Source organism: Convolutriloba macropyga, chromosome 8 (genome assembly GCF_964194025.1).
Source record: "Convolutriloba macropyga chromosome 8, txConMacr16.3, whole genome shotgun sequence".
Classification (NCBI taxonomy): domain Eukaryota; kingdom Metazoa; phylum Xenacoelomorpha; order Acoela; family Convolutidae; genus Convolutriloba; species Convolutriloba macropyga.
This window is the reverse complement of record NC_134475.1, coordinates 19,166,974-19,239,062: the sequence shown is the minus strand read 5'-3', so window position 1 is coordinate 19,239,062 and position 72,089 is coordinate 19,166,974. Positions and strand designations below refer to the sequence as shown.

Below are 72,089 nucleotides of genomic sequence, written 5' to 3'. Positions count from 1 at the left end.
AATTTCCTGAGGAGAAGGACTTGTAATGCGTTTCTTAAACTTTATCAAATACTGACGCTGTAACTAAGATAATACAACAACTGAAAGTCAGAAAGAACGGGCCATGTTAAATCCAAGATCATGAACGCGGACAAAAATATTTAAAAAAAATAGAAATGAAGTTTTCGCTGTCAAAAAATTTATTTAAAAATTTGCCATTCAGTCACGCAAAAACCAATCTAAGATTCGTTACAACTAGGCGTTTCATCATGTAGTAGAGACACTACCGATTGCTGAAGCAAAAACAGAGGACTAAAAAAACAAATAATTAAATTTGGTTCGTAAAACAAGGTACGAGATACTCATCAATAGCTTTAACTATCGCTTCGTGGTTGTTGAAAAGGGATGTGGTGTTGCTTAAAGTAAAAGCAGCAAGAAAATTGAGGCTTTACTGGCTGGGTGTACAATACGATGGATAAAACAGATAGCAAAATTACAATATTACTCATGTTCAAATAGCCAGAGAATCGGTTTTTGAACTTGCACCTGTAATAAATTTCAGGAGGATAAGAATTCAACTTGAAAATCAATGGCTGTTTCCGATACAATTGTTCAACGCTGTAAGAGCATAGGAGGGCACTGTGACCAGGAAAAAAGATCATTATCCAGAAATTCTTTCCCTTTACTTAAGAGTGATGTTTAAAAGGCGAAAGTCTGAAACATAAAGGAGCTGATTTAGGAAAAACAACTGTCTTATCGTACAACTTTTATTCTTTTCCAGGAAATTTCCATTTTTAAATTATGCAATCAAACAAACAATAAAAATCCAACAATCTACTTAATTGAAATATAATACAGAAGCTATAAACAGCTCTCGAATGATTAAACTACACAACTCTGGCTTTACTATTGTTACAATAACAGGGCACTCTACACAGTTAAGAGTCGGCACTGCTCGAAGCGGCCATATTCGCGGCAGCTACCTCATTGAGGTTATGGACAGTCATGTAATGCTTCTTCATGTAACTCTTCGTTTTCACTATTACATTACAAATTTGACATTGCATCGTCAAGCCAGCCCCCCAAAGTGTTTCAACTGATAATGAATTTTCAAGTGAGCCTTCTGTTTTGCAACATAGGGACACATTTTACAGGAACAATCTTTGTTCGACAGTTCCGGCAACAAGTTGAGAGAAATTAAATCTTGCTCTAATGCCGTAAAATTGTCCTTAGGGTTAGAAGTTTTCTGTTGAACTGTTTTCCGAGCTTTATGCACAACTCCGTTAGAATGTGGCGTCGTCCTCTTTCGGGATAAACTTGGAATTTTTGGAGAGTTTTCTGGACAGTCGATAAGCTCCATCAATGTTAGAGCTCCAAGTAACTCATCATTGTACATGCTAGTTACTTTCATTTCGCATATCTTCATGCTGGGAATCATGTATTCGAAAACATGTTCAGCGAAAGAAATTATCAGCTCAAATGCAGTCATCCCGTTCTGAAATTCTACAATTCAAATTGATTTCCTCATCATAATTAGGATGTAAGACATGAAACTGTTATCTACAGAATAGCACCACACAAACACATCTAACACACACTAAAAAAAACCCACATTATACATAAAAGCCAAAATGTTAGCAGACAGAACCGTCTCGCAAAAAAATGTACGAAGCCTGGAAAAAATGTATAACAATAATAGACAGACACGTTAAATGTGTAGAATAAAAAAAATTATTTCACGGCAAACCACAGTAAGTCAATTTCAAAACGGTTATCAGTTCTGGGTCATTCTAAATTCTCCCAAGCTTGCATGATTAAGGCTTTTTGGGGGCTTCAAAGTTCTAATACCTGATATTCCAAAAACAGAAGGAATTGACTAGACTATGAGGTGCGTTGAAGTCGTGTTGTATGTTTAGAAAACCCGCAAATCGGTGAGGCTTTATATCAAAGAGTGGAAAATTAAGACTTCTGACGGCTAGTAGTCTCTTGCGAACTTGTCAGATCTTCCATTTTTCTACATATCAGTATTCAGTAGCCTCAAATGAGTTTGTTACGTTCCTAGTGACCTTGCCCAAAACCAAGTGAGAAAAACTGCTAGGAAGATCAATTGTCACTCAAAATTACTATATTGCTATAAGATTTCGCTTTGAGATAGAAAATTCAAAACGGATCAAATCTTACACCAAGATATTTAACATTGTTCGACTTGATAAGGTAACTTTCTAACAAAATCTCGATTACGTTTTCAGAATTTCTCTTTGTTTGGTTTGCGTATACAATACGTTCAGTCTTGATTACGTTTAACTTGAGGTTTGACATCTTTTCAAGTTATAAACTTAAACCAACTAAAGTCGGACGAATTGCACTCGAACGACAGGCGGGGCAATTTAATTCAGGAACCGGGTGAAATAAATAAAATACCGTCTGTGGAGGGTGTCAAAACCGCTACATCCAAGACGATAGTCTCACACCTTAACTTCTCAGCTTCTCCAGCTTTAATTTCTCATTTAATTACAATCACCTTCATATAGCAATAGACTTAATGGGAGCAATTCACATCACTCAAAATTGAAGAAATCAATCGTGAGAAAGTAATTGCACATCAAAAGAATGTTCTAGAACAGAAGCGCAAAAACGGGATCTATTTTATTTCGGTCTTCAGCTTTGGGGACATATAAATTTACCCCCTCTTCAGCCAGGCCCACGTGCTGTTTATTACGACGTGAAGTAGTATTTAACAACAAATATAGAAACTGGGGCCGAAACAGAATAGATCCCAAAACGGTCAAGATAAATTTTTGCATAGAAAAAAACAAGCGCGTTTACAATAATTGCTCCAAACTTCGTTCGCGAGCCATCAACAAACATGAACCGACTAGCGTTGGATGAACTGCTCTCGAACGAGGATGAACGGCTCTCGATTTGAGAGAGGGGGAATTTAATTTAGAGGGGGTTCAGCTCAGAAATGTTCTATGGGTGCAAAAAAGCGTCCCCAATGGGGTCCGCACTCGAACCTGAAGGATAGCAACCTGACTTCTTGACTACTCATCTACGAAACTCCCTCACAAGTGCATCAACCAACCAACCTTATTTCAGAATGAAAGCAAATTAGATCACTCCAAAATAAACTAAAAAGTAAAAAATGTCACGCAAGAATTGAAAAATTTGAGAATAAAAGCGCAAAAAGCGTCCAGCAAAAATGTTGCATAAAAAGAAACACACACGTTTACAAAAACTGCTTCAAACTTCGTTCGAAAGCAATGAGCCAATCTCCACTTGTTCCAGGAAAGCTGTATAGCACGAATCCAAAAGTATACCATTATGCACTGGGTAAAAAATGACAGCTTGAAACCGCGTGCTCTTTAGAATCATTGACATAGAATAAGAATAACAGACTACCTAACATCATGTGAAAGAAGCTGCATGTTAGACAATAATCCAGTCTCAGGATCATTTATTTTAACAATCAAGTTTTCTAACATGTCCATACATAGATTTCTTTTATAACATTTTAGAGCAGGTATTCTTTTCTGTTTAAAATGACACTTCGAGATGCGCAGCGTACTGTTGAACAATATTACACAGAATAGTTTCATTTGTTTCCTATTTTGTCACATCTAGCTAAGTTTTAACGCGATCCCAATTACCAATAGATGCCGAGTTGGAAACTGTCCTCGATCGCAGCTTTCTATTAGTCAAACAGTCAAAAATGACTCTGTCAAAACTTAATCCGATCTACCTTAAAAAGGTCTGACAGGAATTTAAGTTTAAGATAGGTACGAAAGTCATTACACCTCCCCCTATTTTCCTTGCTTTAGAGCAGGAATGATCATTTTCTGAAGACTTCTGATTAAAATTCGTGATTCATTGTCACTGCTTTTTTTGAGCATGTTTCAGTTATGCCAATCAACTCTTAACCACAGACCAGTTCTTAACTTGTGCACTTTCTATATATCAGATAGACAAATCATAACTTCCAAGATTGCTCCGATGGAATCCGATAGCGAGAGTGGGAGTTTGTCAAGTCTGCCATTGCTCACCAGAACACACACACCCAGACACACACGCGAACACACACATGCAGGCCCGCACAAACAAAGTTTGGAAAAAATATGTATAACAACAGTAGACAGATATACTAAATGTGTAGTAAAAATTTAATTCAAGGCAAACCACATTAACTCATTTTCAATTCCGTAAACATTTCTGAAGTCCTTCCCATTTATATCAAGCTGAAACGAAGTCGTGTTGTATGTTTATAAAACAAGCAATACAGTGAGGTTTCATAACAACGTGAAAAACTAAGTTTGCTGAAGGCTAGCAGTCTCTTGCGGAATTGTATGATCTTTCGTTTTCCTACATATCTGTATTAATTTGCCTCAAATGAGTTGTTTGTAACATTCCCAATAAGACTGCCCTAAACCAAGTAAGAAAGACTGCAGGAAAGATCGAATAAGACATAACCGAGGTTTCCAGCAACCTGATGAGTTCTGATTAAGAAACAAAGCCAAAATTTTTTTAATCAAAAATCACTCTATTGCTATAAAAAAAAATTACAAAAACGGATCAAATCTTACATCAAGATATTTAACATTGCTCGACTTGATAAGACAATCTTCAAATATAATCTCGATGACGTTTTCAGAACTTCTCGTAAATGAAAATGTCTTGCATATACCATTTATTCAGTCTTGATTACCGTTAACTTAAGGTTTGATATCTTCTTTTTAAGATATAAACATAAGCCGAAGAAAGTCGGACGAATTGCACTCGAGTGACAGGCGAGGCAATTTATTTCGGGAGCCGGCTGAAATAAATAAAAATAACGTCCGTGGAGGTTTTCGAACCCATGACATCCCCGATTGTAGTCTCCCACCTTAACCACTTTTATCAGCTTTGCTTTCACATATACTTAAAATCGACATCAAATTAGCGACAGATTTAATTTCGGAATGAAAGCAATTCAGATCACTCAAAAATCAAGAAGTCAAGCGTGAAAAAGTGATGAGATACTATGATCTCATAACTGCTTGAACTTGATTCCTGATTACCTCCAAACAGAACCAATAGAAGTTTTAACAATTATATTAACTTTAACCTTTAAACATCAATTAGCCTCTTATACATTGAAATATTGTAAATGTCACAGGATATCAACGTTGTCGTTTTTTACAAGATTTTTGAAGCTTAAATTTTGTCAGATTTATAATTCAGTGGATAGTTAAATCTTGATCTGAACAGTTGCCTACTCTAACTGAGCACAATCCACTACAAAACGCTAAAATCTAGTATATCAATCTGCCTCCTTTTTTCTGGCCGTACAGCAGGAATTATCTTTTCTAAAGACATCGTAATTTGGATAAAAAATTCCACATTTATTTACACAGTCATTGATTTCCTTGAGTATATTTCAGGTAAGCTCAGCAGCCCTTAATAACAAAACGACACTTAACGTGGGCAATTACTAAATTTGATATAGACAAATCATAACCTCCAAGAATGATAAAGTGATGATAGGAAAGTGGGCGTTTTTCCAAGTTCGTCGGAGATTGCCCAAGTTCGTCATTATTTCATAGTTGTATTCCAATTGATATTTCCATTTCAGTGATCGCAAGAATTGAATTCTGCTTCTGTTTATATAAAACTTGGCTCCAATAAGCTACCACTATGATACAACATAAAGGCTATACGGGCGTTCATTCTGATTTCAGTGAAACTATTCGGAAGGATTTGCCTGAAAAATCAAAAAGAAAATGGATATTCAATATCGTTGATAAACAGTTCAATCCATATTTTGTCAAATAATCACGCCTAAGTTTTCCTGACGTGGTGTATAGTTCAAACAACCCCGTTTGAGTGATATTATTTGAATAGTGTGAGCTTATTTCACCTTCACCGCACCATCACCTTAGAATTTCAATATTTTGAACCAGACGATATGGCCATTGCGACACAGACGAAGAAAGCAGAATGTCATAAAATAAGACTTGAAGCAGAATATTTTCCGCATTTGTATTGCGCTCAGGTTCTCATCTTTCATCATTCGGCTCCGCTCTGCGCCTGTTGGGCTGAATATCTTGGCAACTGAACTTGAGCTGTAATTGGTTTTGCTTCTCCAATTAATGAGGTCAGCATCGATCAGGTTTTCTCTGTTACTAACGTTACCTGAAACCAATAATCACAATGCTGCCGTTCATCTTCAAAACTGTTCAAATCTTGCATATCTGGGTCACATAAACCGCAAGATTTAATTATGGGAACTATAAAAAAGCAGATGTTGTCTATTTCAATTATCAAATATTTGCAGTGTCTTAATTAAACTTGATTGAATATTTAAAAAGTCCGCCATAATTGTTTCAACATTTTTTTTCTCAAAATGATTTAAGACGAAAAAAAATAAGGGAAAAAACGCTAATTTGTGGTTACTATTTTTGGGTTTTGTTCTCTTCTTCCTAGTATTTAATTCACAATTTTGCTTTTTTGACATTAAATCTGATCAATAGGGTTCTGTCATAGTTAAAAAAAAACTATCACGACATATGGTAACCTAAAGTTACAACTTTACATTTTTAGAAAAAACGTAATAAACATAAACATTTTCCTTTTTTTTCCTGGAAATCTACATTTTACGCTTTAAGCTCTCTCATAATTTCTGGTGGTTATCTTCATTAGTTTCATTTGACAGAAATCAAACGGAAAAAAGAACACTTGATTGATAAATCAGAAAACATAGCCGGCAGATTGCCGGAATAGCTGCGACAGAAAAGACCTGCGTGCCATATAATAGAGATAGAAACAGATACAGATCTAAATTGAAAAAAAAATCGAAGCCGCTCAAAAAACTAGGTAAAAAACATTCAGCGATAAATTAATAAAGCTTGTTAAAATTCATTCCGCAGAAGCCTCTTATTAGGGACCTATACTGCACAAATGAGTTCCTTTGACCTTTATAAAATTCAAACTAAACTTAAGTTTTGAAGTGCAAAAGTCATATTTTACAGTGAGGTAAGTCACATATGATCAAAATCTAATCACGCAAATAACCTAAAAACTTTTGCAAAAGCGAGTGAGAAAGGGCGTCACGCGCGGCGCGCAAATGCCGTTAGTGAGAGGAAGAAGCCATTTAGAAAACTTGACTTTTTCAGCTTTACTATGTGAAAAAATGTAAAACGAAAAAAGAGCGTCAGACGACGAAACAAAAAAACCAAGAGCACCGCAATAGCGCTTCGCAGCTATAAAAACTTCTGATACAAGAAAAATGTTTGATGTATAGTTCAAAATTAACGGACTACCCTTAATTCTGCAGCAATTTCAGAAAAGTTGATATCAAGCCTAGTAAAAAAAAAGGGGATGGAAACATGCAGAAAAATAAGTACTTTTCCGTTGAAAGAAAGAAAATAATCAAGGTTTTCAGGTAGAATACGAAAATTAATATTTCACACATATGTACCTACATTAATGTTGAAAATCATTTCCCGTGGACAAATTAAGAATTGATCTGACCAAAATTTGATATAATAGACAAATATTGGCATATCTGAGGTGAGAAGGCCAGGAAACATAATTTATTGATATGACAACGATAAAAAATATTGTTACTTTCTCTAATTCCGTCTTCTCTTACGATTGCGGATTCTTAATTGGTTGGAATTCAAGGCTCCCTAAAATTAGTAACAATTCCAGTCAACGGAGAGAGTGCAATAGCCATCTGTACGTGATCCCTTCATGTAAAAAAGTAACTTTTTGTTTAGAAAAGTAGAAAAATATCTTTTTTCCAAGTACCGACAAAAAATTCCTTTAAATTTGACATCAATGTCCGCCAGAGAGTTTACTTTCTAAAATTGTCTGAGCCCTAAACAACAGAACTCTTATGAGTTAAAAAAAAAGGAGAACAACAAATAGGAAAAATAAGTGAGAAGAAGGAAAAAACACTGATCTTTTCACTTCATCTTAAATCATCTCTCCTGTTACTTAAGTTTTCTGTAAAAACTTATGATTTGTACGCTCATTCCAATCGATGCGCAGTTTGATTTCATGGATACTCACAGAAACCCTCTATATATTTGAGCTAGAATAAAACATGGCTCTTAATAAAAAACATGGCTATTTTCGTTTTAGGGAGACAATATTTCGAAAGTAAATTTCCCGATAAACTTACGCTTAAGCTTAAAATTATTTCCCTCAGCTTATTTGGGATCTAAACTGGCTATAAGTTAACTTGATTGCCCATGTATGTCAAATTTTAAAACAATCAGAACTAAAAAAGAGAACATTTCGAGAGAACGACCGGAAGCATGTTTTTCGACATAATCGTGTCTTTTGTTATTCTTGTTTGACTGAAACATTTACTTTCTTCAATTGAGCCTAAAGACGTTTCATTTCATAACACGCAAAGCTCACCAGAATGACACAAAATGCTGGTAAGAAAAATGAGAAAACTTTGACTTCAATTTTTTTTCTGACGTCAACTCTGGAAACAATCTTTAAAATTCGCCCATTTTCGCCTTGATTGAAACCTCCTTAAATTGCTTAACTTCATATACAAATTTTCAGCACTAAATTCTTTTTTAAGAAAAATTAGAAAAGAAAAAAGCTCAAATTCTTAACTGTTACTTTTAATGAAATCTCTGTTCTTTGGAGATTTTTTATTTTAGAGATTTCCAGCAGGCCAGTACAAATGTTCGAACATTCTGTGCTACGCACAGACGCAGTAGCCGTCTTCCTGAATCTTGTTCTCAGTTTTGCGTAGAAAAATTTTTATCCAAAAATAAGGTTTCCCCAGTTACCGTAAAATTGTTATCTAATGATATTAAAATTCCTGCACAAAATACATCGACCTTTTCATTTTACGATACTAAAATTTGAAAAACGACTAAAAAACGATCTCAACCTTTCGCGAAAAACCGTTAGACCTTGTTCGATTCTGCTGCTCATGCGAGAAGCTAGGAGCATATCTGTCACTCCATTGACATATGGCCTGCACACTTAAGCTCTTAGATACTACCATAATCTTCAAAACTTTTTCAAACTAGTGATGGACCGTACCCGGCGATAGTGTAGGATCGGGACGGGAGTTCCCTGGACCTTAAAAAAATTCAAACTAAACTTAAGTTTTAAAGTGCAAAAGTCATATTTTACAGTGAGGTAAGTCACAATCACGCAAATAACCTAAAAACTTTTGCTAAAGCGAGTGAGAAAGGGCGTCACGCGCGCAAATGCCGTTAGTGAGAGGAAGAAGCCATTTAGAAAACTTGACTTTTTCAGCTTTACTATGTGAAAAAATGTAAAACGAAAAAAGAGCGTCAGACGACGAAACAAAAAAACCAAGAGCACCGCAATATAGCTTCGCAGCTATAAAAACTTCTGATACAAGAAAAATGTTTGATGTATAGTTCAAAATTAACGGACTACCCATAATTCTGCAGCAATTTCAGAAAAGTTGATATCAAGCCTAGTAAAAAAAGGGGATGGAAACATGCAGAAAAATAAGTACTTTTCCGTTGAAAGAAAGAAAATAATCAAGGTTTTCAGGTAGAATACGAAAATTAATATTTCACACATATGTACCTACATTAATGTTGAAAATCATTTCCCATGGACAAATTAAGAATTGATCTGACTAAAAATTGATATAATAGACAAATATTGGCATATTTGAGGTGAGAAGGCCAGGAAACATAATTTATTGACATGACAACGATAAAAAATATTGTTACTTTCTCTAATTCCGTCTTCGCTTACGTTTTCGGATTCTTAATTGGTTGAAATTCAAGGCTCTTTAAATTTCCAACAGCCATCTGTAGGTGATCCTTTCATGTAAAAAAGTAACTTTTTGTTTAGAAAAGTAGAAAAATATGTCTTTTTTCCAAGTACCGACGAAAAATTCCTTCAAATTTGACATCAATGTCCGCCAGAGAGTTTACTTTCTAAAATTGTCTCTCCTGTTACTTAAGTTTTCTGTAAAAACTTATGATTTGTACGCTCATTCCAATCGATGCGCAGTTTGATTTCATGGATACTCACAGAAACCTTCTATATATTTCAGCTAGAATAAAACATGGCTCTTAATAAAAAACATGGCTATTTTCGTTTTAGGGAGACAATATTTCAAAAGTAAATTTCCCGATAAACTTACGCTTAAGCTTAAAATTATTTCCCTCAGCTTATTTGGGATCTAAACTGGCTATAAGTTAACTTGATTGCCCATGTATGTCAAATTTTAAAACAATCAGAACTAAAAAAGAGAACAATTCGAGAGAACGACCGGAAGCATGTTTTTCGACACAATCGTGTCTTGTTATTTTTGTTTGACTGAAACATTTACCTTCTTCAATTGAGCCTACAGACGTTTCATTTCATAACACGCAAAACTCACCAGAATGACACAAAATGCTGGTAAGAAAAATTGAGACAACTTTGACTTCAAGTTTTTTTCTCACGTCAACTCTGGAAACAATCTTTTAAATTCGCCGATTTTCGCCTTGATTGAAAACTCCTCAATTTGCTTATGTTTATATAGAAATCTTGAGCACTAAAGTCTTTTTTTTTAAAAATTAGAAAAGAAAGCTCATATTCTTAACTGTTACTTTTAATGAAATCGCTTTGTTCTTTGGAGATTTTTTATTTTAGAGATTTCCCCAGTACCTGCTGACATGAAGTAAACATGATCACAGTTCATTGATACAGAGAACAGCTCTTCCTGCTTGAAATGAAGTTTCCTCTGATCTTAGTAAAATTGAGACATATGTTCGAACATTCTGTGCTACGCACAGACGCAGTAGCCGTCTTGCTGAATCTTGTACTCTGTTTTGCGCAGAAAAATTTTTATCCAAAATTTTTGGCAATTGTGCAGGGCCATGTTGCTACCTTCTAATGTAGGTTACCGTAAAATTGCTACCTTCTAATGATATTATATATATTCCTGCACAAAATACAAAACGACCTTTTCATTTTAGGATACAAAAATTTGAAAAATTGACTAAAAAAAACGACCTCGACCTTTCGCGAAAAACGGTTAGACCTAGTTCGGTTCTGCTGCTCATGCGAGAAGCTAGGACATATCCGTCACTCCATTGACATACGGCCCTGGACACTTGCGGTCCTGGATACTTCCAGAATCTTTAAAACTTATTCAGACTAATGATGGACCGTACCCGGCGGTAGTGTAGGACCGGGACGATCCGTGGACCGACTGAAGCAAGCTTCTTTGTCGGCTCCGAGGATCAAAACGCAGTTTAATATTGGTGCCAGGCAATGCCCGACATGCCAGATATTAAGCTGACAAGAACAGATGACATATTTGAATTACAAATAGAATTACAAAGAAAAGTATTGGAATGATTGTCGAATGTAGGGTCTCGGCAATCGCCAAGAAATATGTACAGAGTTAAAGGATAGACAATGAGTTTTCAATATCAGTTTAAAGGATAAAAATGAGTTTTCATTATCAGTTTGAGTTCATGTAGACAAGTTTTTATACATTTAGTAGCTTTGTTCAATGCCTGTCAGATGGTGTACAGCTATGTTCCGCGACAGGTGTACTGCTATTCGACTTAGATGTCTCAATGTCGTGATGGCTTTTCTATCATTGCCCAAAATTAATTTCATTTGCTGTTTGGTAGACATTGATACTGAACCGAGAGCACCGAAAGATAGGGTCGTTGTGATTGTAGGTTTGCCCCTCAAGCTCAAGTGTTCTCGTAGTGGTTCGTACTTTTTCTCATTTTCGATCCTCACTGTAGCCACTGCTTTAGGATGCTCAATGGTAACCTTTACATCGGCTATGATTATGGCATCCTCTTTCTCAATGACAAAATCGGGTTGTAGATTGCCGAATCGTTGTTCCTTGTAGTAGGTAGCATCTCCAGGCAGCCAATTTTCAATGTGGTCACATAACGCATTATGCCTGGCAATTATGCGTTTCTTATGAAAAGTGCACGAATTTGTGACATGCGTCAGTGTTTCGTCCTGTTGTTGACATCTTCGACAAGTTTTCGATGTGTTCATCCAAGTTATGGCACCTTTAAGCGGAGTTAAGTTCAAGCGGGCCCTATGGATGAACCTCCAATCGCAAAGTTTAGTGTGGAAATTGTACACATCTCTGGTAGTAGTGGGAGTATGTTGTAGGGTTTCCCAGAATCTACCTTGGTTCTTGCATTTGAGAAGCAATCTCAAGTGTATGTTGTTGCTGATGGTTTTCAGATGAGTACTACCGAAAGGAATTATGGCACCATTCTTCAGAAGTCGATATCTCCCATCTTGATCTTTGTCGATAGCGTAGGTGCATTCATTTGAAACACTGAAAGCTTTCAGTGCCGAAGCAAACTCTCGGACGATAGGGTGCAACCCTGCTTTCGATTCGGCTCGTAGCATAGCTGTCCAGCAGCCTTCCTCGTCCAGGCCTAGAAGCTCGTGCATTGTGCGCCCGTAGTTCGTTCTGTCATTCAACGAAGACATGAGAGAGTTAACAATGTGGGTACGACGTAGCCATATTGTATCAGTTATGCCTGGGCCACCATGTTCTCTATTCATGTGTATATAATGATTGGAAGCTTTCTCAGGCAGGTTGCAGATCGATTTTGTCACTCCCCTTAGCATTGCGTTTATCTTCTTTAGATGAGACTGCAGTGGAGAGCTGTTCTTGATTAGGTGGTGTAGTTTGGGAAAGAGGTGGGTTCGAATGGCATGCAGCTTTTGCATAGGGGTGAGCTCACTCTTCATTACCATCTCCAAATCCCCCTGGAAGTTATCCAGTGTTTCCAGTAAACCGTGCAGCTTTTCCTTTGATGCTTTGGTTCCCAGGTACTTGTAGATATTTGTGTCAGAAATTGTAGGAACTGGAGCTCCATTCAATGTTATGCTGTATTTCGCATTCAGTACCCCGCATTTCTTGGCATTAAAATTCATGCCGAGTTTCGATGCGATGTCGCTGATTTTGTCGACAATAACTTGTGGGTCAAGATCTGGCGGGATAATAGCCGCAAGATCGTCCATGTATCCCATGCATGTAACTCCCATTGCATGGGTGGCACGCAGGATTGGGTCGATAAAGAAGTTAAAAAGTGTCGCAGAAAGAGGGCATCCTTGCTTGACCCCACTCCCGATATTGACAGGGGATCCCAGTTGTTCCTTATTAAGATTGATAGGTATTGTTTTACAGTCCTTATAGATGCTGTTTATTACGCTAACTAAAAAGTCAGGGCACCCACTAGCTCTCAATCCACGAAAAAGAAGATCGTGGCAAACGCTGTTGAAAGCATCAGACAGATCGAAGAAAATTACGGTTCGCTTGCTTTGAATTGCGGCATTTACTAGCAGTGTGTTATCCTTCACACCATCTCTATTGAAAATAGCCCTTTGAGACCAGTGCACACCATCATTGATTTTCAGCCACTTCGTTATGCGGTTCGAAAGCATTGTTGTGAAGGTTTTGTAGCTTACATTTGATAGCGCAATTGGTCTGAAGTTTTTCAAGACAACTTCATCCCCTTCCTTATACCCAGCAGGGTTCTTGAAAAGGAGCAGGCTTTCATAGGTTTTCCAGGAATTGGGAGTTTTCGAGGTAGCACACATGTTGTGGACACCTTCGAGGAAACGCTCGCTGAAGCAGGGAATTCGAGTCATTTGACTGTAGGACCAGCCATCCGGGCCAGGAGCCGAATCCGGGTGTTTCATTGCCTTCTCTACTTCCTCCTTTGTGAAAGGCTCCATAAGCTCTTCAATGCCATCTTTGCACTCCGGCCATGTTAACTCAAAAGAACCAATAACCATTTCCTTTTTGTCAAACTGCATTTGCATTTCGCTGAAAAGTTGGTTTGCAGGTACTTGGCAGTTGACTTGTTTGGCTCCTCGCAAAGCATCCATGGCCTTTCTAGTACTTTTGCTGTAGAGAGCTTGCAGTTCGTTCCGTGAAAGAGCCTTCTTTGTGTGATTCTTGGCTTTGTTGGGTCTTGGCTTCGGAGGCATCAGTGCTTGTATCCACTGATCTGGATTGAAATTTGGGTCCGCTATTGCCGGGTATGCTTCATTAGTTGCGGCGAGGGGTGCGGATACTGCAGCAGGAACTTGCACCTCGGGCATAGCGGCAACCGGAGCGGGCAGATGCACTTCGGGCATTGCAGCGGGCGATGCGGCCCCCGAAGCGGGCACTTGCACCTCGGGCATAGCGGCAACCGGAGCGGGCTGATGCACTTCGGGCATTGCAGCGGGCGATGCGGCCCCCGAAGCGGGCACTTGCACTTCGGGCATTGCAGCGGGCACAGGCACTTCCTGCATTGCAGCCAGCATCGGCGCCTCGGGCATTATAGCGGGCAATTCTTCGGGCTCGGGCACTACTGTTGCAATCTCCACTTCGTGTCTGATATTCTCGATGGCACGAAGGATCGATATTGTCTGAGTATTTTCGGGGGGTTTGCAACATCTTACGTGGCTCGACAATGCCTTCTGAGTTCCAAATTTCCTATTGCAGTTGGTGCATGGGTATTCCGGAATCTTTAGCTTGGGGTCCCCGAAATGGGTAGCCTGGTGGGTAGTAGCTTTCCTGCGATCCGGACTCTCTTCACCACAGACGTGACATTGAAACACAACTGACTTGATAGAACTGCATTTAGGCGGTAAGCTTTTGCAAAATTTTTGGTGCCGTAGTATATCTCTTTTGAAAGAGGATTCCCTAATTCCAGATGCACACGCGGTGCATTTAATTGGGAAGTTGACAGGAAATTGAATAACGGCACGTTCGCCAATATAGGAGAAACTAGAGTTCATTATAGTTCACAAGAGAAAGGAATTGTTTAGGGGGTAAATAGGCGAGAATGGGACAGGGCCAAATGTCTCCTGTTTCTATGCGATCACGCCACGGCGACTCAACGGGAGGGATTTACCTCAACCGCATAGAAAACAAGGCGAAGTAAGAAATAATAATGGTAATGTAAGGGGTTAAGAAAGCATATAAGCATTAGAAGTAAAAGAAAGCTGTAAAATTGGATGTTAATTAACTATACTCAAGGCGCCTTTAGCACAGTTGCTTAGGCGCTGATTTCGAAAGTCCAAGGCTCCCCCGGGAGGGGGTTCACTTCCCGTTGCATGCTGTACTTTTTCATGATCTTAGCCAAAAGGCCGAGAAGCGATGATCCAAAGATCCGTCACAGATACTTGATGACCATCGTCCTAGGCACCTCAACAAGGTGATACGAAGTTAACACAATCCACATACATATTGCGCACCTAGATGCACAGCTCTATCGTTCAAAGTATTAACAAATATTGCACCTCAAAAAATTTGCACAAAAAAAGATCATATTTTGATCAAAATTTCACGGAGAAAACGCTGAAAATGAGATCTACCGGCTCAAAACTACGTTAACCGCAAATTTTGCTTCAAATAACCTACAAAACCACGTTCTGTTCAAGCTAATAGTAGCTCAAATTGAATTCAATTCATGCTCTGAACACATTTTATCTCTATTTTGCTTGACAGAGCTCTCGGACTGAACAAATTTGCGTGCTGTAGCACGCAAACAATCGCGGTTGTAGAGAGAACAAGATAGAGAGCTAGTATAATGTGTCGAAAGAGGAGGGATAAAATAAATGTAGCTATGGTAGAACTCGAACAGCGTACAATTGTAAAGCGGGAGTCTTAGAAGGGAATATCAGGGAAGCAGTTATAGAGGTGATATATCCATACATTATAGGACACAACCTAGTGCACGCATAACTGCTGCTAGTTATAAGTGTAACAAACAATTAATTTTGCTTGTAACTTGTACAGGTATAATATAACAGCGAGCGGAGGCGACTGATAGGTATTTGTTTAGAGCGACACGATGTTGATTCCGAACTCGCCGCATTTGGGGAATCGAGCGATCAAGGTTCACATATGTCAAGAATATCTCTGTGCATTGGAGGTGGTTGCGTGCTTTCGAATGCACATACTGCACTGTGGAACTGAAACGTGCTGCACTGTGGAACTGAAACAAATTCACTGTTGTCACAATAATTGTCTTTTGAGAGCAACAAGTAATGCAAAAAAAATGTAACTCCACCAAAAAAGCCTTATAGTTCTATTAAATAGTATTTTAAGAAATTTTAAACCGATCACTGCACTAGTTTCACCTTGTTCGCTTTTTATAGGTTTCCTAACTTCATAAAAGCAGAAAGCAAAACCTATGAGATCAAGAGCCTGTTAAAAACTTAGAGCGAGGTTTAAACAACTGAATCTATTAACAACGATAAAAATTAAAATGTTGATACAAACACTGAATCAATAAATATGGCTGTAAAAATCAACGTTAACCCTTTAACAGATAAAGGAATGAATAGGTGCAGCAACCATGTACAATACTAACTACAAAACTAACATTGAGAAAGAAATTGCACAAACAAAAATCTTTTATCAATACAATCACTGTCAATAAGAGTGACTTCCGTATTTCGCTTCTGATCCTGTCCACGTTTACTTTAGATTCTGCAATTAGCAGTCACTCCTATAAAATAATTAAGACTGAAAATAAACTATAGTCGACAGAAGATGAGACGATTTGACCATCGATTGACGATAAGGAGCAGCTTAAAAGAAATTGAATGTCCGTTTGGCGATGTAAAATAGTATAACAGAGCAAGCCCTGAATAACAATCCAAGGAAGTGTACAAACAGAAGACCAGATTGCCACTCTCCTTACCAGCGTACTATTCCATCAACTAAAATAGTCCTACATGAAAACTGGTTAACAAAAAATTAAAGATTTGAAAAAAAAAACAAAAACTGCGCTCTCAGATCAGCACGTTGTATCAAAGAAATTAAACCGATAGCTACATAATAGGAATTGTAAACAGATTTCATTATGAGCTGTTAGAAATCTTTGAAATTTTTTGCAATAATAAAAACTAAAATTTATCAAATGCACTAGAAGGACAGAAGCAGAAGAACAAAAAGGATCTCAAAGTTCAAAACTGAATCAATTTTTTGAAAGTAAATTGCATATACGTTATTCAAATAATAAACTAAAGATTTATGCTAACGTTTAACTATGCATTATTAGGCAGAGCAAACAACCTTTCATTACTGCAGTACCTGCAAAAAATAACAAGAACCGTGCGAATTACTGTTTAAGTCTCACGTCATTAAGTTCAATAACTATATACTAAAATCTTTAAACAAAAAAATATCCGAAGTTAGACAGTACATTTGACCTTTCAATAATGCAACTAAAAACAAATAAAACAAGGACTACGAAAAACGTGTTAAGCTTCAAAATTCATTATTCTCTCACAAACAAAAACAGGTGTCCCTACTTGTCTGTCGAAATCTAAACCTATAAAACCCAGTTATAAAAAACATGCCACACCTTTCAATAATGTTGCCGAAACAACATACAAAAAAATCAAATTATGCAAAAAAAAACGCAAATAACAACCTCTTATTAAGATAAATGGTAAATAATTGGAATCATTGGCCAAAAAAAAATATAAATCATCAGAAAACATACCCAATATTTTTCTTACGCTTAAAGGACAAGGTAACAAATAAGAACATAAGTATACAGACAGCACTCAAAATGCATTGAAAAATTTTCAAATTAAAACCGTTTTCGTCAAAAACCAGCAAATGCATATCAGGATCTTCAATTATTTCAACCTGCGACACTTAGAAGATATATGTCACATATTAGCAATTGCAAGAAAATCCAATCATAATCCAGGTACATAAGCAAACATCGTCTCAAAACCGGAAAAGTGTTTCAACACCATTTTTTGCATTCCATTCAAAAAAAATTACGCCATAAAAAGTTTAGTTTTCACTGCCTTAGCTACTTCGGCGTGGCAAAAAACTGTAACCGAAATAAACTCCAATTGAAAAACAACAACAAAAAATATGTAATGAAATTGAAAGTGTCGAAAAGCTTCAGGAATGACTCGAAATTAAACTCAATATAGAGCTCAATTGCGTCCTCACATAAAGCAAACAATGAACATTCCAAAACAGACAAAGAGTACAACAGAAGCATGAAACAAACGCGAAAGAAATAAAACAACAAATAAAAACAATAAAAAACCTATAACGACATATATTAACAACATTAGTATAACATCATGAGAATTGTAAAAGTTAGAGTTAGAAAACTTAAGGAAATGTTTATTTTTAAAGAAAGTAAGATCAATACAACATTGAATTTCCAATTATTACCAGCCTAATTATTACGACCCTCAATAATATCTTCGATTCCTAAAATAAAGGCAGCAGCCCAACAATCCAAGAAGCTTAGATTTTACGAAACAAGCCAAAACCATTAAACAATCCATTAATATAGAAACTCAAAGCCTTGCATCTTTGATTCAATAGCAGAGGGCACTGGAGGTTTTGAAAACAAAAAATTTGAAGAAAAAAAGACGACCAAAAACTATGAGAAAATTTCAAAAAAAGTCGAAAATCATCACATTCTTAAGTCAGTATAATCATAACAGTATAAAAAATCTCGTCAACTTCGGAACTGTGCACTAAAAGAAATATTAGTAATCAAGAAAAATGAAATAAAGCTGATACAGAAATCTAGTTTTGTAGAGAACAAGATTTTCAAGAAAAATGACTACAAAAAATTGATTGCTACTTAAATCGACAGGTGCTTAAGATCAATTTCTATTATCAGTTGATCCTATTGTTTGACGCTCGATAACTTTGAAAAAAAAACAACGGAAAAAAACATTGGACCAATAGCTCTAGAAGAACAAGCACTGAGAACAGGCGTCAAGGTTCGAAAACAAAGTGAAACATCAAGTCGTGAAAAGATACACTAAAAAATCTTATCGTCCAGTCATGGCTACAAAAAACCAAATCTCCTTGTCCAGTCATGGCTACAAAAAATGCTTAATTCCAGAGAAATTGACAAGCAAAAACTTATTTCAATTTTGTAAGGCATCAAGATCAATCTGGGATGCTAAAATGTTGAAGAAAGTTAAGATGAAGAAATGGAAAAGAAAGAATTACCCGACTTTCAGTGGAGGTTTCAAAAAAACCAAGCCTTAATTTTGCAAAAGATATCATAAAGTGAAAATCTCTAACCAATCATCAAATCAAATTTTTCAGAGCTTTTCATATTTGCTACTCTTCCAGGTCATCGCAAAAAATGTGAACACACAAGATTGACTCAACAAAGCAAGAACAGGCTTTTATTATTATCCTAATTTTGAGACATTCATGAGCAATTTGAACCTCAAAAACTGTTTCGGAAACCAACAAATTGAAAATGTCTCCAACAATTCAGGTTTTATGGGCTTTCCAATGATACCGTTTTAGCATCTTTCAATGACAGCGCTCTGTAAGTCCGGGCTGATAAAATGTACTGATCCCCGAATAAATTTCGATGATTGGAGCAGAAAAATTACTTACTCATTGAAATCGCTTATTTTACAACTAAAATTTGGATTACAAATATTGAGACCGAACTGGTAAAAATTTTCTAATCGGCGAATACATTTGGAGGGTTGCAGCAAAAAACTTCTTAATAAATAAAATCACTCATTTTACAACAAACATTCAAAGCGGAGAAACTTCCGCAGAGCAAAATGAATTTGTATAAAATGCACAATGAATTTTTATAAAATGTATAGCTTCCATTCGATTTTAGCCTTCAAGACCATTTATTCTTTTAATGTAACAGATGAAATTTGTTAACAACATAAAGCAAATAATTCCTAGTAAAAATCAGCCACTCTCTTCGAAAACGCAATTTTGAAGCACACTGCTGAAAGGGCTGGTTTCCAGATGCCGATTACTTCGAAGCCCCTAAAAATTTTATAACAGCAGAAAAACTGATCCGAAATGTTCAGGGTTTAGCTTCGCGACCATTTTGAGTTTTACACTTTAAGCATTTGAAGTGTTTTCCATTTGTCTTCAAAAAGCCAGTTCTTCTTACTGATCCATCGATGGAATAAAAAATACAATCAAACACGGAGAATGAATCAAGGTACAAATTTCACCTCACTGAACTAAACAAAAACTAATGTGCCAAAACATGCTAGGTAGACATTAATTCAAGTGTTGAGGCCGCAATGTTTGAACTCAGTGATGAGTAATTCTTTTGAAATTTGTTACAGCTTCGTGTTTAAGTTGAATTGGACACTTCTTAAGCAATTTGTAACTCTCTAATTGTTCCCAACATTCTCAAACAAATTTTCATGCAGAGATTTATCAAATTTCTTCTCATTTTTATTTTTTAAACCTTTTCAGAATCCGAAGCGTAGTTCAAGGTAAAATCGATCGATAGTATAGTTCCGAAAAGTAACTTTAAAAGCAGTTTTTGTTCATTTTTTTCTTCATTCTTGCTCAACTTTGAGCTAGCTATACATTTGATGATTACCAATGTACAGCAGATTTACACAAAATCTCTGACGGAAGAAGGAGTATCAAACATAATTTGCAGGATACAAAGAGCAAGTGGTAAGAGAGGTAAGCACAAGTAAAATTCAAAATCACTGCATAACATTTTCAGTATTTTCACAAAATTTGCGTTAATTCGTTTTGTTTTCAGGGATAATCACTCTTGCGTCACTAATTTTCTATTGAACAAGGCGGCTCGTTAAGGTGCGTTCGCACATGATGTTCCGACCCGAGCTCATCTACATTTTAGACTTAATTGTCAACCAAATGAAGAGATAACAAAAATAGATGTTTGAATTTTAAAAAAATGCTACATTTTAAGTTAATTAAACACACTAAATTCTGCCTCGATGAAATAGCAATCATAGGTTTCATTCATGTACATCAATAACTCATCACAATAAGTCGTATGGCAAAGAAAAATACATCAAAACCACGAAATTTTTGAGAAAACCCATAGTATCAAAGTCAAAAAATTCTACAGCTTTCAATGGAAGGCATTTAATACGCTAAATTATGCCTAGATGATGTGACGACTAGGATGTTTGTCATTCAAAAGTTATCAATAAGACATTACAACAAGTCATTGACTATGAAAACAACAACAAAAACAGGCAAAATCCAAAAGTTCGGTAGAAAATTGAGAGAAGAAAGTGTCGAAGCTATTTAAACCATAAGCTTTTTTCTCTGAAAACTTTTTCAACGATCCATTGAACGTCTTCACTAAGCCAATGGGAGCTATCAATATTAGGATAATGTAATACGATTTCAAAAGGAACCAAAATTACTACAAAAAATCCAAAAATTATAAAAATTATGAAAACTCGTGCACCGAAGTCAAAAAAACCAAAAGTTAGAAGACAAAACCGCTAATTAGATAAATTGTTGCTGATGTAGAAAAAAAAGCGGTTCTGTCATTACCGAGACTGACTTACAATCCACGAAAATAAGCTTAAGATAGATTTATGTTAAAAAAAATAAAGAAAATATTTTTAAAGTCTTAACAGCCATTAAACTCAAAAGCTTTCATAGCAATTCAATGAATACACTCAGCTATGCCACGATGTGAATACAAGGATTTTTATGATGCCTAGGTAATCAATAAGACATCACAATATGTCTTATGACTATGAAAAAAAAACAACAAATACAGACAAAAATCAAAATTTCTTTAGAAAAAAGGGAGAAGAAAGTGTTGAAGCCATTTAAACCATATTTTTTTCTCAGAAAGTTTTATCTATGATCCTTTGGACGTCTTCACTAAAGGAAGATGTAGCCATCAATATTAGGATGACGTGATAAGATTTCAAAATGAACCAATGAAACGTCCAATAAAATGTCCAAAAAATTTTTAAAAAAAATTTGAAATCTTGTGGCGTTGAAGACGTATAACCAATAGTTATTTGATAAAGCCGCCAATGAGATTAACTTATGTTGCAGTGGTATGAAGGAATTCAATCCATTTTTTACTGAGACGAACTTACAGTTCACAAAAATAAGTTTATGATTTACTAATTTTAAAAAACTTTCGAAAATTTATTTTCAAAATCTTAACAGCCATTAGCTGTCCACTCACAGCACTAGATAGGTTCACTTAATGCTTATTAGCAAATCTATTGCACCTTTAGTCAACAAGTTTATGCCATAGGATTATAAAACTTTAGTAAAACCTCAAAAAATAAATCAAAATTTCATTTGAAATTACGAAATTTGAGATACGAGTCCAAAAAAAAAACATGAGCGATCCCTTCGAAACGATTTGATTGTAAATGAGGTTTGTCATTGACGGAAATTCGATATTCAAAGTGTCTAGTAGTCTCTAGGTGACTTGAAAAAACAAAAAAATTGCAAAAGTTTCTTAAAAAAAAAGAGCTCCCAAACCTAATTCGAATTTTTTTTATATATTAAACTTCCCTCTAAGACTAGAACTAGTCTTTATTATCTCCTTTCGTCTATTAAAAACCTAAAATTGATTTACTTTTTGGCGTGAAATCTTGTTTTGAATTAAATTTTTTGTAGAAAAAACGTTAATTCGAACGAAAATAACGGTAAAAGTGAACAAAAGTGAACCAAATATGCAGTGTTCACATGAAACTACGATGAATATATCGGTCGGCCAAAATTCACGGAACAAAAAAAACCCATTTGAGTATATAGTTCCTCCCCCCACAAGTGGGGTCGGAACAAAAATCAGTAACGTTCAAAGCGGAGAAGCGTTACAGAAAACTAAAAACAATTGGTTCATATGTTCTAGCGAAAAAATGTAACCAAATTCTCGTTGTAAAAGGAAAGAATTGGGAAAAAAGATCGCCGATAGGTAATATTACAGACTGACAAAAAACAACCGACTAACGTCGGGTGATTGCTCTCAAACGACTTGTTGGCTTCGTCAGTAGCTAGCCACGGTTGTGAGGCTAGCTTTAGCTTAATTGAAGGGGCGTGAGGTGAGCGCAGCAAGAGGGGAGGAGGGGCTGCAAAGGGGGCCTGCAGGGGGTGGGGGTGGGCAATAGTGGGAGGGTGGTCTTTGCCTGCACGGTGACCTTACGATCTGCACAGGGGTGGGGATTGGGGCTTTTGTGGTGGGGGGAGGGGGGGTCAACTTCTAAGAACCGCCCTTCAGACCAGAAGTAAAAGTCTCCAAAACAGTTTGTGAATCGCATACTTGGAAACTGAGCTAAAAGGCTCTATGAGCACTTAATGCCCACTAGGCGCTACCTGGTTATCCTGTTCTTGAGGACGAAAAGTCAAATAGGTCAGACGAAAAATCGGCCAAGCAAAAAATCGCGTAAAAAGACTAACAGGACTAATATAATTGCTACAACTTTGTTTGAGAGCAATTAAACGAATGTACTCGGCCTGTAGCATTTGGCATCAACCATCTTATCACTGAAATTTTCTTGAAATGAACAAAGTAAATTGAAGACTCCGGACTAAAAATGAATGGAATTCAGCACTCGGGAAACTTTTGTAATAGTTGCAAAAATTTCATGATAGAACATTCAATTTAAGCATCTCCTTTTGCTTTAAAAATTAGCCCTTGAGAACCAAAACCTTTGGAAAGGCGTTGCACTTTTGTTAGCTAATAGCATCTCCGTCAAATATCTTTTTGTCAAAAAACGCTGAGCAAAAAAGGTTGCACCTCTTGGTTTCTACCCTTAAAAATTAATATAAGCATCAAAGTATACACGCCTGCTCTAGGAATTTCTAAGTACTGATTTTATGGATCATCAAAAGAAACAAACCACATCGAAAATATACCATTTTCTAAGTTAACGATTTGCAGTTTTAATTTATTATCTAATTGGATGTCATCTACTCACACGTGTAGCTGCTCAATTGAGCAGTTATGTTGGTTCCCATGTCGTCTTCGATAAACAAGGTCTACAGTCATATAACAAATCGCAAAACGTTCCACTATTTTCGACATCAGGTATTGCACAACTTGAATGCAGCAGGTTCATTGAACGGAATAGCTTAACTAACCTTGAGTACTTACATGGTTTATTTCTGCACGAGAAGTCCCGGATAAAGCTTTTGACTCTCTCCTGCGCTCATACGCCCTAAACCACCGTCAATTGCATGTTCTGGCTTTTGCTGTATTGCTTATGCAAAATCAGTAGTTCTCATTTCAGGCAACCGCTAGATGTCAAATTCTTCTTTCATTTTGCACAATATGTTCATCTATAATTGATTTACTTACTGCTTTAATATGCAATAATTGGAATGGTTAGACAACTCATGCTGCATGAACCATTTTACCAATGAAAAAATGAACTTGTTAATAGATTCAAAAATAGCTGGCTTGATTGAGCTAGGCGCCTTACTGTAAATTTTGACAAATGGTGACATGCTCGAGCTCTTTCAATGATCGCAAGAAATTCCTGCAAGTACTGATATTTTTGAGTTCTCGGTGACTAAAGAAAAATTGCATAATTTTTATATTAACAAGGCGACTCGGTAATGTGCAATTGCACATAAGGTTCCGACCCCGCTCATCCACAATTTTGACAACCAAATGAGAAACATAGAAAAACCCAAAAATTCAAGTATTTTTTTTTAAAAATTGGTGTATGAACGATAAGATAGCCTCCAAGCAAATAACCCAGTGGTGGAGTGAATAATGGTGCAATAGATTGATGAGATGTGCAAATATTAAGAAAGCGAGTCAAAACGAACAGCAAAATCAAACAACAACAACAAAAATTAAATACATCAAAAACTTCGTGTCCAATTTAAAAAACAAAACTTAATAACAAAGACAAAATAGCGTCAGATAAAACTGCTCTTAAACAAAATAACTTTTAATCCATCAGAAAAGATATGGGACTACTCAATAAAAAGGCTTGGTAACAATTAGACAATAAAGTACAAAAACAGTAAAGTTGAAAAGCACGCTAGTTTTTTTAAAAACAATTAATTTCAAATTAGGGAAAACCATTAGAAATCAACTAAAAAACCCCATAGGTGTATGATTACCAATGCTTCTATAGAAGGAATTAACAACTGCTGGTATTCAATTTTTTATGCGGTTACAAAAAGAAACATAGCCGGCAGATTGCCGGAAAATAGCCGCCGTTGATTCCAATAAGCATGATTGGGATTGAAAGAATAGAAGATAATGAAAAAGATTTTTGTACTAAAACATTTTTTAAGTGCGATTTATTTTGATGGCATTTCGTAGTTGAAGATAACGTACTTCTGTTTCTTAGAGGCTACAGGGGCTACTATCAATACCAATAAGCATTAGAGATGGTAACTAAGACTTATAGGAACGACGTTCAAATAGCGGGCATCTAAAATTGGGCTTTATGGGTTTATCCCGTTTCTATTTCTGACTTCAATTTTTTATACCGACTCTTTTCATTTTGAATTGCTTTGCTTAGCAACTGATGTTCAAATTCACTTTTAGCAGAATGAGAGAAGAGAGAAACTAGCCTAGAGAAGTCAAAAAGATTTCACGCAAAATGTCGAAAAAGCGGCAAAATGGTAAAGCGAAAAAAAGTTTGACGAAGTAAAAAAAAATACGTCCTCAATAATAGCCGGCTGAGAAGATGAGGGCGGCTATTAACAACAAATAAACAACAAACAAAAAATCAATTAAAACTTTGACAGAAAACGCTTTCGAAACCGCAAAGCCATACTATTGCCATCAAAATAAGTTCGATTGCACTTTCTGCGAGCACCTATAATGCATTATATAACCTCTCATTAATGAAGCTAGCTAGGTAACAAGTAGATAAGAAGGAAAAAAATGCAAAATTAAATAACACTAATTTTTTTTCGAAAAAAAATATGTCCAAAGACATGAGCGAAATTAATTACTGAATGAAAAAATTAAATAGGTTTGTTTATTCTTCCAAAGCAAGGCCTTGAGAATTGAAATTATCCCGAATATGTCTTACGTCTATGAAAAGAACGTCAAACATGACAAAATCAAAAATCAATACTTTTTTCCGTGTCGAAGCCAGTAAAGTCAACGAATTCTTTAAAAACATTAGATTGTGTGACAACAATCCCTCTTGAAACCATCCCTTGAAAACAATAATGTCATATTTGGCTCGCTATTAACGAGACTAGATAACAAACGACAATAAAAGGAGCAAAATTGCGAAGTTACAAAGTGTTTTTTTTTTTAATTTATAAAACAATTGTTTTCAGAGTCATAAAAGCCATCAGCTATCTACTAACGTCAGAATATCGGATCATCTATTCTTCCATGAAAAGCCAATGGAACCGGATCATTGTACTGGAATTTTCAAATGACTAAAAAGACAAAGTAAAAAGGACAGTTAAAGACAAAATTCAACAAATTCAAATAAATTCTTTGAGAAAGTAGTGTCGAAGCCGTTGAAATCATACACTATATCTTCAAGATTTTAATATTATCAATAGTGCCTTATTTTGAACGCCAATATTGTGATATACGAACTGTCAATAACGTGATAATGTGACAAAACTAGAAAACTGAAAAATGTGCAAATATTTAAAAATTTTAAAAATGTAAAATCTAGTAACATCAAAGCCAGAAAACCATAACTTAAGGCGTAAAACCGCAACAAAGATTGAATTTGATTTCGATAGAAAGAAGAATCATTCTTTCATTGCTGACAATGAGCTCCAAGTTGACCAAAATAGGAGAAAAATAGAGGCAAAGTTCAATAAGTCATAATTTATTTGAAAATCAAATATTTTAAAAAGTCAAAACGTCCATAAGCTTCCAAGTAAACAACTGTATACGACAACGTGGAGCTATTTAGGAATCCAATTGGACCTATCATTGGTAAGCTTTGGTTTGAAATGTTCTGTTATTTAATTAATGTAGAAAAGGTCAAATTTTTTTTTCATAAAAAAGATCGACTGATTACAATGCGAATTACTTTTGGATTATACCAGTTCAAGATTGGTCCAAAACTAGCCCTTCTAATGCTGTTTGTTCATAAGCTTAATTATTCGAATGTTATAGATATTGATATTTTGTTAGTTAAAAAATCAAAAGTAGATGCTGCGTTTTTGATAATCAACGAGTAAATTAAACAAAAAACGGCAAAGTTTTAATTACAGAGCACTCTCAACGGAATTGGGAAAAAGCCCCCTTTTGAGTCTACAAAGATTGTGTTAGTAGTGTTTGGGTTAGTATTTCCTGTATATCTAATCAAACTGGACTAAAGAAACTTATTTCGTGCCAGAATTTTCGCCAGAATTTTTGACAAAAAAATTTAGCCAGAATTTTTGACAAAAAAAATTAATAAAAATAGCCTAAAAAAATTTTTTGTCTTTACAAAAAATCAACAAATTTTAGCAAAATTGGCGAAGTTTTAGTCAAAAATTCCCGAATGTGTGAATAAAATCTCACCGGAATTCACTCTATTTTCTCAAAATTTAAACCTCGATAACTCTCTGTAAAAACGAAAATTAAAAAAAAATCTTTTTAATTCGATATTCTACGCTGGACAAGCTTTCTAATGATACCAGTCTCAACTCTCTACGATGAATATATCGATCTGCCAAAATTGACTGAACAAAAAAACAATTGGAGTATATAGTTCCTTCCCCTCAAGAGGGGTCGGAACAATTATGAAAGCGGGAGAGACTGGGTCACAACGTTTAAGAACTTCAATCTGAAGTACAGTAAAAAGAACGACCTAAAACTAGTCCCCCCAATAATTCAATCGAGAAATGATTCGATGAGTCGACTCCGACAAAAACTAAACCTGTGCCTAGGACCATCATTTTTATGAAAAATCTACTTAAAGAGGTGCAGGTATTCAAAAACTCACTCTACTCACGTAATTTGTACTAAGATATCTATACAGATTACGCCAGAAAACGTAATTTTCTTCGATTAAATAACTCGAATTGGTCACAGTTTTCCGCGTTAGCTGTTAACGACGAATCAAGTAAACAAACATGAAAAATCGCTTTATGGGAAAAAGACTCCATAAAAGTCTCACCTATTTCTGAGGACTTAGAATACGAATTGCAGATTAGGACTTACCAATGTGAGATGGTTCTAAAGAAAATAGGGTTTCTGACTAAAATCTCAAGAAAATTGTAAAGAAATCCGAGATATGAAAATTTCCGCTGACTGGGGCAGTTTTGAGGAAATAGATTAGTTCTACTTTTACATGCTATATGTACTATTTCTGTCGTGAGCAAAAACAACGATCCCTGTACTCTTTGAAGTCGCAAGAGAATAGAAATCTAACACTGGAATTCATAATCCTGCGTGCGAAGAGCTTTCGGATAACATATTATCGCTCAGCTTAAGCATTATTGGAAAATAATTTCGCGCATCAACAACACTTGCTCTTCTTCCACTTCTTGTTTCTGAATAATCAAATCTGATTATTCAATCTTCGAAATCTTGTATCTTGAAAAGTACATAGACCACCATTAGCATATATACTCCTTAACGGTTGCAGATAAAATTCAAAAAACCTTTACGTATTAATTATTTCAAAGTCGACATAAAAATATTTTAACCAGTAACGAAAAATTGTTACAATCTGAAAAAAATGAGATCCCACTTTAACAAAACCTATGCGAACCTTAATGCTGCAGTTTATACATGTCCAAAAAAGTCAAAAGCTGCTGCAATTGGTTCAAAAGTAGCCCAAAGAACAGTGAAACTTTCCTCAGGAGCAAAAACCGCTACGAAAATTAACTCAACCGATTTCAACTACATAGTAAAAAGAGTGAATAAAAACCTCGAAAGTCCAAAACGCCAAAAGATTCCGCTAATTTTCAACAATGAACTACTGCAAACAACGAACTGATTATTTCAATAGCTCATTAACAAAAAACAAACCAAATTTTCGATAATGCGAAATCAAAATTAACGTCTAAATCATCACATTTTTAAACACGCAGAAAAATAATATAATGCAACAGAAAAAATCAAACAGGCATTCAAACTTGTAGAAGAAAAAATACATTGCTTTCGACCTTAGCAAAGATTTTAAATTCTCTCAAAAAAAAACGACAGAAATGCAGCCATAATACCTCCAAGATCAATAAAGTGCTAAATTGTAGGTCGCAATTCAGATGTTGCTGTATAACAGGTCAAAATTCAACACCAGCACTTTACAAAAAGCACATCTTGTGCCAGTAAATTTTTCGAATTTGTTACCGCTTTCAGAAATAGCTGTGAACACAATCGATCAGATAAAAAATGAGATTTTTTAAACATTTAAAAACAAGAAAAACTCGCTTCAATAATTGAAGATGAAAATGGCAAATTAGTAATTACCCATATAATGCCTCGCAAGAAAACTTGATTTGACTTGGATCTGAGGTAATCAACTAACATCATAAACCGACTAACATCTGACGAATTGCTCTCGATCGACAGCCGGTGCAATTTAATTTAGAGGGGGTAGACATTACAAGTTTTTTATGGTTGCAAAATTCTCAACCCAGGAGGTGTTCGCACCCACAACCTCTATTCTGACATCTTAACCACTAAGCTATCTCGTATATGTAACTTTAACGCTAAAATCCCTTTTATTTTACCGACAAACTTTCATAGGAATGAAATCAATTGAGATCACGCAAAAATTGGGAAATCCCAGCGTGGAAAAAAGAATGCCCTAGATCAAAAGCGCAAAAACGGCCAAGCAAACATATCGATAAAGAAGACCGACGCGTTTACAATAATTGCCTCCAGCTTCGTTCTCGAGCAATTAATGAAGAAATTCGAAAAAAAAGAAGTAGACGGCGATTCAAAGCAGTTTTGTGCGAAAGGACTTCTACTAATATTTGAAAAATGAACCACTTGCGATATAATGAAGAATGTAAAGCCAAAAACAACAAAATATAGAAAACTGCTTCAAAAACCCCCATGTAAACAGAACTTACTTTCACTGAGCAAAACAAAGTCTTTTGTACATTTATTGCTAACTTTCTATCAATTGTCGCAATGGACAAAATAACCACTCTCCTCTCTGGGCTCCTTAAATTTCTCAACGTAATTTTTCCTCGAAATTCCTATTCCAGGAATTCCTATCTCTTCTTTTACGTTCACTCTGATTATAATAATACATTCACCTTCTCTCTTGAGTTATATAAAAAAACAAGAAAGAATCTCGGACTGATGACAGAGATAATAAACTCGCTCTCACACACATGGGTGTTTCGAAAATTTTGACATGTTGGGAAACATTTTAATTTACTAATGGGGAAATTAATGACAACTAAACTCAGTATTTACATCAAAACGCATTAAACTTTAAATGGCTATCAACCGAGACACGAGCAAAAGATAATCATTAATAAGATTTACAAATTCAACAAAAACGTGTACATATACAAATGTTTTTCAACCAAAAAGGCTACTATAATCAGAACACAATTTAGTCAGAAATACTGAGTGATAGAGCACGTTAATTAGCACCTAATTAGAATCCAAAAAAGCACAAAAACAACAACTGCACAACTTTTCAAAAACTCACAACACGCAACACTAAGTGGATTCAAAAAACAAAACATAAGACCAGAATTTAATTTTAGGATGCCATAATGGTTGTTAAAGCATCCAAAAACTTGACAAGATCTTCCGTTCTGATGTCCAGATAATTATTTTCAAAATAGTTTTGATAAATTCTAGACTTTGTCATGTCAGCTGCCGTTTCAAATGCTTTTCCGAATATGTTGGAGTACTTTTCTTCCATTAATAGCAGCGGTGGTAGTCCCAAAACAACAGTGTTATTTTCATCGCTCGAAGAAGGTGCAGTGATGACAAAACTTTTATTACCCAATCGGTTGTTGCTTGAGACTATGCAATTGACAATATATAAGCCCAGGAGTTTGAAGGCGTTGAAATTGGAGAAATATTTGGCATCTTTGATGCTGGAGCTGAGAGAAACGAGAACAAATTGGCCCGTGTTTACTGCCCTGTTGGTTGACAGCACGTTCTTCGTCTAAAGTAACAATTTTGATTGTCAGTGATTTGTAATTCAAATTAAATTTTTTTATTAATTGTGTAAATTTAAAACACTTCATAATCTTCAGTTTTTGAATTATTTCCGCTATTGTACTAAATACCCACGCCCCTTATAGTACTCTGTTAGCACGCCCAAAAAACCCAAACTATAGTCGGATCAATTGTTCTTGAACGACAGACGGGGGCAATTTAATTTCGAAGAGGGCGTAGTTCTAAAATGTTTGACAGCCTGACATCTTTACCACTGTATTACAAAGCCTTTAATTGCCTTTCGCTCACAGTCGCATCAAGCTTTAAGAAAATTTTGCATAAAAACATAGCCGATAGAATACAGGTAACGACTCGAAGACTCGTGCAATATAAACACAAACCTATCCTTACCTAAAATAAGAAACATAACCGACTAACGTCGGGCGAATTGCTCTCAAACGACCGGCGAGCGGTTGGCTTGGTCAGTAGCTAGCCACGGGGGGGGGGAAGCGCGGTGAGGGGGGGTGGAGCCAATAGTGGGGGTGGGGGGGTCAACAAAGGGGGGGTGTCAACCTCTAAGAACCGCCCCTCACACCATAAGTATAAGTCTCCAAGACAGTTTGAGCTGAAACAGACCTGAAAGGCTCTAAGAGCACATAATGCCCACTGGGCGCTACCTGTTTATCCCGTTTTTGAGGACGAAAAGTCAAAAGCGTCAGATGAAAAATTGGTCAAGCGAAAAATCGCATAAAAAAAAGACCGACAGGACTAATATAATTGCTACAAACTTCGTTTGAGAGCAATTAACAATCAAAGAAAAGAAATAACGAAATTAATAGCTTCATAAAACTAAACATTGTTTTAAAAAAACTGAATTTTAGTTTAGAGGATTGAGGTGCAGTTATGTGGGGTAGTTGGAGGGGAGGTTGGCAGGTAACAGGGGTAAGTTAGGAGGTGTAAGTACGGTAGTACGGTAGGGCTGGGGCAGGCAGGTGGGGGAGAAGGTGTGTGCCTGTAGTTTGAGGCGTGGTTGGAAGGTAGGCGGGCGGAGGGGGAAGGGGAACGGGCGGACAAGTACGTGGGGATATCTGTAGTTTGAATAAGAAGAGACTGTTATGGAAAAAAATCCTTTCGACCATGAATATTAGAAGCAAATCCTAAACATAGCCGGCAAATTGCCGGAAAATAGTCACCGTCAACCCGCTTACCGCACATTGGGATTTTTAAATTAAACTTAATTCAGCTTCTATACTGAACACTATTCAGCATAATACTAATTCCAGCTAGTAATCGCTTTAATGAACTTTGATAACCTAATGCACTATGACTTAATGACCCAGTTTTATATGCTTATCATGTTTCTTTCGATCTTTTGATTTCGCTCTTTTGACTTTGAAAGCATTCACCACATTGAGTAATTCAATGCGTGACAGAATTAAAATCCACGCAGTTGAAGCAATGAGTGAGGTAAGCCGGAAGTCAAACGTGACAATCGTGACTTATGTAAAACGAAAAACGTGATCATAAGTATAAGCAAATTTTTGAAAGGAGAGCGCCAAAACAATAGCCGTTGAGAGGCTGACAGCAGCTATGAATTATTGTATATGAAATCCAATGTTTGCAAAGAGAAGTCAACATTCTAAAACAAGTCAATGTTCGAAAACAAAACCCAAAGTTGAAGTCAAGAACAAACTTGCTTCAGCTCAAAAAACAGCAGGTGAAATAACCGAAACGACTCGAAGAATCATGCAAAATAATTACTAACCTAACCGTACTAAAAATAAGATATCAAAAAAGGAGGCGGTGGCAGATGATTCAAACCTAACAGACAAATGTCGGGAATTGCTCTGGAACGACTAGTGGGAGCTGGAACCTACTACAGCCTGTTTCATTTGGTCAAGTAGGAATGAGAGAGGGGGAAGCATCTATATTCAAAAAAATGACTTCAAAAAACGCCATTAGAAGTTATTATATAACATCATAAACACTAAAACTTACCCGGCAAATTGTCGGAAAAAAGCCGCGATAGACGGCTTTCCATGGAAATGAAACAAATAAAAAAATAAGATGGACAGATTGACCACCAGTTCCTTAAAAACCATTAAATGTTTTAGGTTAGATTCGGACTGTCATTTTTAAGAGACATACGCTCTAGAAGGAAAAAACCCTAAGAACTTTTCAAACTTAATATACAAAATCAAAAACCCAAGACTATGATACTCAATAATTAGGGCATATACGTTTAGCACTACTTAGATGCACACCATTGACCTTTAACTAGCAACCTTCATAACAATTAAAATTCATTAGGTGAGATTAGCAGTCATTTTTTGAGTGAGGTAAATCACGCAATTGAATTAAAAGCAAAAAATAACGTTACGCACACAAATTTTTAACTGCAAAGCAGAAGTCAGTGAAATTGAAAAAATCAATGGCCGCAAGAATCATCGATGGAGACAACGAGTTAAAAAAATACGATGTTCCCAATAATAGCCACTATCGCTTCGCAGCTAACAATTAAAGTACAAAAAATTACTCCAATTTTGGCTTACTTTACATTAGACTTATAGTACTGAACCACCACTGAGTTCGGCCACTTAAACTTGCGAATGCGAGAGAAGAATATATCACGCAAAACAAAACAGTCAACGGAGTAACAGGCATTCGAAAAGTCAAAAAGGTCAAGCGAAAACTTTGCAGAAGATCAAAATGTTTACAAAAATTCTTGCATATATCGTTAGAGCGCAATTAAAGATCAAAACACGACGTTAATGAGCCAACACTTTTGGCTCAAAATCATGAGGTCTAATGCTGTGAGATTCGTTAAACATGTACGTTTTCTGCAAACCAAATCATCTTGATTCAGTCAAAACTCAATGCTTCACAACGATTCGCTAATTTACGATCTTTCCATCAACGCAGAATCAAACAATTATATCCAAATAAACTTGGGGGTTAGAAACTTATGGCTTTCCAAAATCAATGGGCCGACCGATGTTTAAAAAAGTGCTATAAGTGAAAACTTTTGAAAATCTGAAAAAATTATCAATTTTTTTATTGAGAAATAACAAGGCCGAGATTTTTAACACTTGTCTTTTCACTATGAGAACGATTTAAAATATTCGAATTTTGCTCTAACTGTGAACTGCCAGTCATTCTTGATTGCTGAAATAGCGATAGCTCTGCAGAGCTATTATTGCCCCTTCTCTTGATCATTTAAAACAGTTTGAGCCGAATCGGGGCGCTGGCTTTTTTCAAGATCTGTTTAGAATTTAGTACGTCATATTGGACTGACCAAAGTGAAATAGGGGTGGCGTTTCTAAGGACAGCAAAAAAGTTAGGACAGTCAAAGAGCGATTAATTTTATTGCTTTTCTCAATTTTCAAATTAGTAAGAAACTGGGTCTCCAGCTTTTCAATGAGCGATTTCACTGTCCACATTACAGAATGTGACTACGGCTTTCTCGGACAAACTTTTTTGAATCTCTTTCCATGGAATTGAAATAACTAAGGAAATAAGACGGACAGATTGACCACCAGTCCATTACTAGACCACTAGAGGTCTTGGGTTAGATTCGGTCTGTCATTTTTAAGAGACACATACGCTTTATACGGAAAAAGCCATGAGCTTTTTCAAAATTAATATTCAAAATCAAAAACACAAGACTATTTCATTTATGAATGAGGGCATATACGTTTGGCACTACTTAGATGCACACTATTGACCTTTAACTAGCGAATGTTCACTAAATCCATTAGGTGAGTTTAGAAGTCATTTTTTCGAGCCAGGTAAATCACGCAATTGAATTAAAAGCAAAAAATGACATTACGCACACAAATTTTAACTGCAAAGCAGTAGAAGTCAGTGAAATTGAAAAAATCAATGGTCGCAAGAATCATCGATGGAGACGACGAATTAAAAAAATACCAATAATAGCCACTATCGCTTCGCAGCTAACAATTAAAGTGCAAGAAATTACTCCAATTTTGGCTTACTTTACATTAGACCAATAGTACTGAACCACTTAGACTTGTAAATGCGAGAGAAAAATATATCACGCAAAACAAAACAGTCAACGGCGTAACAGGCATTCGAAAAGTCAAAAAGGTCAAGCAAAAACTTTGCAGAAGATCAAAATGTTTACAAAAATGCTTGCATATATCGTTAGAGCGCAATTAAATTACATTTCACTTTTAGTACTGAACTTCCACCACTGATTTCAGCTACTTACACGTGTGAATGAGAGTGAAATTTATACCGAGCAAATTAGAACTCAACGGCGTAGAAGGCATTCGAAAAGTCAAAAAGTTCAAGCAAAAACTTTGCAGAAGATCAAAATGTTTACAATAATTCTTGTTAGAGCGCAATTAAATATAGTTAGAGCGCAATTAAAGATCAAAACACGACGTCAATGAGCCGACACTTTTGGCTCAACGTCATCAGGTCCAATGCCGTTTAACATGTACGTTTTCTGCAAATCAAATCATCTTGATTCAGTAAAAACTCAACGCTTCACAATTTTCTGTTCCTTCCGACCCCGTAGAATCAAATAGCTATATCCAAATTAATTTGGATGTTTGAAACTTTATGGCTTTTTAAAATCAACATGCCGATTTAGGTTTAAAAAAGTGCTATCATTGAAAACTTCTGAAAATTATATCAACTTTTTATTGAGAAATAACGAGGCCGAAAATTTTAACATTTGTCTTCTCACTATGAGAACATTTTTTTTTGAAAAAATCGAATTTAGCTCTTACTGTGAACTGCCAGTCATTCTTAATTGCTGTGATAGCGATAGCTCTGCAGAGCTTTTATTGCCCCTTCTCTTGATCATATAAAACAGTTTGAACCGTATTGGGGCGCTAGCGTTTTTCATGATCTGTTTACAATTTCGAAGTCATATTGGACTGATCATAGTGAAATAGGCGTGGCGTTTCTGGGCACAGCAAGAAAGTTCGGACAGCCAAAGAGCGATTAATTTTATTGCAATAATTTTCAAATTAGTGAGAAACTGCGTCTCAAGTTTTTCGACTTTAAAGAGCGATTTCATTGTCCACATTTTGGAATTTGACTACCGTGTTCTCGGTCAGACTTTTCTTGAATGCTATCAAAAATGATCAAAAGATTTTATTGGAGCAGTTAATTGAATCCCTCAATTGACAACTAATGGTTTTTGTAGCTTTGACAATTTTTTCATAGAAAATTTGTGAATATTTGAAGATAGGCAGCATTCGCTGTTTTTGTTGTTTGTATTACCAATCACTTCATCTTATTGATGACAAGACTCCACAGTTTTCCGATGAGTCATTTTTTATCCTCTTTACCTTTTTAATTAATATTAACTGTTTTTGATAACTTCACAGCCATTTATTTCCAAAACATTCATGAAATTTTGAGTTGAAGTCAACTGTTGTTCTGTTTATTCTTAACACGGTACCAATAATGACAGCTCGAATTGGCCTTTACTTAAGCAGTAGTTTATATTTCTCAAGTGCTTAATTTATTTTTTGGTTTTCGTGACTGACCATTAGTACTCTAATTGAATTTTAGTTTTTGGGCTTTGCCAGTTATTTTCCTCTTTTTGTTGTCTGATTTCAAATCTTATTAATGAGTTTCCCTTGTCTCATTAAACAGGTACCTATCACCTCATTTGGAGTCTCCAACCTATGTCTTAGAGTTTCATTGAAATTTTGACGTGTTTTTGTAAAATAGTAAAACTTATGAGCTTTGACACTATTTGTTCTCCTTAAAGGTTAGAGTAAAGTTCTTCTGCACCTAAGCACTTTCAGATCTCCGGAATTATATGTTGTCCCGAAAACTTTCATTTTTCAAGAAAACCTATGCTGGTAAAAAATTAAAATTACAGTTGAGAAAAATTGGCAACAGATCTGCCTTCATGAGAATTTTCAATTAGTTGAAGTACGCCGTTCTGAAATGCCGCAATTGAAACAAACAAAGGTGCATTAAACAAAGAATTTGCCCGCACACGAAAGATTACAAGATCTTTACGATATACGAGCTCACAATCGCTCTCTTCAATCTGCCTCCTGCTCTATGCAGCTAGGAAGCTCAAACAGTTGGAAAAATGACTACTACTTTCATCATAAAATGGAACCAGGCGTCCAGCTCTACTAACACTCACTCCACTAAAATAACAGCGATTTAGAGCGCAGATAAAAACTTGTTGCAGAGACTGACTGTCTGAGGAAACAATCAATAATAACATTTCAATAGAAACAATGTAAAAAAAATTGACAAAGCATGTCTCAATTATGCTAAGCAGTTGAAATAAAATTAGCTGGTTTCTATATTTTTCCATAATTTTTCCGACCCCTCTTAAGGGGGAGACGGAGGAAGTCTATACTCAACTGGGTTTTTTTGTTCAGACAATTTTGTCCGATCGATATATTAATCGTAGAGAGTTGTGAGTGGTATCATTAAACAGCCCGTCCAGAGTAGAATATGGAATTAAAAAGATTTTTATGAACTTCCTTTTCTAGAGCGAGTTATCGTGGTTTAAATTTTTGTGAACATTAGACCGATTTGCGTTCATTTTAATCACATTTTCCGGAATTTTTGCCTAAAATTTCAATTTAGCTTAAAAAAATGAAAAAATTATTAACAATAGTACTGTTGATTTTATTTTTAAAGACAATAAAGTATTGTTGACTATTTTGAATCAATTTTTATGGCAAAAGTTTTGGATAAATATTTCAAAATTCAGCCTTTTTTGGGAGTAGTCTGGATTAAATTTTTGTCGTTTTTTGCTAACTTTACTCTGTGATTATCAAAAACGCAGCATTTATTTTTGATCTTTTAACTGACAAATTATCAAGATATATAACATTCGAAAAAATTGAGTTTTCTTAACGGACGAACAGCAATAGCAGGGCTGGTTCTACTCCAATCTTGGACTGTTATAATCGGATGTTATAAAAAATATTCAAATATTCGGATTGTAATCAGTCAGTCTTTTTTTAAAAAAATTCATTCATTTTTAAGTTAAGTTAAGAACAGAACGATTCAAATCAAAGCTCACAGTCGATAGGTTCCATTGGATTTCTAACCATTCCCAACTTAATATGTCTAGTTTCTTCAATCGAAAGATTATGGTCGTTTTGACTTAAAAATGTTTTAATTTGACTTAAAAAGGTTAAATAAAGTGACTTATTAAACTTTGTCACTATTTTACTCTTAATTTGGTCAACTTGTAGTGTCAGCAAACAAAGAATGCCTCTTCTTTCTGCTTAACTAAAATTTAAACCTTTTTTTCGGTTTTACGCGTTAAGTTATGGTTTTCTGGCTTTGATTGTACTGGATTTCACAATTTTTTTTAATTTTTAGGCAGTTTTATCTACTTATTACATATTCCTATTAATTGGAGGTCGAATACCACATTATTGGCTTTCGAGGAAGGCTTAAAAGAACATATTTTGAGGGGCAAAATATGGCGCTACGGCTTCGACAGCGTTTTAGTCGAATTTTTGTTTGCTGTCCCTATTTCTTGTTCTTTTTGCAACCACATAAAAAATTTACTGATGACAGGTCTTAATGCCCTCCTGTAGTAGCGTATTTGATCAAAAACATGTTGGCTGTTTTCAATTACTTTTTAATGGTTTTCATTACTTAAAAATAAATTGTTTTTAAAATTATAAGGCAACGTTTTAACTTTGCTGTTTTTTTGTTCTTTTTTGTCTAATTGTTACAATTGTTACCAAGCCTTATTATGGAGTCGTCTGATATGTTTTTTTTTATTGTAGTACAAGTTATTTTGTTTAGTTTTAGTTTTATCTGACGCTATTTTGACCTTGTTAAAAAGTTTTTTTTTAATGGTAATAAGTTTTGGATGTAATTAATGTTTGTTGTTATTGTTGTTTGATTTTGTTGTTCCTCTTAACTTGCTTTTTTTAATAATTGCTGATCTCATCAGTCTAATGCGTCATTTTGTACTCCTCTGAGCTTTTTGCGTTGGAGGCAATTGTTTTGTCTTACACTTTCTTTTGAAAAATAATTTTTGGGGTTTTTCTATCCGTTCCTCATTTGGTAGACGTTTATACCAAAAATATGGATGAGCGGGGTCGGAACTTTATGTGCGAACGCACATTAGCGAGCCTCCTTGTTAGTACTACATTTATTAATTACAGATTTGTCGAATAGCATGATTTTCTAATATTTAATATTTCGTTTACATGTCAGTAGCTAATTATGAAGTGGACTGCTTTGGTTAAGCTCAAATCTTGTGATTAGTTAAAGCTATTTTAATACTGATCGAACAATTCAGAATTCTATCAGTTGTTTGGAAACTCGCCTCCTTAAAAATCATCTCACACTTGAGATCCACTGTTAACAGACGAATTTGTCTTGCTCCTAACTTTGATATATGGTTCCGCATTGAGAAGTTTGGAACGTCTTGTGCTCTCACATTACCAATCCTTTTTCAAGTTTAAGTTACACTTACGATGCTTAAAAACTGACAATCTGTTTGTTCACGCATACAAAAAAATGTTGATGCCAATAAACACGATGCTGAAAGTCAGAAAAAGTTTCTCAAACCATACAAACTATCTGGAACCAATAGTATTTTGTGAGCGCAACACGTTGAAACAAATTTACCTGTTCACATACAGCTTGAAGTAGAAATTTGGCTTTGTCAATCGAATCAGCCACCATTTGACAATTTGTATATGACAACGCATCTAATGCCCTCATGAACTTCTCAGTCGAGCTAGCAACAGTCGCCGGGTCCTCCAATAGAGCATTCATAGCTATAGTCACATCCAGGGCACTGAACTTGTTCATAACTCCATACTGGGCTGTGAACGAACTAAACCATATGTTCGATTTCAAACCTTGCCTGAACAACCTTTCATATGTTGAAATGATTTTGGAGCTGCATTCGGTTCTCACTTTCGTATCGATACACTTAAACTTACGTTTACAATTCTGTAATGACAATCCAATAGACGATAGAAAGTCTAAATGCTTTCGTTGACCCTTAAGGCTCCATAGTTTAAATTGAGACATGGTGAAAAGTGAGTTGTAAAAGCTTTCCCATATAGTCCAATGTCTGTAAAGATAAATTCTCAGCTCTTTCTCGGAACTTATTTTCATACAGTCAACAGATACGATTGAACTTGAATCATTTTCCAGCCAATTGTTGAGACGACGTACGTGTGATCCTAAAAAGTCACGTTCGTTGAGGTAGTTGGTTCCACTTTTTGAAACCCGATTCAAGAAGTATTGATCTGTGAGACCAATAATAGCTAACCACAGAAGATTGTTGGTATCTTTCGAAAGCAGCCAAGACAATTCGTAACATATTTCCGCCGAGGAGCAACTGAAAAATGTTGACTCTTCGTAGGTTCGTAAAATTTGTGTTCGTTTGTCCTCCCATTGACGCCTTTCTCGCTGCTTTTTTGCCAATCGGAGATATTTCTCATCGTCGAAACCTTTCTTCTTTCGCCTTCTCGAGAACCCAGTGCTAGGATCAGTTGCACTTTCGGGATCTCGATTCTCGTCGCCTTCACCTTCATTTTCGGAGGACTCGCCATCTTCAGCATTGGGATCCTCCTCAATTCCTTCGTCATCATCCTCGTCGTCATCGCGGAAAACGTCATCAAACTTCGGGATCTCCTCAATAGGTTCCGAATCACGAATGAGAACGTGAATCTGCTCAGAAAACACGTTAGTCACACTAATAGGTCTATGAGCGTCAATAATGTAGAAGTTGATCATGCCTCCAGGACTCAGAAGTTCCAAGAGGTCAATGGTTGCTCCACAATTGATGAAGAGGAAGTCATTACAATGCGCATTATGTTCCAGAAAAGCTTGCTCTATATTGTCAGATGTAAAGACTGGAACTAAAGTGTATTGGATACTATCTGTTTTGAACAGATTGATTAAAATTCTGCAAGCAGCCACACTATCAACTTCATAGCTTGCCAGCACTATCACTCTTTTGTTCTGCAATTTCACATAAAAGTCTTTCTTCAGTTCTTTTGTCAGCATTTTTAAACCTGAAAACAAATATAAACATAAACCGACTAATGTCGGAAGAATTGCTCTCGAACGGCAGGCGGATGGAAAAACATTTGCCCCCTCTGGGATTCGAACCAATGACCTCCCGCTTCAAAACCATCTGCACTATTTGGCCCTGATTTTTACGCTGCAACCGACTTTATATTAGCAACAAGCTTTATTTCGGAGTAAGAGCAATAAAGGTCACCCAAAAATGAAGAACGAAAGCGTGAAAAAGTCACTTGAGAAGTCAAAGAATGTTCTAGAAGAAAAGCGCAAAATGCGCTAGCGAAAAAATTGCATCAAAAAGACCAACACGTTAACAATAATTGCTATAAACTTCGTTCAAGAGCAATTAATTATAGAAAACTAACATGCCTAGAAAAAATATACTACTGACACTAAAATTTATCATAAATGCAAAATTTATCCATAACTAAATTTTAAAGATGATATCTGATATTATATTCAATTGAGTGATATTACTCGTATTAAGATGAGCTATTTCCCGTCAATGTTACAAAACATTCAGTCACAACTTGTTCACAAACATCCGGTGGGTCCCATTTATCCAAGGGCCAGTCCAAAACCTCCAAAGCATACATAACTTTATCTCTGCATATTTGGTCCACAGAGTCCAAATGTTCACATAGATAAAAATCAGCCAACGATTTCTTTCGAAGTGACTCGAGCAACAATTTTTTGTTCTCAGTCAAGCTCTTCGCAATGTTTCCTCTCAGTTTTGGGTCGCTCTCTTCTATTCTAGCTTTAATTATAGTTCTCAATAAAAGATCTGCCCGGTGGTGAAAAGAGTCGACCCCACAAACAATCTTTTCTCGATCAGGCACAGGTTGAACTGGATATTTCATAGAGTGATAAAATAATCCCTCGACCATTGCCAAAGTTGTCTCAATTTTCTTATCTGGTTCCACGGTAACCGTGTTCGATTCCCACCCATTGACTTGCACTTTTGGTGGTTCGAAGGCTATAGACATTCGCGAAAACGTTTCCTCCGAAATTCCCATTAGCTCAAACTCTTTCGATTTGTTTCTTTCTCTAAGTCTCTGCTTCAGCAATTGTTCAGGACATTCGATAAAAATCTGACAAAAACCAACAGTCAAAAACCTCGCAAGTTGGAAATAGCTGTATCGCATACTTTGCAGGTACATATTGTCATCAATTAGAAACACACGAGAAGCTTTCGTTTCAGTCGCATTTGAATCCTCAATATCGTTACGACACTTTCTCAATACTTCGTTACGGCGCTCTTTCCATGAACTGAGGCTGAGATCAGAGTTGACACTAATAAGGTCATCATAATGATACAAAGTAAAACTAAACATCGCCGACAATCTATCGACAAGTTGCCGAGCTAACGTCGTTTTACCAGCTCCTGAAACGATGTGAACTCTATAGAGACGAACAAGCTAAACACAGGCAATTTTTGACAGCTTATAAAATTACTATGCACCAAACAATTAATCGGTACGCACAGTAACTGAATATGGATGCACTCACACACCATTCAACTTTAGTATTAAAGACAACAGCTTTACACCAAGTCGAAACTGGGCAAGAAAGCGCGATTGATTTTGATACTCAGAATAATCTCAATTTAGGGTCTTCAGGTAAAAACAAGTGAAATAATTATTTTTCAGGGAATTCACAAACAAAACAGGGAAATCAACAAACCTGGTAAACCACAGAGAAGACATATTGTAACATTTCCTGTTTCCGACATTGTTCCACACTAGAAAGGACTGCCTTTGTCTTCCTTGTACCAAAATAACAGACGAACAGTTTGCTCAGTTGTTTCTATGAAGACAAACTCTTCGTATTTAGCTAGAAAGCGACCCGCTAGTCCGTACAGCAGACAAGGAAACCCAAAATTCAAAATCTTCAGGACTGTGAATAGATAATTCTCCACCGACAAATCCTGAAACCAATTTTTTTCAGATCACCAACACTAGTCTCCTTAAAACAGCACTGCCATTTTGTAAAGTCAGCACAAGATCATAAGAACGCAAGCATTTACCTCCACGAATGAACAAGGACTTCTTCTGCATTGTGTACATTTTCACTCTTTTGGACTACACTGGCACATTAAAAAATCAGAATTTGTTTCAACATTTTTGAAATTTTGATCGCCTTTGAGGCGCTTATGATTTTTTTCTCATATTTGTGTCATTCATCCGAACAACAACAAATATGAGATGTTAGGAGCAGCTCCACGTTCTCCGTCAGCTGTAATTGAGTTCTAATTTCATAATTTAGAATGTTTTTTAAGGAAGTCTTCACAATTTTTGATCTGAAGTTCAATTCGAAGTCACACTTGATGGGGCACATCAGGTAGCAGAAAAGTTAACTCAACTGAGGTAGCACAGGTGGAAACAAACAACATTAAGCTTCAGAAATCGAACGGCTTTTTTGGCGATAAGAGAAAATGTTCGCGAGCTTTTGCTGACTTCACCACTATGATCAGAATTCTTCACCACTGTTATTAAAAACCAACCAACTATTTCGATAAGTGCTTAGCTTCAACTGTGTGATTCGCCTCTTACGATTATGATAAATTTTTTTACTTCAAAAAATATTTGTTTTTAAAAAATTGTCGACATTATTCTAGTTCTCCTTCTCATAGTGCTTTTTGGCAGCTCTCCTGATTATCATTAATGATGACAGTTCGTATTGGAAAGAGGCAGCTTTAGTGCGTTCAATTTCAGTTATTTTTATGGAGATTACCTATTTAGAAACGACACATTTCTCAAAACATCATTTTACTTTTGAAATTTTGTTCGGGCATGATCTTTTCATTTTTATATTAAAGCAGTTTAAAACAATTCTTACTTCAAATGTTCGGTCTCTCTATGTTGTTAATCATCTTAACGCAGTTTTTGAATTTTTTAGTTCTCTTTTGATGAACGTTTCGCCTTTCTGTCCAAAAACTAGGACGTCTGAAATGCTCTCTAGTAAAGTATAACGTCTTTCTTTTGAACTTTTTTTACGTAGCTGATGGTTCTATGGAATTTTGAATTTTTTGACAATTTAAACTTTTAGATATATTAATAAAATATATTCCTTAGCGGATTAATTAAACCAAAACTACAGCATAAAACTATTACAATTTTTTAAGCTGCCTCAGAGAGCTTTCACATTTAAGTTCACGGGTATATAGAAGCTACCAAAAACTTCATATTAAATCATTGTTGTCAGATAGAAAAAGGTCTGAAGAAGAAAACAGCTCTTTCTTTTTAAGATTGCATAACTTTTACTGCTACTTTGTCCTAAAATAGACTTAAATATTTTTTATGCTTTGTATTTTAATATCTAAAGCAGTAAAAAATTGGCATTTTTTGGAACAATCAAATCACAATTGCTAACTTTTGCCAGCCCCTCAGCTGGTGAAAGTTAGCGAATGGGTTTCACTGAATACACGTGACTTGGAGCTGCTGTTTGCTTAATGATTTTTGGGTTCGTTTTAGATTACTCTAATAAAACATGAGAATATTAGTTTTATTTAGACTGAAGAAGCTTCTACAGCCACATTTACCCCTGTTTTCGACCAAAATGTTCTTGTTGGGAAAAGTATAATATGAAAAAAGTTACCTTTGAATCAGAGGTCATGAATTTACTTTGAGATGTAAAAAAAATTTATTTCTCAAAGAGTTATGGATAAATACTGATGAAGCTCAATCAAAATCGTGTATAATTCAAAAAAAATCAAACTAAAGAGTTCGCGTATAGTCAAAACATATTTTATAAAAACTCTTTGATAAAATTTATCATAATTTAAATGCAACTAAGTATTTCGTAATTGAAGGTTACCCACTCAGGCTTTTTGTTTCCTCTGAGAACTCAAATATTTTCCCCTGTTGTATCTCTTTCAAACTTCAGCTAAATAACTTCACCTTTTTCGCAGCATCTTGAAAAAAAAACAATGTTTTGATGCTAAAACAGACGTCTCTATCTAGAATTTACATTTCCTGAGTGTTTGCAGATTACCAGTTTTTTGCGAAGTGTCTTTTTACATTTTAGGCCTGCGGCGTCCTGTAGCTGAGTATTTCTGCTTGTTTTGGAGTAAAGGTGTTTCCACATCGAAAGATTTTACCATCTTAGGTAATTTTCGACCTCTAACTTCAATTGTTGTTTCCTATCCAAACAGTTCCGTTTTAATTTCCAAAAGGTTATAGGTTGACGTAGTGCAGTTTTGTTGAGCTTCGTATCCACAATCATAAGCTAGGGCTTTCAGGAGCCTGACGGTACATCGCTTTTTATTTTGACTGATGGCTGGGCCAATTTGCAGGTACAATTGTTCATACCTCAACGTTGGAAATACTAACGTTGTGAATGTTTATTGAAAGGAGAGTTACTTAACATCAAGAACCAAGTCAAACTACGTTGTCAATTGTTAGACATACTAATTACAGACGGACCGGTGTGTGACGACTGATAGCAACAGACTACAGCATAAACTGTACCACCTCATCTGCACTACCGGCCTCTGAATATAAAAAAAATCTATTTTGCAAGAGATGTTCTATCATACTTGATGCAAGAAAATTTCAGTAATGTTTCTGAGCTTAAAATGCATAGGAGCAACGAAGCAAAAAACGCTAGAATACAAACTAACCTGTGGTGTTCGCTTCGAACAATGGAATTTGACAAAAGGATAGCAGCGTGTTCTCAGGACATGATAATTGACTTCCGTTTCAACTGTATCAACTATCGAGAAATTGTAGTGCGCTTTGGGATAATGGTCGTCATTAATGTCTTTCTGAAGCACAAAAAACGCAGTCCAAGGTGGATAGTTGTGCACAGATAGATAATGACGCAGCAGTTCTGAAGATTTCACTTTACCCCGCTTTGGAACTTTTCTGAAGAGAGTCCTACATTGAACTCCAGCATTGAACGACGATTGAAGTACCATAAAACTGAAATAGGGCATCACTAAGTCAGATGTCTCACCCCACTATTTTAAAAAACAGTGAACTTGACTGACTTGCTAGATTAGCTAAGTAGCTCATAAAACGACCCGAGCAAGCGTACCACATGGAAATGCGACAAAAATTAATTTCAAATTTTCATAATCAAATCTAGTTAACAATTATGGCTGTGTACAAACTTCCTCCATTGATTTTGAAATGTCCACATGTAAAATTAGACAGCAATTATAACTGATTCATATAATGCTTAAAATAACGATGTTGCACTACTATTAATGCCGAAATATTCGATTCAAGCTCAAGATGCGATCAGTATACAAATCATTCTCACAGAAAACAAGCCAACAAAATCCAATTTTAATAGACATTTGTTTCTTGTATCTATCCCCGTCTGAAACGGTGAAAAATATTACTTCGTCATCTATGTTACGTACCCCAGAACCCGTTAAGACTTCTGGAGAAACAACTCTCCAGCCATCAAATAAAACAAACCAAGGAGAAATACCGTTCGTAAACGTTCGCCCATTGTTGCTGAAACAATCGATCAGGACCTTTAAAACAAGCTATCGCCGTAAAACAAAAATTATAAACTAGGACCGCTCGCACTCGAATGATAGGCGTAAGCTTGATTTCAATGTAGACTTCACAGTATGGGGGCAATAAATAAACTTAGACGCTTCAAATAATTTTATTAGAGCCCATTATAGTTCGGATCTTTTCGGTGTGCCCCTATCAGCTTAGTGGGTGCATATTATTTCCTTTTCAACCCCCAGAAGCACGTGCCATATTTTTACAAAATGATACTATATAATACACTATATAATATACTATATAATATACTATATAATGGCACGTGCTCTGTAACTGGGGAAGCAAAACTTACTTGAGGGAGGGACAAACGGAAAGGATCCCAGAGATCAATGCAATTAATTAAAAAACAAAATGGAAAACAATTTCCGCAAACTTTTCATTTGAATTTTAGTAGTAAACTAAAGTTGGTACAGTTCAGCTGCTTAGAATTGAGTTAATTGAAACATGCGAAACAAAAGAATTCAAGGACTATACAGTCAATCGGGAAAGTTTCAAACAATTGTTACATTAGAAGATACTCGACAACCGCAATGGCTTCACAAGTTGTTTGGGAAAAAATTAATCAAGAATATCAGTTGTCAAAATCTCTAGGAAAAATCTATAGGAAATCCAGACAGACATGTTGTAAACGCACAAACAAGTTCTTACAAATCACACACAACAAAACAACTATTAGAAGAAAATCGAAATATAAAAGAGAACCTTGTAGCAGAATGTTTACCGGAAATTAGTTGGCGGAGCACACCAACGCAAAATCATTCCAAATTACTTTTTAGTGATGGCTATTTCTCTTCTCGGCTATATCGTTATGCTCGCTGAATTTGAGGCCCAAAAGTCAAATGGTCAGGTGACGACAACTATCAAACGAAACATCGGTAATAAAAAAATGCAATAAAAGGCAGGAGGACTCTGATAAATGCTACAAATTTTGTTTGAGAGAGATGGAGTTATTTCCTCCGAGTAAAAATGAACATCAAAAAAATAACATGGCAAAAATTTTTAGACTTCGAGATCAGAAAGCGTCCGTGCATCACATTTTCATTAGATCGAAAAACAGGATACAATCAGAGAGGACAGTTCAAGGATCCAATTGGATCGGATTAAAAAACGCGGTAAATAATAGATAAAATTTTCAATTAAAGGAATTTTCAATTTTTGACCAAATTTTTCATACATTTCGAGATCCCCGGCAGCACTAAATTCAAGCAGTATATGATGTCCTTCATTTTATTTTTTAACAACATGAAATAGCTGCATCCAAGGTATCAGTAAGATTGTTTTTGTTAACTCAAAATTCGACAAAATGTAGTTACCCATGAGCTTGCGCACCAAACTGACAAACAAATTTTCCGAAAGCTGATTACTAATTGATGGCAACACATTGCTTTCCATTTAAAAAAGTAAGTAATATGCCACCTCTGTATATCAGTGAAATCTGTTCGAATTTTCGTTCAGGGTTTGGTAATCTCAACAACAATTTCAAACATCTTTGTGTTGAATTGTTTGACCGGGATTCAAAAGTAAACAATTCATTGATATAAGTATCTGTGTGCAATTTATTCACTTATTTAATTGCTAACTTAGGGAGTTCTTAAACGTGCAATTCGTGCGCGGTTATATTCTTTTATTTCACAAGACGGGTCAGTTAAACTTTCAGTGCATTTCTTAAAATTTATTTCTGCAAATGAACCACTGTTTCAAGGGCGGTAAACTCGACAGATCCATATATCAACACACCGTATTGAATGATCGGTTTGTGTTTGATGAAAAAACCGGAGTAGAACGCTTTTGGAAACATAATACTTTAATTTTGACACTATTCCACACTGAATCAATGACAATTTCAACTTAAAAACTCTCTGAAAATTTCAACTATTTATCCAAACGCACTCCAAGATACATGCAGATTTCAGATTCAACTATATTACAAAAATTATTTCAAAAACTGAAAAACAATGATATTAGAGGCACTGTTACCTATTTTTATATTCATTTGATAACTTTTTAGGATTAAGGGACAGCTTTTTCTCAGTGAGACATTTCTCTACATTGCGCAAATCCTTTTGTATTGATTCAAAATCACTGTAGTCTGTTGTTAAGTTGGCATCATCTGTGAAGAGAAGTTCTGCAGACTTGACACACGTCTGGTAGATCATTTATGTATATAAAAAACAGTGGACCGAGAATTGAGCCTTGTAGACCACCACAGAATGGCTTTAGCCAGCTGGAAATGCAATTATTGACTGATACACAACTCTTTCTTTTCGAAAAAATCACTAATCCAACTTAGGCAAACCCCTCTTACACCAAATAGATCAAGCTTTAAAAGGATCTTGTAGTCAGTTGTATCAAAGGCTTTTTTAAGTCACCGAAAATGTGGTTGCTCATGGTTCTCACAAACAGTTTCCTTTAATTTAGCAAGGGTATCAGTTGTGCTAGGATGAATAACTACGATGAATTAAATCGAACGTTTCAACGTACGCGTATATTACACTATACATAACGCGTTCAAAAATTTTACTTCACACAATGAAAAGTTAGATCACTCTGTAGTTGTTTATTTCATCTTTCGCCTCTTCTTTATGATGAAGCACAATTTCAGCTTGTTTCAGAATACTCGGGAAATTAGTGTTTAAAAGAGACTTATTTATAAGATGAACAAGATGCTTACAATTTAAGGATCTTGTTTTCTCCATTAAAAATGGACTGACATCATTAACTCCCGAAGATGACTATTTTTTAAGATTCTGGATTAATTGCAAAATTTTTGTGCAATTTTTTAAATTAAACCACACACTCGTCAAATTATTAACTAAACAACCAAAACAGATCTCATTTGGGTTGTGTTCCTTTAGTTTTTGTCCAATACGTACAAAAACAGTTTTAAGCTCGTTTGGAATTTTTAGGTTCTCATCAGTTCGTCGACCATCTTGCAGTAGGTAAGGAAGGCTACTGTTTCTAGAAGCAACCCCCTCAAGTTCATTTAAAAATCTATAATCTATAAACTTTTCATGTGTCTCCGATGCATTTTGGGAACTTCTGTTCATAATATTTCTTTCTTGCTTTTATTATGCTTTTATGCTTTTCCGTTTCCAATTATGCTTTTCCGTTGTATTTTTGCTTGATCTCCGGTAAGGTTGAGACATTTCCAATACCTGTTGAAATGTAATCACATATCTCTCAAATGCTCAGTATATATACTTTCCGTTTTCTCGTAACTTATGGTGTCTTAAAAAGGTTTCAAGAAAAGCAATTAATAACTGACTATGAGAATAGTTTAGGACAAATACTCAGATCCATACTACCCGTAAAGACCATATGGCTAAAAAAAACATAACCGACGAATGCAGCGCGAATTGCTCTCAAACGACAGGCTAACGGTTAGCTTCTGTAGTAGGGTGGGCAAGCGTTGGGGCAGGGTTGGGAGGGCTGCACGAGAGGGGGTCCAAATTTCCAGGTGGAGGGAGGCCCGGTGGAAAATTGGTGGGGGGCGTGACTGAGGGGTCAAAATTTTAAGATAAGGAACCTCCCTTCACACCATGAAAGTCTCCTAGAAACAGTTTTGGTGAATAGCATACTCAGAGACTAGTAAGGCCCTAAGAGAGCTGCTCAATCACTCAATGCCCTCCTGTCTTTACAGGTTTAACCCGTTTTTAAGGAAAAGTTAAAGGGTCAGACGAAAAATCGGTCAAGCGAAAAATCGTGTACAAAACCAGAAATAATATAATTGCTTAAAAACTTCATTTGAGAGCAATTAATAATTGCAACAAACTACTTTTGAGAGCAATTAATAACGCTTTCTATGTCCAAGTGTTAGAAATCAAAACAATAATTCTCACCGTAAATTGGTATAATTGGACAACAGATCACCCCTAACTGATAAGTAACCGGTAACAGTTGCAGGAGCTCTTCCGCTTCCTTGGTATGAGTGACTATTGTTAGAAGGACTGCTCTCAATGGGTTAGAACCAGTAAAAACGATCAGATATTGAATTTAAAAACGTCAAATTCATTATTAAAAATCATCACAAAAAATTTAATCGAAGAAGGATATCGGTCAGCGGAATAAGCACGCATAAAAAGGCCTACATTAACAATTTATCTTACGCTCTGATTGAAAAAAAATCGAAACATCAGTTCAATTTTGGAATCAAAACAAATCTAAACAAAATAGAAAGACAAAAACAGTTCATTACGTTTTCAAAGCAGAGCCGAACACGCAAAACTGTTGACATTGTTTGAATCATGACTATCAGTAGTTCCCATTCCATCAGTCGATGACAAATGCTCATTAGATGATATCGAAGAAAGTTGCTTGAAAAAATCATCAATAGTTGCTGTCATTTTGTCGGAGTACTCTTTATGGACAGCGTAGCCACTGAGGAAATCTTCGGTAGTAATATTTCTGTATTGTTGATCCTGAGGAGATAATTGACTCATTTGAGGTGAGCAGAATTTGTCCATGATTTTAAGCTGATTTGTCCAGTCGATAGATAATTGCAGGTTCATTTCAATTTGGTCCAGCAATGCCTAAAGGGATTATCAATTTGAGCAACGACTCATTACAAGCAAATTTAAGAATTGTATTTGAAAGGAAGCAAAAATCATTGATTTCTAGAACTCTTTTTGAAACTGTTGAAAGAGCTTGACCAATATTTCGAATTCCAGTATCGGTGACTTCTTACTTCAATTAATTCGAAAATGAATACGGAATGCAAAATAAAAAGAAAAAGATTGAAATTGAAAGCCAAAATGAAAACTCTCAAAATGAAATGCTAATCCCATCGCATTCTTAGGACGACATTACATTATATTGCACTACATTACTGAAAATTTCAACAAAAAGGAATGCAAATTGAAGAAATTGTTAAATGCTGATAATGCAGAGCAATTAAGACTCAACATTATGGTCACTATGCTAAACAGATTTTATTTGAAAGAAACAAACAGCATCCAAAAATGTTAAGAATAGATTACGAACACTTAGCAAAAAAATAGTAAGCTCTTAAACAATTTGAAAAACAACAAGAAAACAAAATAGAAAAAGGTAAAATTCTTCATTCAGCCACGGCTTTTCTCCTTATTCATTAAACCAATGTGAGTTCATTATCTTGACTCAATAAGACAATGTGTACATAGCTAAGATCAAATGCCAAAAATGTCAGAATAATGTTTGAACAACATTTTGAACCTTTTTCCATTGAATTTTACGCACTTAAAAAACAATTGGATTATCAGCAACACAAAATTGGCGGTGCATGCAAATGTTTATTCTAGTTGAACCAAAAACATTATAAGAAAAATATATATAAATTTATTTTTTTAAAAAAGAAAAGTAACTCATGTAAATACAAAAACTCAGGAGAGCAATGGTAAATTTAATAAAATGTCCTTGCCATACTGATTAAAGAAAAAGGTCACTTATTGAAAAAAAAAACAAAATTTAGCCATTTTTTTCTTGGAACGTATTACTGGGCTCCGTAAAATGAACTGCAGAGAACATCTGCATATCTTCAGCCTGGATCAAATATTATTTTTTTCCAAAAAATAAGCTAACTCGACGAAAAACGGCTAAAACGGTTAGCTAAATGCACCTTCTTTTGGAGGAACTATTCGAAGTCAAAAACTCATTTACTCAACAAGTACAGTGAACAAAACAGTTATCTAGCTCAGAAGATGCTAGTTCACACTATAAATTTACTCACTTTCGCTTTTAAGGTCAAAACGCCACTTGAATGTAGTACTTCCGGTTTTAAAAAAAACCCGTAGAAAGCATACTCTTCGATTCAAAAGACAGCTCCCCAAAACAATTCAAATTCTTTGCATTTGAAAAAAATCTACGGTAAGAGCAACAATTGCTTCGCTATCGCTTTCCGGCTACTAATAAAGAAACCTTAGAATTGCCAGGGATTCATCCACTCAGTTTCCACCATAAAAATCTTTTCTGAATATTTCTTTATAACAACAATATACACACTGATATAATTCCCTCTGATACCCTCCTTATATTTACCAAACTTTAACTACTGGAAAAACTAAAACTCACCATGCATTCTTCGGCAGCTTGACCCAAAGCGACGTTGCTGTATTCGTTCGCGGGGTCCTTTTCACCACCCGAGGACGAAGTCACTGCACTTCCACTGGTGCTAGAACTCACGTCAGTAGCACCATTATCTCTCCCTCCTTGGTTATTCACAGCCATCACACAACACGTCATCAACTTGCTCAAGGAATCTTTCAAATGTCGATCAGATAAAACTTTCAATCTATTAACAACGTCGGTTGCTTTAGCTGCGTTCGAATCACTGCCACTTGAGGACGTGGTATTCTGACTTGCACCATGACTTGACGAGGAATTAGGGTGACCTTGCACATTAGTAGACTGTTGCTGCTGTTGCTGATGCTGCGACTGACCACCTAAATGTGATTGGCTTTGTGGAACATTGCTAATATTTGCAGGCTGCTGTTGGTACTGACCCATACCAGGTTGGAGATTTGTTTGCATTGACGCAGACATCGGGAGTTGATTTGTATTGGGTGGGTTTTGATCGTAATACTGTGGCATATTAGCAATTGAAATGTTTTGATTTGGAGGAACTTGAGCAGCATTTGGAGGCACCATGGATCGGTTTCTCATCATCTGGGCTTGTTGATGATTCATATTGATCTTTCAAAGGAATTCTATTCATGCAAACTATAAGGATCTCTTTCTGCTGTAACAAAGACCTATTACAACCATTCATAAAAATGTAATTTATTTTTGGTGGATTGTATTCTAACAAAAAATTTCAAAGAGAACAAAGGCAACATGGAATTTTGCTTATCTACTGATAACGATAGACTGCAGTGATTCGTTAAAAACTCGAGTTGAACCTTTGAACTCCTTTAAGACCGAGTCTTCTCTGCTTTTATATTCCAACGAAAGACTGGTCGTGACTGGACCGCTCACCTGTTGTTATACTTTCAATTTCCGATCTTACACAAAGGTTTTTGATCATTGAATACTCTCCTAGAATAATTTTCGAAAATTGTTTCATTTGCGACACCCTCGCATTTATTCAATTTTTTAATGGTCTAATTTTTCGGATGATATATCTTGTGTGGTGTAGATGATCACAGCGGTTGTCGACGTTTAACAAAGTAGAAATTTGAAGAACGCCAAAATCCGAATTTTCATTTTTAGATGATTGCTTTGTTTTCCTCTATAATCGATTTTACTGATTTGGGATGCCACTCACTTTGAATACCAGAAAAGTCTTGTGCTCGAAAGTAGAAGCTCTCTTTATTCGAAATTGCGAATGAAACAAATGCACTAGGTGCATTTTTAGGACGTGATTACAAAACTATTAGAGATGTGCTGGTGCTGTATATGACAAGATATTTTCACTAATTTGCGGTGAAAGCGCTTCCATTCGCACCTTTTTTGTATTAATCAACCTCTTCAATAGTCTGATGATTTTTTTCGAATTAGTCCAAGAGACTTTTCAAGAGAAGAGAAATCTCTAACACCAAGCACAAAATACGTGCTACGCAAAAAAATTCCACCTCGATCTTTACTTTCGAATCAAATTTAGGATTAACCATTTATCACGCAATTGACCTTAAAACTTATACAAGGAGTAGCAAATGACGTCAGACGCGATTTTCAATGTTGTTGGTAGTAGTCTCGAAAGAAAGTGTGACTTCTTGAGAGCGACCAACTGTTCGTCAGAAAGAGAAATACATAAAAAAAACTTTGAAGGACAAGTCAAAAAATGCCATCCAATCAATTCACTGGCAATCAAGCTCAATACAATGAGACTTTTCAAACTCATGAAGACCTACAGAAACAAAAAGGAAAGGAACCTCTTAAAAAACAACAACAATGCATAGCATCAGTGCATTAAGGTGATATTCAATGCAGCACAAGGTATTTATTCAACCCAAAAACTTGTTACAACAGGCTCCGAGGAAAAAACTGGCTGCAAGGTAGGGCTAAAAACAAATTTCAGTAATGGAAACCATTTCCAAATCAAGTTTTTGAAAACATTTCGTCATCGACGTTTTCGGACGCGTATTATCGTTCTTCCTGTCTTTGCATTTCGCTTTTGTCAAATTCAAAAATTTAACAAATTCAAATATCCAACGGAATGAAAGCCAAAAAAATCTGTTTCGTGAACAGCAGGTGGAAAATTTTACCCCAACATTACATATAACATTACCGTATATTACAACATTAACGTACATAAGACAATCAATTCAAAAATTAGGAATATTTATTTTTGCACTTTTTACAGGCGGAGTGTTTGTCTTCATAACACTACCGAATGCCAATACCATACAGTAAAAAAACCTTTAAAAAATAAAAGGCCTTTCAATTCAAAAATCTAAACCCAACAAAAAAAAAGTTGAAAGAATTGCCAGAAAGTTTTAGCTTGCGCGCTATGTAAAGAAACCATACGCGCCTAATGCCAGGAAACACAGAAAAATTTACAAGGGCTGCTGGAAAGCACGTCGACATATTGCCTTTATTGTTCCGACCCCCACTTTAGTGGGGAGGGAGGAACTATATACTCAAATGGGGTTTTTTTTGTTCAGTCAATTTTGGCCGATCGATATAATCATCGTAGAGAGTTGTGAGTGGTATCATTAGAAAGCAAGTTCAGCGTCGAATGAGGAAATAAAAAGATTTTTTCATTTTTCGCTTTTTATAGGGAGTTATCGAGGTTTAAGGGTTTGTGAATAATTGCTGTTTTTATTCACATTTTCAGTATTTTTGACCAAATTTTTGTCAATTTTGCAAAAATGAAAAATTTTTAACCGTACTGCTTTTTATTTCATCTCTTAAGATAAAAGGGGGTTGCTGAGTTCTTCCATCCGAGTTTTTTGGCTAGAATTTATGCTAAATTTTTCAAAAATCAGATTTTTCGAGAAAAATATGACATTTGTTTTTTTAGCCCACCTGCTTTAAATTTGCTGGAAGTAGAAACCTTAAAAATGCGGTGGAAATCTTCTTAAGCTCAGAAGGGATCTAATTGTAAACCCGCTGGCTTTATGAGTCTTCTGGATCATAATTTTGCAAGTTTTTTGCAAACTTAAACTCGATAATTACAAATAAAACATAATTTTTTTTGACAAACTGAAAATTTCGTTTAAAAATTGATCTATTTCGCAATCATTTGAACAACTGATTGTTTTGTTAGACGCGCAGCAATATCTGGGCTGATCTTGATCTCACCGTGGATCCGTAAGATAAAAAAATTTTTAGATTTAAATGGGGCGCGACCTTTTTTTCAAATCATTTCCGCTATGTAAATGGTTTTATGTAAATTGCTGACAAGAATCTCAAATCAGGGCTGATTTAATGACAAATTCTATTTGCAAAAAAGATGTCCAACGAAATTTTAATATGTTTTAAGAGTTGAGCTCATGGTTTTTATGGCTTTGACCAATCGTTTTCGTAAAAATTTTATAGACTTCTTGAGTTTTGCTTTCATTTGTTATACTTTTTGTAGCCCAACGACTGAGTGTCCCCAGTCAAAGATGCAGCTAATTTTTTAGGAGGTATAAATGAACCTAGAAAATTCTTTCAGTTGTTATCTAAAGTCTCTTATGACTTTGAATATATTTGTTTTAAGAAAAGATCGGTGAGTTTTTGAAATTTGCCACTATTTTATCTTATTTCTCTCAATTTCGGGCGACTTAGTAAAAACAGTCAAACAACAATTCCGTGTGAGTAAAATATTATTGTTGGAAACGATTTTATATTCAATTTTTGTTTTCCTTGTTTTGATACTACGCGTTTTCAAAATTTCATTTTTGAGCATAATTGCAATTTTTATGAGTCCATTTCGTTTCCTTCTCGAATTATCACATTGTTGGCAAATCTAATTGAAAGAAAACATAGTAGGAAATTTGAACAGTGTTGAAAAATGCGTATCTGTATATATTAATTGTTTTTGTTGAATAGTTTATGCTTTTTGGGCTGAGTTAAAAATATCCAGCAAATTTTTGTGGATTTGTTGTTGTTTTTTCTATGTTTGTCTTACCTTTTGTTGTTGTCCGCCATACACCTGATAACGATAGGTCCCAATTGCTTCCCCAGGACGTATAACTCCACCTAGATAAAGATTTCAGTTTATAGCTGTTTGCTTTAAAGAATTTCAAATTGAATTTCTTAAAACAGTTTTTTTCAACTGTCTCTTTTGGCTTTCAATTTGGTCACCATGTAACTCAATAACACTGATTATTAGTCTTAGTTACGTGTGATGATTCATCCACTTTTATTGCGCTTTGTTATACGTTGTGACTGATTGCTTCGACCATTTATTTTAAATAAAATTTTTCGAGATTTATATACTGTTCATTTTTCAGGTTTCTTTTTGTTGTCGTGTCTACGTTGTCCTTTTATAGGGAAGCCTCATTGGTGTTAGGACGAGGAGAAAAAGATGAATTACAGTTCTTACGGGTAACATCTTATAAGTATAGTGCCTTGAAGAGTGTGATGTCGTAAAATTGTTTGAAGTTTTGGCTTCTTTGTGTGGTTGTTATGTATTTGTTATTTTGTCTCATTGGGTCGTGGCGTGGTCTCATTATTAGTAGGCCCAATTTTTGTTGAAATCTTAAATCTGTTATGACCTTTGGAAATGTTTGTTTCCAAAACAAATTTGGGTTTTTGAGCTTTGTCATTTTTTAAAATAGTTCTTTTTTGTCAAATTGTAGTTCAGTCTTTGTAAACACATGTCACAACCCGTTTGCAGTGAGCTATAAATTAACCCTGGTAACAGTTATAGCTTCAAACTTTCGATCCTTGGGTTTTTTACTATTTTTCCTACGAGACTTCAAAATGTTTGAGATTTTTAGATATTTGTACATTTTAGAGGATTTTCTATTTTGGTTTTCTTTTTAGTTTTATAACAAAAATCGTAAGTCCCATTGGCTTTAAATTTTTGCGCAATTGAAGATTTGATTCTGGTATGTCTGAATTGCTTGCTATCGAGATATAAATGAAAATTTCGGTGATTTCAGGTGATATCTAATGACATTAATAACTGTGAAGTTAATTGTTTTCAAAATAGAAACGTATTTTTAAACTTTGCACCTCTTTGCTATTTTTTCACTTTTTATCGACCTGTTAACCAGTCGCATTGAGAACTGGTCCCAAAATTTTTCCATAGATTAAACTGTTTTTGTTAGATTTTATCTGACGCGAGTTTGATTTTGTTATGATTTCTTTTATTGTAGACATCGAGTTGTGGTCGTAAAAAATGTTTGTTTCATGATTTTTTTAATGGTCCTTTTTAGTAGTTCAATTATCAAAAACTGTCATCGGCCCTCTAGCGTGGCATTATTATATTCCATCGGTTGTTTATTGAACGATATCTATGTTTTCGATCTCTTCATCATTTGGTAGCCAATTAAGTTAAGAATGTGGATGAGCGGGGTCGGAACATTATGTGCTTACGCACATTACCGAGCATCCTTGTTGTTACATTTTAAATTAAATTTGTTGTTGGTGCACGCATAAATTTTTCTCTGATAAATGCGCGCTAAAGTTTATATAGCGCTCAAACTTTTGGAGTCTGCCAATTACATGATTCCGAATTTACAATTCACGTGTTTGTGTTTTTTTCAAATGATAATCGAATTATGATAACTGCGGTCGACTTGACAAATCAATTTCTATAAGTTTGCGAAAGCACAACAGCCGAAACATTTCTGACAAAAATAATTTGCTCAAAAACACGAGAAAAAACAATTAATTCAAAGAGAGCGCTAAAAAACGTAGTTCTTCCTCTGCCAGAAGCAGCATACTACTGAATATAGCAATAGGATGGTTGAAAATTTTGTCAACATATGTACGTTGGAGAACTCATAATCAAAATCGAAAGACTTGAATTGGGAAAATCAATCTTTTTCAAAACAAATTGTCAATAACTGCTCTTAATAGTCGCCTGTTTCAGGAGAAGCACAATACCGCTCCAAAGAAACACAAAGATTTGTAAGGCCCCAAAAACTGTACAAAACGAATTTTCAGCGCAGAATTTTTGAAAAATCGCGGAAAGAACAACAAGATTGTGAACGGGTGTCCACATACAATCCCTCGACCGGTGGACTTTATGCTTCCAAAACCACAATTGCTCTAATTTATGTAACATCGTCAAAACTTTACTGTTTAATCCCGAAAAGTATTTTGTTTGTTTATTGTGTTTTGACCATTTCTTTTGTTCTGACTTTATCAGTAGCTTGCATTCGTCAGTAGCTCGCCACGGTTTAGTAAGGCTAGCTTTAGCTTAATTGAATGGGCGTGAGGTGAGGGTAAAATATGATGACATCACGCCATATAACACAACTGAAGTGCGGCATCAATAAAAGCTAACTCAAAACCTCTAGAAATTTAATTTCCCTGGCTCACTTAAAGCAATTTACTGACTTTTCTTGACTTCGAAGCTATTAAACTGATCTATCTGTGTCGTATAATTGCTCCGACCCCAATTGTGGGGGGAGTAACTATATATTTAAATGGGTTTTTTTGTTCAGTCAATTTTGGCCGATGGATATAATCATCGTAGACAGTTGTGAGTGGTATCATTAGAAAGCAAGTTCAGCGTCAAATAAGGAATTAAAAAGATTTTTTCATTTTTCGCTTTTTATAGGGAGTTATCGAGGTTTAAGGGTTTGTGAATAATTGCTGTTTTTATTCACATTTTCAGTATTTTTGACCAAATTTTTGTCAATTTTGCAAAAATGAAAAATTTTTAACCGTACTGCTTTTTATTTCATCTCTTAAGATAAAAGGGGGTTGCTGAGTTCTTCCATCCGAGTTTTTTGGCTAGAATTTATGCGAAATTTTTCAAAAATCAAGATGCTAGATTTTATGCTACATTTTTTTCGAGAAAAATATGACATTTGTTTTTTTAGCCCACCTGCTTTAAATTTGCTGGAAGTAGAAACCTTAAAAATGCGGTGGAAATCTTCTTAAGCTCAGAAAGGATCTAATTGTAACCCCGCTGGCTTTATGAGTCTTCTGGATCATAATTTTGCAAGTTTTTTGCAAACTTAAACTCGATAATTACAAATAAAACATTATTTTTTTTGACGAACTAAAAATTTCGTTTAAAAATTGATCTATTTCGCAATCATTTGAACAACTGATTGTTTTGTTAGATGCGCAGCAATATCTGGGCTGATCTTGTTCTCACCGTGGATCCGTAAGATAAAAAATTTTTTAGATTTAAATGGGGCTTGACCTTTTTTTCAAATCATTTCAGCTATGTAAATGGTTTTATGTAAATTGCTGATAGGAATCTCAAATCAGGGCTGATTTAATGACAAATTCTATTTGCAAAAAAGATGTCCAACGAAATTTTAATATGTTTTAATAGTTGAGCTCATGATTTTTATGGCTTTGACCAATTGTTTTCGTAAAAATTTTATAGACTTCTTGAGTTTTGCTTTCATTTGTTATACTTTTTGTAGCCCAACGACTGAGTGTCCCCAGTCAAAGATGCAGCTAATTTTTTAGGTATAGATGAACCTAGAAAATTCATTCAGTTGTTATCTAAAGTCTCTTATGACTTTGAATATATTTGTTTTAAGAAAAGATCGGTGAGTCTTTGAAATTTGCCACTATTTTATCTTATTTCTCTCAATTTCGGGCGACTTAGTAAAAACAGGCAAACAACAATTCCGTGTGAGTTATATATTATTGTTGGCAACAATTTTATATTCAATTTTTGTTTTCCTTGTTTTGATACTACGTGTTTTCAAAAAAAAATTTCATTTTCATTTTTGAGCATAATTGCATTTTTATGAGTCCATTTCGTTTCCTTCTCGAATTATCACATTGTTGGCAAATCTAATTGAAAGAAAACATAGTAGGAAAATTGAACAGCGTTGAAAAATGCGTATCTGTATATATTAATTGTTTTTGTTGAATAGTTTATGCTTTTTGGGCTGAGTTAAAGTTATACAGCAAATTTTTGTGGATTTGTTGTTGTTTTTTCTATGTTTCTCTTACCTTTTGTTGTTGTCCGCCATACACCTGATAACGATAGGTCCCAATTGCTTCCCCAGGACGTATAACTCCACCTAGATAAAGATTTCAGTTTATAGCTGTTTGTTTTAAAGAATTTCAAATTGAATTTCTTAAAACAGTTTTTTTCAACTGTATCTTTTGGCTTTCAATTTGGTCACCATGTAACTCAATAACACTGATTATTAGTCTTAGTTACGTGTGATGATTCATCCACTTTTATTGCGCTTTGTTATACGTTGTGACTGATTGCTTCGACCATTTATTTTAAATAAAATTTTTCGAGATTTATATACTGTTCAATTTTCAGGTTTCTTTTTGTTGTCGTGTCTACGTTGTCCTTTTATGGGGAAGCCTCATTGATGTTAGGATGAGGAGTAATAGATGAATTACAGTTCTTACGAGTAACATCTTATAAGTATAGTGCCTTGAAGAGTGTGATGTAAAATTGTTTGAAGTTTTGGCTTCTTTGTGTGGTTGTTATGTATTTGTTATTTTGTCTCATTGGGTCGTGGCGTGGTCTCATTATTAGTAGGCCCAATTTTTGTTGAAATCTTAAATCTGTTATGACCTTTGGAAATATTTGTTTCCAAAACAAATTTGGGTTTTTGAGCTTTGTCATTTTTTAAAATAGTTTTTTTTGTCAAATTGTAGTTCAGTCTTTGTAAACACATGTCACAACCCGTTTGCAGTGAGCTATAAATTAACCCTGGTAACAGTTATAGCTTCAAACTTTCGATCCTTGGGTTTTTACTACTTTTCCTACGAGACTTCAAAATGTTTGAGATTTTTAGATATTTGTACATTTTAGAGGATTTTCTATTTTGGTTTTCTTTTTGGTTTTATAACAAAAATCGTAAGTCCCATTGGCTTTAAATTTTTGCGCAATTGAAGATTGGATTCTGGTATATCTCAATTGCTTGCTTTGGAGATATACATGAAAAAATCGGTGACTTCAGGTGATATCTAATGACATTAACTGTGAAGTTAACTGTTTTCAAAAATAGAAACGTATTTTTTAACTTTGCACCTCTTTGCTATTTTTCACTTTTTATCGACCTGTTAACCAGTCGCATGAGATCCAATAGATTAAACTGTTTTGTTTAGATTTTATCTGACGCGAGTTTGATTTTATGATTTCTTTTATTGTAGACATCGAGTTGTGGTTGTAAATAATGTTTGTTTCATGATTTTTTTAATGGTCCTTTTTAGTAGTTCTATTATCAAAAACTGTCATCGGCCCTCTAGCGTGGCATTATTATATTCCATTTGTTGTTTATTGAACGATATCTATGTTTTTGATCTCTTCATCATTTGGTAGCCAATTAAGTTAAGAATGTGGATGAGCGGGGTCGGAACATTATGTGCTTACGCACATTACCGAGCATCCTTGTTGTTACATTTCAAATTAAATTTGTTGTTGGTGCACGCATAAATTTTTCTCTGATAAATGCGCGCTAAAGTTTATATAGCGCTCAAACTTTTGGAGTCTGCCAATTACATGGCTCCGAATTTACAATTCACGTGTTTGTGTTTTTTTCAAATGATAATCGAATTATGATAACTGCGGTCGACTTGACAAATCAATTTCTATAAGTTTGCAAAAGCACAACAGCCGAAAACATTTCTGACAAAAATAATTGGCTCAAAAACACGAGAAAAAGACAATTAATTCAAAGAGAGCGCTAAAAAACGTAGTTCTTCAGCCAGAAGCAGCATACTACTGAATATAGCAATAGGATGGTTGAAAATTTTGTCAACATATGTACGTTGGAGAACTCATAATCAAAATTGAAAGACTTGAAATGGGAAAATCAATCTTTTTCAGAACAAAATGTCAATAACTGCTCTTAATAGTCGCCTGTTTCAGGAGAAGCACAATACTGCTCCAAAGAAACACAAAGATTTGTAAGGCCCCAAAAATTGTACAAAACGAATTTTCAGCGCAGAATCTTTAAACAATCGCGGAAAGAACAACAAGATTGTGAACGGGTGTCCACATACAATCCCTCGACCGTTGGACTTTATGCTTCCAAAACCAAAATTGCTCTAATTTATGTAACATCGTCAAAACTTTACTGTTTTTTAACCCCGAAAAGTATTTTGTTTGTTTATTGTGTTTTGACCATTTAATTTGTTCTGACTTTATCAGTAGCTTGGATTCGTCAGTAGATAGCCACGGTTTAGTAAGGCTAGCTTTAGCTTAATTGAATGGGCGTGAGGTGAGGGTAAAATATGATGACATCACGCCAAATAACAGCAGCTGAAGTGCGGCATCAATAAAAGAGTCAAGGAAAAACCGATATAGTGTGCGACAGATAAAAGGTGAACGAGAAAGACAAGGAAAGAAACCCCAGCCCCAACAGAGAGAGAGAGAGAGAGAGAGAGAGCGAGCGAGCGAGCGACAGAGCTCTAGGAATATTTTCCATGATGAGATTCGACTCTGCAACTTCTAGTTTTCTAGCATTGTTAATTTAAAAAAAATGCTTAAATTCGGGATAATAAAATCTTAAATAACCTTCCATTACATCAAAAAATTACGCAGTAACCCATTGTCAAGCCCTAAAGAAGGTTCCTTGACTCTTGAGGCCGGAGAAACATAAAAAATAACAAATATTCTCAAAAATTGATAAAAAAAATTGCAAGTTTTATCATAAAATTGCTGAAATATCGAGTCATTAAAAAATTGATAACCATTCCTTTAACTCTAAAAAGTATGTAGCAGCTTATTGCCAAACCACGGAGGAGGTCCCTGGGCCCCTGGTAACGAAAAAATCAAATATTCAAACTAGAAAAATTTGCAAATATTTTTTAAAGACATTGCTTAAATTCCTGATATTAAAATCTTGAAAACATTCAATTACATCTAGAACCAAAGCAGTAACCTATTATCAAACACTAGATGAGGTTCCTTGGCTCTTGCGGCTGGATAAACAAAAAATTACAAAAACATACAAAAAAAACTTGAAAAAATTGCAAGTTTTCTACAAAAATAACAAAAATTCGTGATATTAAAACGTTCAAAACTATTCCACGGCCAACAAAAATTTTCCAGTAACTTTTTTTCAAAACCTATAGGAGGTTTTCTGACCCTTGAGGCTGCAAAATCTGAATAATGACAAGAACTGTCAGAAAAAACAGAAAAATGTAAACTATCAAAAAAATGCTGAAATTTGTGATAATAAAAAGTTGAAAACTATTCCATAGCAAATAAAACCTTTTCAGTAACTTATTGTCAAACCCTAAAGGGAGGTTTTTGATCCCAGAGGCTAGAAAATCTGAATGACAATAAATGTCAAAAACTGAAAATTATAAGTTTTATTTAAAAAAATGCTGAAAATTGTGATATTTAAAAGTTGAAAACTATTCCATAGCCACTAAAAAATTTTTCAGTAACTTATTGTCAAAACCTTAAGGAGGTTTTCTGGCCCCTGTGTCTGGAAAAAACTTGAAAAATGACAATAAATGTCAAAAAAATAATTGAAAATTGCAAGTTTTGTCAGAAACAAATGCTAAAATTCGTGACAAATGTTGAAAAACATTCTATTTCCACTAGAAACTGAGCAGTAATCTAATAGATGACGTTCCTTGACACCTAGGGCTAAAAAAAGGTCAAAACTTTCAAAAATCTTGAAAAATGGTTAAAATCAATTTAGTTTTGCGTTTTTGTTTGGATTACGAAAACATATAGCTCTTAAAACGGTCATAAAAAGTACTTATGTGTTGCAAAAAGACCTTTAACAACTTTAACCAGCCTCAATTATAGACTGGTCCAACAAAAACTTCAAACAAGGACGAAAAACACAAAAAATTGCAACATTGTGGGCTCAAAAACATCTAGAAATGACCTTTTAATCTTAAAATAAGGCCTTCCCTGCAGCTTCATAACACTAAGCACTTGAAGGACTGCTAAACGCGGCTGAGGGCCTCTATGAAACTTGAAGCCGGCTGGCCGCTTCCTGTTTATCCCGTTCTAAGGACGACAAGTCAAATGGGCCAGACGAATAATTGATCAAGCGAAAAATCTCAAAAAAGACCAACTGGACTAATATAATTGCTACAAACTTAGTTTGAGAGCAAGTAAAAAATAATTGAATTGCTAATGAGCTTCGACCATCAACTTAAGCTACTGATGTTACTTTATTAACAGCATTGGAGGACTTTTTTGAAAACCAAGCTGTGACACGAGTCCAGAATCATCATGTTAAATATGCAAACATTTAGATCAAATTGCATAAAAATATTCAAAGGATAAGACCAAGCCCGTTCTGTTATCAACTTGACAAACCAAAAAATAATTTAACTGCACAGCAAAGAAGTTTTACGCAATAAAAAAGTATCACTGAGTTGTGATTATTTTTTCGTCAATTATATTGAATTTAAGAAAAATACATCACGTTTATTTTAATCCATCAAAAAGAGAAACTAAAAAGCGTTTTATTTGCAACCAGTTTTTGTATGGCCATCAACAAAACGGACTTGGCTTTCTATTAGCCTTTTTCTTTTCGACGACGAAACAAACTGACAAATGTCGGAAGAATTGCTCTCGAATGCCAGACGGGTGGAAAAACAGTTGACCACGCCGGGATTCAGACCATGGACCTCATGATCCCTAACCAGAAGCACTGCCCACTAGGCCATCAGGCCCTTCTTGTTGCTATGCTGCAACCGACTTTATTTTAGCAACAAGCTTTACTTCGGAGTGAGAGGAATAGAGATCACTCAAAAATGAAGAACGAAAGAAGCCAAAGAATGTTCTAGAAAAGCGCAAAAAAGGTCAAGCAAAAAATTGCATAAAAAAGACCAACACGTTTACAATAATTGCTATAAACTTCGTTCAAGAGTAATTAAAAATCAAAGTTGAGCTTACAGTTGGTAAATTGAACTGAAAAATCCAGCATTAACCTTTTGTCTCTAGATATTTCAAAGTTATGTATTTCAATCGAAACAGACAATTGTTTTGCTTTATATCGCTTTTTTTCTGCCATATATCACAAAGCTGTCCAATTAAATATTCTGAAAGAAAATTTTCTTCTGGATTTTAAAACTTTGAGCTGATATGCATCTCATTCCCTAAATTTGAGAAATCCAAAAGAGTGGATGACTAAAGGAGGAAGCAAAATATCCAAAATTAATTAATTAACCAAACTGGTCTAATATATGGAAAAAAAGTTTCCTTATAAATTGCTAAAAAACTAAAATTTCCTTTCTTTGTGAACTCAAATTCGGATGCCGAGAACATTAAGACAACGTTTATTAATGAAATAAATAAATTAAAATTCCGAAAGTATGTTAAAAATGAGAAAAAATGTGTTTCAAAAAATTGCAAATTAGTCGGAGATTTCATCATAAATTATTTTTCAGAAACTGCAACTCTTAAGGAAATAATGATTGTTCAATTGTAGGCTCAGAGAAAGCATTGAAATGAAATAAGACAATTGGTTCTGTGATATCCTCAATTTTTAAAATAGCCCGAAAATATTAAGGTAGCATAAAGTTCATTTTTAAAAAACCGCCAAAACAATATATCAACTATTAGAATAAGATTAAAATAAAATTAACGGTAAAATGATATCTCATAGAAGTAGTCCATCTTGGAAAATTAATTAAAAACAAAATTTCTGAAAATCGCCAAAGTATGCCAAAAATAGTCAAAAATCGGGGGCTGAAATAGGACAAAAATTATCTCTTACTTTTTGAAATAAGAATTTCTTGAAACGATGCCATCAAAAAAGTCAAAAAGTTTCTGAACAAAGTGCGGCTGGCATAAAAATGTGAAACAGAATCGCTCAAATTGCTCCAAGACAACCGGCGGGATAACATTGCCTTCATTTAACCGTGCGTGTGATATAAAGTCAAAAAGGGATTTGAAATGACGGCACTAGAGATTATTACATACAGACCACAGTAGTATATAATACCTACGTAAAGAAAGGGGGGGTTATCATTCGACTCTTAACCATAGGATAATAGGTAGTGGCGGTTAAGTGGGAATAGGATAGGCGGGATAAAATCTTTCCGCCGCTGTTTATATCCCTCTCCTATTCAATCATTCCCTTTTGAGTCTTGCCGCTTTTGTTTCCCTTTAACTTTGCCTTCTGTCTCGCCGCTTGCTTTTGATTTCAAAACACTCAAACAAATTAAATTAAAACCAAATATCACACTGCATGCAAAATCAATACTGGTTCAGTTTTGCGTGTCTCTCTCTGGGCAATTAAATTTAATTATGCACACTAATATCGCCTTGCAGTTTTGCACACTGGGCCCTCTGACTCGCTTTCACTTGCTTCTTCTGCCTCAAAATTAATGAACGGATTATCGGGCGTAGAGTTTTCTTCAAAACTGGCATCGAAATCAACGATATCGCTACTTTCAATATCCGAATCATTTATATTCTGAGCAGCGACAAAACCGGGGTCTGGTGGTTGCCATGTGTTGGAGCTTTGGGTGGTATCTGGAGAGGAATGTGGTACAAAACTGTTATCCCAATCTGGGCTAGAGCTCAAAAGTAAGTCGCTAAAATCGTCATAATCCCATTCCACATCGTCGTTATTCCAATCAATTTCATCGATAGCATAATCGACAATTTCATAATGGCCAAACGGGAGGGTTTTTGTGCCATCGGGTAGTATATAGCGCTTGTTGTCAAAAGCTGACAGACAAATTTTGTTTGTAGTAACTGTCTGCAGCCTGTGGTGGTCGGACACAATCCTGGTGTTCTCTGAGCGCAGGTGGTTTCCAGTGCTGAGAGTGTTTAGGAAGTCGACGTGGCGAAGATGTTGTTGTGCGGCCCTCGTCACCCCTTTTGCTGAAAGTTTTCGACAACCTAAAAGAAAGAAAGAAATGAGAAAAATTAGGTGCTATTATAATTACTAACCCCCTATGTAAATATAATACGATTTAACACCTTCCAGATGCCTATTAACCCAATACGAATTTTTATACAACAACTAACAATTTTGTTTTATGAGAGAATAAACTTACTTTTTGACAGGATGGAGTACAGCTTCGGCTTCAAACAGATAAAGTCAGTAATATAGTCGCCGGCGAATTCGTCCTTGTATTTGAGGACGACTCTTTTGTTAGTGGTATCGTAAAGAAAGTGATTGGGTGGGTAATTTGAGAAATCAAAATGACTTAATACTGACTGAGGCTTCTGCGATAACTCTGTATAAAAATCGTCGCTTTTTATCGCATAAAGGAGACTATCTGTATCGCTGTAAAGAAGGCGACAATTAAAGTTGGGGCGCATGACATTGTAATGGAATGAGTACATGTGGAATTTTGCAAGATCTAATATAGTCGCTCCCACAATAGTTGGAGTGTTCCAATAAATGGACTTTGGTCGTGTGGTCAAGGCTGCTAAATTCTCCCCAAAGATCATATAGCGATCAAACTCAAATCTGGATATTATTTTCAGCGCATGCTCGGCATCTCGTGAGATTGTTATTTTATTTCTGCGTCTTTTCGATTCGCAGTTTTTACCATAAACTGCATTATTCATCAGTTTATAAAAGTTCTCTTCAAACTTGTTTGACACAACTTGCCGCTTTTCACTATTTAGTGTAATGTATGGCGACAGCCAGTTTTCTTGTCGAAATTGAAGCACTCTGTGAACTTTCCTGATTACCAAGCCGAGTTGGACATAAAGTTTCAGCAGTTTGTAGTGGACCACATATCTCTCTTTATCAAAGAACGTTTGCAGGAGTTTCTTTACTTTGGAAGATGGGAGATTGTGTTGTTCTTTTAATTCGATCTGGTAATCGCTCAACCACTCATCTTCAACCACGTCTTTTGTGGGCGCCAACGGAAAATCGCGATGCTCATCATGAAGGCTCGGCGGGTAAGAGATATCGACCTCTACAAAGTATCCAATGCTAGCGTCATCGGCGGTGTCCAAAATCTCATGAAGTTGAATATCTGTGTTGAACGAAAAGTCGGCGAGCGGTAGTTTCTCTAATTGCATTACGCCACCATAAAGGTTATTAGCGTCGACGCAGAAACCAAAACAGGATTCCTCCGTGCTATCGTGGTTGGGAATATAGGAGTTATTTGCAGTGAAGCGCCGACTTTCAAAGACAGATGTGACTCCACCGCGAATTGCGGGTTCAATCATGTCCAAGTGTTCGCGCTCAGTCAGTAACTCGACATTGGCTTTGCAGATTCTAAGTGATGCTTCCTTAGCCATATTGGGTAGGGTGAAGAAGTGCATACAGTCCAGTTTATACGTATCGAAACTCAACTGTCGATGGAATTCGCAAACACATGCGAGTAGTGCACAGTCGAGCTTCAAGTATGAGTCATGATAATCCTGCAGTGTTCCACATTCCAGAATTTCCCACATCCTGCGTGCATGTTGTAAATTAGTCTCCGTTACCTTCACTGCCCCTCCGTCCAGAGTGTTACCCCACTTGCTCAGTGGCGGGAGACTGGTGTCACTGAACTTGGACCGACTAGTCACATAAGAGTAAGGGTAGTAGCCTTTCTGTTTAAGTAGCTGAAGGTTAGCATCAGATAATGTAGAAAACATTGCCCTCATTATTTCGAAACGGTCATTGGGTAAAATTTCAACAAGTTTCTCTAAAGAACTGTTCATCATCTTGAAGGAGTCTATGAATCGAAGATATTCGTAAACTTTCACTGTTTTTCCCTTTTCCGTTACGAAAGTGTCAATAAGCACACCAAATGTCATTGATATGTATTTTTCGTCGGTGGCTGGTATGACGCTGATGGTTGTGGTTGGCTCGCAGTTGTTCAGTGCCAAACAAATGTGATGTAAGTCATAATTTTGAATATTATGACCCACAACAGGGGTGAAATTGATATTTCGTCTCAAGCGATTGCATTTCTCATGTGCCCATCCCAAGAATTTACCACTGTAGTGGCAATGGTCCAGGTCAATTGTGTTCTCTGGATCTTCCGTTTCTGAAAACGATTTTTCACAAATCCAACAGTGCGTAGCGTTAGACTTTCCCAAGTTTCGTCTATCGCCTTTGAAGAAAGGGTGCTTCCTTTTCTGCTGATGAATATCTCTGGCTAGTTTGTGAAGCATTTTGACAAAATTTGTCATGCAAGCAGGAGAACTGTCTACATGATGAAAGATTGGCTTTGATGAGTGGTGATCTATCACTGTTAGCGCAAAGCCACACGGTTCATGTATCTCCTTGACCTGTGTAAAGGCTTTATCACTTGGTCCCTTGCAAGAAGACACGGGTCGTAAGAAAGACTCGAAGTCAAAATAGATAACAAGAGGGACAAACCATGTAGCAGCCAAGTTCGTGAATTTGTATGAGTTGTTCTCACTTGAAGGCATATGAATAACAGCAGGTGCATTTTTGCAACAGTTATTGAGATGTAGGTTGTAACTTTCAAGTCCTTCTCGACAAATCAAAAAACAGTTTCGACAAACTTTGTAGGAGAATCTGTAATCAAGTCCTCGCACGTAGCAAACAACCTTCACCAGGTTTGTAATGAGGACGTAGTGATGACGGTCACAGTCGTACAGCAAAAGTAGATCCATTACAAAATCTGAGCTGTATGACGAAATTTTTAGAGGGAAAAACTGGCCGTTATCGTATCCAAACACGTTTACCTGAACGTTGTTGAGTGTTTCAAATTGAGGAATGTCTGCAAAGCCCATGGGCATAGTAAAATCGCCCAGAGGTTGATGCAGTCCTGGTTGATTGTATGTAGTTGGTGAAGTTTTGTCGGTTTGATAGTTTCGATCAATTCTATCTAAACTTATCTGATGATACATGTGATAAGCGGCCACAAAACAATACCTGAAGCAATCTCGATCTTCATGGTTCCTAACGTTGAGCAATCCTCTGCAGTTGGCAATTTTTGACGGCAACGCGATGTATGATGAACCATGAATTGGTCTGAAACGCGCGAATTTGACGTCAACTTTGAGAACTTTTTCGAGTGTCCAACCACTCCCCAAAGAGTTGAATGTTGTCAATACGCTCATCATCTTCTCCACCATTTGCCAATACGCTTCATCCAACAGTCCGTTTGCATAAACAGGAGTCATCAGAGAGTTTGCGTATATTTCAATACGGTCATCTTCTGGCATATCTGGCTCATCATACATAACTTTGACAAGCCGCAATTTTGCACACAGTTGAACTTTTTGAGGACCCTGGGTCAACTGCTCACTTATTAGAGTGTCTATTTTGGGTTTTTGTATCCGCATAAAGTTTTCGAGATCATTGGACTCTTCGGCCGCTGTTGACTCGAACGATCTCAGTACTCCATGGAATGCACTTTCCAACGGAGTGTCTCGAGGCTGAAATTGTTCACCTAGGACGGGTAAGTGATGAACGGAAGTCATATGCTGTACGTAAAGATGGCAATCGTTGAATCCGAGTAGGCAGCTTTGACAGCAATTGGTGAATCGTTGGTGTGCAGTTTTCATGTGTTCTTCGAGCAAAGAAATCTTCCGACAAGTAAACTCACATAATGAGCATTGATATACGGGTAAACCAATCTCATCAGGATGGAATTTATGCTCATGCCTGGAGCGATTTCCTTTTGTACTCAGAATAGAATCACAATAACGACACTGGAAACCCATTTTTGAATTGTCTAACTTTAGTAAGAACGAATTGTTAAACTCGAGTACGAACAGTAGAAACGAATGAACAAGAAATGGCTTCTCGGGTTTACAGTATTAGAGACTACAGTACTGCATAGGCGCCAAATTCGAAGTTTTGAAATGCTGTTTTCTGATTGGTCGGTTTGGGCGCATACCTTTATTTCGAAATTTTGTTACTTTTGAGAGAAAAAAGATGTGTTTTCAACTCTCCATTGCAATCGTATGCCAAAATATACCACAACAGGGAACCCTACCGAGTATTGCTGATCATCGTTTGTGTCAAAAAACTTTTTTTGAGAACCTGGAAAAACATGCTAATATTCAAAATTGTAATAAAAAGCGCTATTTTATGCATTTTCAATTACGGATGGTTAGAGTTGTCCTACGTTCTTAAGTGTGATGAGCAAAAATGCTCCCCGTGCCGAAAAACATAGGACCCATATAAAAAAATTGCTCAAAAATAAACAGAAAAAAAGTTTGTTTTTCTGTCAATCAAGTCATTAATTAACAATTACATGACAATTACATGACATAAACATGTGTCTTTTTTCTGAGGCCTTTTTTGATGACAGCTGTTATGAGATAAATTTACACTGAGGGCCCAAAAAGTCCAAAAATTTAAAGAAAACCAATCTAACATCTTTCCTTAGGGTACTTCATATGCTAATTAATGCCAGATGTTAATGTGACATTAATTGCCAGATGTTTCGAAAATCGGTGAAGGAGCCGTTTTTTGATGATGATGCTTATGAGCAATAATGTCGGGCATCAAGCAGTGAGTACAAAACCGTTGCAAAAATTTGAATTTTTTTTCAGTAATTAGTAATTAGGTTAATTAACCCTTAATTAGTCGCTAATTAGAGGCTAATTATCTCCATAACGGATGAGTAAAATTTGACGAGTGTGATGAGATGTTTTGTACTTTAGAGTATGCTGAGTCTTACTGAACAATCAGTTTCATCCCAAGTATTTTTTGGAACCCTCTTTTTTGGGGTCAAAGGTCAGAGGTCATGTGTTAAAAAAAATTTTTTTTTTGAGTTTTTTTCGTTTTTTTTTCAAACTAACATGCTCTTTTTTTTCAATTGATCCCCAAGTAACAAATGAGAGTTGATTCTAGTGTAAGCTGAAGAGGGCATCTACTGAATTAAGTGTCAAAATTTGACGTTT

General features: G+C 35.6%; 4 protein-coding genes and 1 non-coding gene across 6 annotated transcripts; all 5 read right to left on the bottom strand.

The window, feature by feature from the left end:
• Positions 1 to 11,116: 11,116 nt before the first annotated feature.
• Positions 11,117 to 11,302, bottom strand: LOC142345158 (U2 spliceosomal RNA). Its single transcript, XR_012759297.1, has one exon. It is a non-coding gene; the product is annotated as a U2 spliceosomal RNA (small nuclear RNA).
• Positions 11,303 to 29,990: 18,688 nt separating this feature from the next.
• LOC142344556 (cell division control protein 45 homolog) lies at positions 29,991 to 40,795 on the bottom strand. The gene is made up of 2 exons (XM_075396319.1): positions 39,375 to 40,795; positions 29,991 to 30,768 (listed from the first exon to the last, which is right to left on the bottom strand). The coding sequence occupies exons 1-2, from the start codon at positions 40,767 to 40,769 to the stop codon at positions 30,355 to 30,357; spliced, it is 1,809 nt and encodes a 602-aa protein (XP_075252434.1). The 5' UTR covers positions 40,770 to 40,795; the 3' UTR covers positions 29,991 to 30,354.
• A 358-nt stretch (positions 40,796 to 41,153) lies between these two features.
• LOC142344555 (L-seryl-tRNA(Sec) kinase-like) lies at positions 41,154 to 42,667 on the bottom strand. Its single transcript, XM_075396318.1, has 2 exons — positions 42,471 to 42,667; positions 41,154 to 42,171 (listed from the first exon to the last, which is right to left on the bottom strand). The coding sequence occupies exons 1-2, from the start codon at positions 42,517 to 42,519 to the stop codon at positions 41,270 to 41,272; spliced, it is 951 nt and encodes a 316-aa protein (XP_075252433.1). The 5' UTR covers positions 42,520 to 42,667; the 3' UTR covers positions 41,154 to 41,269.
• A 7,769-nt stretch (positions 42,668 to 50,436) lies between these two features.
• Positions 50,437 to 53,930, bottom strand: LOC142343984 (uncharacterized). Of its 2 annotated transcripts, XM_075395409.1 has the most exons (3): positions 52,795 to 53,930; positions 52,358 to 52,728; positions 50,437 to 50,841 (listed from the first exon to the last, which is right to left on the bottom strand). In XM_075395409.1, exons 1-3 carry the CDS (start codon positions 52,970 to 52,972, stop codon positions 50,512 to 50,514), a joined length of 879 nt encoding a protein of 292 aa, XP_075251524.1. In that variant the 5' UTR covers positions 52,973 to 53,930; the 3' UTR covers positions 50,437 to 50,511. The 2 variants fall into 2 exon arrangements, with proteins under 2 accessions (XP_075251524.1, XP_075251523.1); XM_075395408.1 differs by having other exon boundaries at positions 52,358 to 53,826.
• Positions 53,931 to 66,558: 12,628 nt separating this feature from the next.
• On the bottom strand, positions 66,559 to 70,658 carry LOC142344975 (uncharacterized). The gene is made up of 2 exons (XM_075397059.1): positions 67,310 to 70,658; positions 66,559 to 67,151 (listed from the first exon to the last, which is right to left on the bottom strand). Exons 1-2 carry the CDS (start codon positions 70,656 to 70,658, stop codon positions 66,559 to 66,561), a joined length of 3,942 nt encoding a protein of 1,313 aa, XP_075253174.1.
• Between the last annotated feature and the right edge of the window lie 1,431 nt (positions 70,659 to 72,089).

Excerpts from the sequence above, each read along its gene's own strand:
- LOC142344556 (XM_075396319.1), bottom strand. The coding sequence starts at position 40,769 with ATGCTGACAAAAGAACTGAAGAAAGACTTTTATGTGAAATTGCAGAAC. Across the intron at positions 30,769-39,374 it reads TTCAAGCTGTATGTGAACAG|ACGAAGAACGTGCTGTCAAC; the intron begins GTAAATTTGTTT and ends TTGTTACTTTAG.
- LOC142344555 (XM_075396318.1), bottom strand. The coding sequence starts at position 42,519 with ATGTCGGAAACAGGAAATGTTACAATATGTCTTCTCTGTGGTTTACCA. Across the intron at positions 42,172-42,470 it reads TCTTCTCTGTGGTTTACCAG|GAGCTGGTAAAACGACGTTA; the intron begins GTTTGTTGATTT and ends ACATCGTTTCAG.
- LOC142343984 (XM_075395408.1), bottom strand. The coding sequence starts at position 52,972 with ATGAATCATCAACAAGCCCAGATGATGAGAAACCGATCCATGGTGCCT. Across the intron at positions 50,842-52,357 it reads AAGCTGCCGAAGAATGCATG|GCATTGCTGGACCAAATTGA; the intron begins GTGAGTTTTAGT and ends TAATCCCTTTAG.
- LOC142344975 (XM_075397059.1), bottom strand. The coding sequence starts at position 70,658 with ATGACTTCCGTTCATCACTTACCCGTCCTAGGTGAACAATTTCAGCCT. Across the intron at positions 67,152-67,309 it reads GTACTCCATCCTGTCAAAAA|GTTGTCGAAAACTTTCAGCA; the intron begins GTAAGTTTATTC and ends TCTTTCTTTTAG.